The sequence below is a fragment of the Elephas maximus genome, chromosome 13 (genome assembly GCF_024166365.1).
Source record: "Elephas maximus indicus isolate mEleMax1 chromosome 13, mEleMax1 primary haplotype, whole genome shotgun sequence".
NCBI classification, from domain to species: Eukaryota; Metazoa; Chordata; class Mammalia; order Proboscidea; family Elephantidae; genus Elephas; species Elephas maximus.
Window position 1 is genome coordinate 86,021,124 of NC_064831.1, and position 72,089 is coordinate 86,093,212.

The window sequence follows — 72,089 nt, forward strand, 5'->3', positions numbered from 1 at the left end:
TTGTGTACTTCTGTGTACCAGTTTTTTGGAGGAAAATAAACAAACTATAATATATATATTTTTTAAAGTAGAAAGAACATTAGTAACTACTGCCATTTATTATGAATCAAACCTGTGCTAAGGTTTTGTACTGATTATTTCATTAACCCCTCACATCATCCCAATGTGATAGTTACCATTTTTACTATAAGCTTAGAGAGTTAAGTTTAACATTCTCACAATCATATAGTTAGTGTCTTAGCCATCTAGTTCTGCTATAACAGAAATACTACAAGTGGATAGCTTTAACGAAGAGAAATTTATTATCTCACAGTCTAGTATGCTAGAAGTTCAAATTCAGGGAGTCATCTCCAGGGGATGGCTTTCTCTGTCAGCTCTGGGAGAAGGTCCTTGCCTTCAGTCTTCCCCAGCTGAGGAACTTCTCAGTGCAGGAACCCCAGGCCCAAAGGATGTGCTATTCTCCTGGCTTTTGTTTCTTGGTGGTATGAGGTACCCATATCTGGCTGCTCACATCTTTCTTTTATACCTCAAAATAGATTGGCTTGAGGCACAACCTAATATTGTGGATTGAGTCATGCCTCACTAACATAACTACCCTAATCCTGCCTCATTAACACTACAGAGGTAGGATCCACAACACATAGGAAAATCACATCAGATGGCAAAATGGTAGACAATCACACAATACTGGGAACTGTGGACTAGCCAAATCAACACTTTTTTTTTTTTCTTTTTGAGGGGACACAATTCAATCCATAACAGTTAGCAACTGCTAAGAAGAGGTTTTAACAAGAAAGTCTAAACCAGAGATGATATTGACAGTTCCCAGGCATATTTCTTCTTATGCTATAGTATGGTATAATACAGAGACCAATTTATGGCAGATAGTTAAGGAACTAGTGGTCATTTAGCCTGGGATAGAGAAAATTCAGGGGAAAACTTGACAAACACCATCACATATGTGAAGGTGTGTTAAGATCCATGGGAAGAAAGTGCAGTTGGATTTCTACTAACAATAAGGTGGTCAGTCACAAGGCTCACTGTCTTAGTCATCTAGTGCTGCTATATCAGAAATTCACAAGTGGATGGCTTTAACAAAGAGAAATTTATTTTCTCACAGTCTAGTAGGCTACAAGTCCAAATTGAAAGCATCAGCTCCAGGGGAAAGCTTTCTGTCTCTGTTGGCTCTGGAGGAAGGTCCTTGTCCTCAAACTTGTCCTGGTTGAGGAGTTTCCCAGATGAAGGAACCCCAGGTCCAAAGGATGCACTTTGCTCCCAGTGCTGTTTTCCTGGTGGTATGAGATCCCCAACTCTCTGCTTGCTTCCCTTTCCTTTTATCTCTTGTAAGAAAAGGTGGTGCAGGCCATACCCCAGGGAAACTCTCTTTTACATTGATTGGATCAAGGATGTGACCTTAGGAAAGGTGTTACAATCCCACCCTAATTCTCTTTAACATAAAATTACAATCACAAAATGGAGGTCAACCACACAATACTGGGAATCATGGCCTAACCAAGTTGACACATATTTTGGGGGGACACAGTTCAATCCATGACCCTCATACACACACACATACACATAGAAGGGGGAGGAGAGAGTGAGAAAGAGAGAGAGAGAAAGATGCCATGAGGGGATTTAGCACCAGAACTCAACATAACTTAAGAGACTATCAGTTTGTGTTTTCACATCAAAAAAGATGCACAATGCATTCTAACTTTGGGATATTGGTCAAGTGAGTTAAAATCCTTAAACCAAGTTTCTTCCTCTAAAATGGGAATAAACTACCATTTGTCTGAAATCATGCACACAAAATGCCAAGAAAATTGTGAAATGTTCAATAAGTATTGATCCAACAGAAATGCTTGGAGTAGAAAGTCCGTAACAAGTGGGACTTTATTTGGTGCCTCAGAAACAATGATAGAGTATCTTACTTCATTAAAATTAACTTAGCTAAGCTTGAAGAATGTACAATTTTTATTCTCCTCACTGCATGGAGGTCAGAGATGTTGTACCACTGTGACAGACATTCTGAAGATAATGGATGGTTCTGATGCTTCTGGAATACCAAAACCAAACCCGTTGCTGTCGAGTCAATTCCGACTCATAGTGACCCTACAGGAAAGAGTAGAACTGCCTCATAAGGGTTTCCAAGGAGCGGCTGGTAGATTTGAACTGTTGACCTTTTGGTTAACAGCCAAACACTTCACCACTTCGCCACCAGGACCCCTTTTGGAATAATCCTGTGTTTACTGTAGTGTGTTTAGATATAGTAAAACGTTCTGTTGATGACATGATGTGTTGATGACCATGTATTTATTACATACTGACATTACTCTCAGGTTTTGCCAGGAAATCAGGGGTTTTTAAGTCCTCCTTGTCTTTTCTGAAGATAAACTTGATTTCTTGAAGTGGATATTTTTTGCCTAACTTTTGTGTAATTTGTTTCTTGTATCTACTGAAAACAGTTTCTGAGCAAAAGTAGCTATTTAGTCTTAGAAGCAGAAGCAATTTTAAAAAATCATGAGTGTGTAAAACTTTCCATTTGAAACAACTTCATATAATCTTCTTTGTCCATGTCTCTTTTTATTCCTAATATCTTTGATTAAAGACATTTAAACATCTCTCTTTAGTACAAATATTCAGTTCATGCCAACAGGAAAGTCAGTCTCAATTACTCAGGACATAATTATGTTCTCCAGAATGTTTAGATTTAGCCTGAATAAAATTAATAAATGTAGTGATTTTTTTTTTTTAAATATCGTAATATGTATGAAGTCCTGGTGGTGCAGCGATTAAGAACTCAGCTGCTAACCTTATGGTTGGCAGTTTGAATCCACCAGCCTCTTCTTAAAACCTTATGGGGCAGTTCTAGTCTGCCCTATAGGGTTGCTTTGAGTCAGAATTGACTCAACGGCAATGGGTTTGTTTTTTTGTTTTCTTTTAATAATTTCTATATTTTGGGGTTTTTAAAAATAAACTATTTTAACTTTTTCTGTTTTATTCAATTTAATGTTCTGGCTTTTCCACTCAATTGTTTAAGACACATATAGATAGCAACGACAGAAAAAAAAATTGTGGAATAAGGAATTCCAAAATCCTTTCCTAAATAAAAGCAACTTAAAATCCAGGCAAAAACTACCAGAAACAACTTTTTTGGAACTCTGCAAAGTAACCAGAAGCTTGCTACAACCAGGTGAGTACTTAATCAAGAAAACTGCCTTAATCTCTGTAAGAACAGAGAGCTTTGTGACATTTTAATTTACCTTTGTCCTCTCTCCCTCCCCCATTCAGTGGCCACCTTGAAGATAACTACCTATATTCCTAGTACAGCTGTTAGTACCAGAAGGGAAAGAATAATTCTCATTTGCAAATAATTGTGGTTATTTGTTTTGACCTCTCTGGTGACTCCCTGGAAGAGTAGCTCAAATAACTTGTCTTCATCTCACCTAACTTGGAACTCTCTCAGTGCTGAGGTAGTCACTCGGGGTCTTTGGTGAAAACACATACAAGCAAATGTATTAGTCATGTCTGCCTAGGGCAATGGATAAAAGTTGGAGTAAATAATAGATTAACAAAAAAGTTGGAAGTAAAACCTGGGAAATAAGTTGCTTTAGGAGATGAAATTCAGAGAGTTCTCATGTATTTCTGGAGATTCAGAAGGCTATGCATATGCCTACACTGGTTAGCAAGCTCAAGAAAGCCTTGAGAAGGCCCTAAGTTCTCATCTCTAACTAACATTTGGGCTTTGTACAAGTAGAAAGTGAAGGCTAAGGTAGAGTTGTAAACTACCTGCTAAGTGTTGAAGGCCTTCTCCAACACACACAAACAGGTCATTCACAAAGCTGGGGAGCTTTTTTTGGTTCCAGACATTAAAGCAATTTTCTGCCCAATCACTAGTTGGACACTGTTGTTGTGTGACATCAAGTCAATTCCAACTCATAGTAACCCTGTATGAGAAAGTAGAACTTTCCTATAGGGTTTCCTAGGCTGTCATTTTTACCAGATCTCTTCTCACTTGGAGCCACCGAGTGGGTTTGAACTGTCCACCTTCTGGTTAGCAGCCAAGCTCTTAACCATTGCACCACCAGGGATCCTTAGCTAACCACTAAATTAGCAAAACAGACTTCAGTGACCATAAACAACAAAGAATGCAAATTTGACAAAATTAGTTCAAAAAGACTCACCAAAAAATGAATTACAATAACTACAACAAGCAGCAACAACAAACTGCAGGAGAGGATGAGAAAATGAGAGCTGCCACATTTTAATAGTCAAAATGTCTAGCTTTCCACAAAAAATTGTGAGGTATGCAAAGAAATAAAAAAGTATGGTCCAAACACAGGGAAAAAGACAATCCATAGAAATTGTCTCTCAGGAAGCCCAGGTATTGAACTCACCAGACAGACTTTAAATCAGCTATTTTAGATACACTCAATGAGCTTATATATACCATGTCCAAAGAATTCAAGGAAACCATGAGAATGATGTCTCATCAAATAGAGAATATTGATAGAGACAGAAATTATAAAAAGAACCAATTAGAAATTCTGTAGTTGAAAAATACAATAACTCAAATAAAATATTCACTGGAGAGGCACAACAGAAGATCTGAACTGACAGAAGGAAGAATTGGCAAGTTTAAAGAGAAGTCAGTTGAGATGATTCATTCAGTCTGAGGAACAGAAAGAAAAAAATACAGAATAATGGAGCTGAAAATTGAAGGAAGAGTAGAGATTAACTATGTGAGGGGAGATGAGACAAGAGTTCCACGCAGAGCATGTGCAAATGCTCTGTGGCAGTGCAAAGCATGATATTTGAGGAGCTATAAGCAGGCCAGTGTGGCTAGAGATGATGCAGAAAGAGTGAAAATGGCATCATATAGGCCTAAGATTTGGCAGAGATCAGATTACATAGGCTTGAAGACCCTGTTAAGAATTTTTGTTTTTATTACAAGATAAACAGAAAATACTGAGGTGTTTTAAGCTAATGGAGAGGACTTGATAATCTGTTTTGGATTTTTATACAATGACTACATTGTGGGGAAGGAGTGCAAGAAAGATAAGTGAGTCCAAATGAGAGTCTATTACATAAGTTGCAGGAATCGAGGCAAAAAATGATTGTAGCTTGCAATGGTGACAGGAAAGATGAAGAAATGTAGGTAGGATTAACATAATGTAAGACATAAAATCTAAAGAAAGTGGTAAAAAAAGGGATAAGGAAGTGCTAAGTTTTCTGACTTGCACAACTTGAAGAATGTCAGTTACCTTCACTATGATGGGAAGCTCTAAAAGTTAATCAGGTTGGAAATGTTGAATTTAAGGTGCTTCAGAGACATTTGAAGAGAGCTTGTTAAGAAGATGGCACTCAGACGAGAGGGCTAGTCTAGAAAAGAACTTAAGGGTCTCCAGCACATGGATGGAACTGACAATCTGGAGAGAAGCTAAGGTGGTCTGGTGGATATGGTTGTGGTGGTCAAGTTGGATTCATAAAAAGAGGGCCTATAACTGAGCCATTGGGAAAGAAGACTTTTAATGGCTGCTAGAGGGGGGCAAGCCTACAAAGCAGTCAGCCTTGTAAGAGCGAGATGTTGATATTACAGTGTCATCAAAACCAAGGGAAAACACTATTTCAAGCCCAAAGAGGACAAGAACATCAGATGTTGCTTGGAGAGTCAGTAATTTGAAAAGTAAAAATTAACTTTTGTTGTTAGTAAAATGGAGGTCTTTGGTTACTTTTGTGAAAGTCTTTTGGAGGAACAGTAGTGACAGGAGCCTAAATAAACATTAGGCATCTAAATTAATCCGTGGAGAGCAGGTAGTTTTAATACAAAGTATTCCAGCATGAAAACTCTCTTTTCAATGCAGTAAGCCTAAATGAGTTCATCTTCACCCCACAGCAGGTTTAAAGATTTCAAGTACAAGCACAGACAAGCATGGATGTATTTTGAGCCAGCATCACGTGTGAAGTGCACAGGAAGCTTCCAAGAATTGTCTTAATTTCACTCCAGTCGGGAGTGGGATGAGGAGATACGCTAGTATCAAGTGGGGTATGCCTATAAGTGACAAAGCCATATAGGTGGATATGTAGTCAATACAAAGAGCCCTGGTGGCGCATGGGTTAAGCACTTGACTGCTAACTGAAATGTTTACTATTTGAAATCACCAGTTGTTCTATGGGAAAAAGGTGACAGTCTGCTTCCATAAAGATTTGCCCCCTTGGAAATTCTATTCTACTCTGCCCTGTAGACTCAATATGAGTCAAATTCGACTCGATGACAATGGATTTTTTTTTTTTTTTATAGTCAAAGCAGGCAAATAAATACAGAGCTAGGTGTCAGTGCAGGTAAAGAAGAGAGTCAAGAAGAGAGATTTTTAAGTTAAAAAGCGAATGAGCATGGCTTTCTGCACAAAGTTACTACTAACAAGTGTTGATAAACAACTAATATATATGGAAGGCCTCGATCCAGGTATGTTCATAAATTTCAGATACTATAAGGTATTTTTTGAAGGTGTATTTCTGTTATTTTTTTTAATTTTTATTTTGCTTTAAATGAGAGTTTACAAATCAAGTCAGTCTCTCATACAAAAATTTATACACACTTTTTTTTTGCTATATACTCCTAATTGCTCTCCCCCTAATGAGACATCCTGCACCCTCCCTCTACTCTCTCTTTTCATGTCCATTCTACCAGCTCCTGACCACCCATTGTCCTCTCATTTCCCCTCCAGATAGGAGATGCCAACATAGTCTCAAGTGTCTACTTGATCAAAGAAGCTCATTCTTCACCAGCATCTTTTTCTATCCCATTGTCCAGTCTATTCCCTGTTTGAAGAGTTGGCTTTGGGAATGGTTCCTGTCCTGGGCCAACAGAAGGTCTGGGGGGCCATGACCACCAGGGCCCTTCTAGTCTCAGTCAGACCATTAAGTCTGGTCTTTTTTACAAGAATTTGGGGTCTGCATCCCACTGCTCTCTTGCTCCCTCAGGGGTTCTCTGTTATGTTCCCTGTCGGGGTAGTCATTGGTTGTAGCGGGGCACCATCTAGTTCTTCTGGTCTCAGGCTGATGTAGTCTCTGGTTTACTTAGGTTTTGCTGAGAGCACCGTTCTTCTCTGGTTCCAGGGGTGTGAGTAGGCTGTGTGGCTGGCTGCTTCTCCCTGAAGAAAATGGCCAAATGCTAGTATCAGCCCGCCACAGCCGCTCCTGGGAATGGTGCCTGATGGATCCCGGCAATTCAGGTCTGGTAACTCCTCTCTGCTTCTGAACCGTCTCTTCCTCCCCCTGCTGCTCAGTTCATTTTCTGACTTTGCCTTTGATGTTCAGGGTTCCTAGCTTGCCATAAATATACTCATTTCACTTTTTTTTTTTTTTTTGAGTGTTTGTTGTAAGAAATAAACACTCGCTGGAAACATCTGTCTATTCTGCCATCTTGGCCCTGCCTCTATTTCTCTTATTTTTTACCCCTTTCTATCTCCCCTGTCAAAGCCAGCCATTGTGTGTGTTCTCTGGTCTCTGGGAGCTTGGCATATTCCTTATGAGAAGGAGATTTGAAAGTAATTGGAAACCTACTAAAACAATGACACTAAATATTATGCAATTTGGTGTAATTTTTATATTAACTGGAACTTCAAAGGCCAGGAGGGAGGAGGAGTTTAAAGATAATTAATAGAGCATCAGGTCAATGTTCTTCCGCATTTATCCTTTAGAATCACTGGGGAGCTTTTTTTTCTTTCTGTATTTCTTTTTTTTTTTTTTTTTAAGTAATCACTACAGTTTATTATGAGGTTAGTGGTGGTTCAAAGGCAGAATTTTTGTCTTCAGTACGGGAGACTCGGGTTCAATTTCTGGCCAATACACCTCATGTGAAGCCACTACCCGTCTATCTCTTCTAGAAAAATTGGAATCCTCATCCATTGCTGGTGGGATTGTGGAATGAGACAGCTGCTGCAGGGACAGAGGGCAATTTCTCCTAAAGTTAAACATAGAATTACCATATGATCTAGCAATGCCACTCCTAGTTATATCCCCAAAAGACTTGAAAGCAGGAGTATAAACTGATACTTGTACATCAATATTCATTGCAACACTATTCGTAATAACCAGAAGTTGGATACAACCTAAATGCCCATCAACAGATAAATAGAATGTGGTACATACGTACAATGGAATATTACTGAGCCATAAAAAGAAATGAAATTCTGATACATGCTGCAACATAAATGAACCTTGAAAACATTATGCTGAGTAAAAAAAGTCAGACACAAAAGGGCGAATGTTGTATAAGCCCACTTAATATGAAATATCTAGAATAGGCAAGTGTGTAGAGATCAAAGTTTATTAGTCATTACGAGAGACAGGCAAAAGTGAGAGTTGTTAAGGGGACACTGAGCTTCTGTTAATGGTAATAGAAAAATCTGTGGGGTTTTAAAATGTACTAGTGCCTAGCTAGGAGCCCTGGTGGCTCAGTGATTAAAGCACTTGGTGCCAACCAAAAGGTTGGCAGGTCAAATCCACCAGGTACTCAGCAGAGGGAGATGTGGTGGTCTGCTTCCATAAAAACTACAGCCTTGGAAACCCTATGGGGTAGTTCTACTTTGCACTATAGGATCACCGAATCAGAATCTACTCACCAGCAGTGGGGGTTGGAATGCCTGGCTATTAAATAAATGCCCAGGACAATTACATTTGATTTTCTGAAGGCAATATCCATGTATTGACATTGTTGCAAAACTCCCAGGAAAATCAGTTTTGCATTTAAGATAAAGAACCACTGTCCACTGGGGAGATTTGTTCTATATTGGAGGATCCCAAATACAGAAACTCATCAGCATCTAACAAGAGTGGTTCCCAGGCCCTACTTCCCGGGGCTGATGCATGCATATACGTATTTTTGTAAAGCTCCCCATGTAACTCCAATGTGTATGCAGTCGTATATGGAAATCTCACTTAAGATTTAATGTCCTGGAGGTAGAGACTTCCCCAGTCAGTGACAACCTTAGTCACTAATAAAAAGACATCTTGACTAGCCATGTTGCTTATGTACAACAGGTATTGGGCAGCCTTACTCTTTTTCACTGAAAAATCAAGCGTCCCGTAATATCCATGGACATAAAAATCTAACCTCCCTTTACATAACTGTAAAGATAGTTAATTCAACTGAAGAAATATGCTGTGAATTAGGTAGACTAATTAAGGAAACTTAATTTTTAATATTCAATGTTTCAATGAATACAGTTAAAATTTTCCTTAAAGATCAGTGAAAAAATATTTATTGGAAATGTTTAATCAAGAAGATAACTAATTTGTACATAGGTGTTTACATCTTACTTTTTCACAATTCTGTGTCACATAGTTAAGCGTCATTAGTTCAAGATTGGGAAATAGTCATGCTATTTAATTAAAAGTCCACTTTAACGAAATTTGACGTAATTTTGCTAATCTACGCTCTCAGATATACATGTCTTGGAAAATTGTAAATAGTGGGCCTCAGTAATTGCCGGTAATTGCCACTGGCAATTGCTACCAGATTAGAAGGATAGCATCTTTAGAAACTATGTCACTGCTTAAAAATATGCTGATTAATTATAAAAACAATAGTAACGATGATCCCTGGCAGTTTATTGGGTGTATACTGTTTTCCTAGAGCTGAACTAGGTGGTTGGTATTAAATATCTAATTTAATTACATCCTCATAGCAAACCTATTAAGTATCATGTTTTGCACATTTTCACTGGGAGACAGAGTCTCAGAGTTTTAAGAACCCCCTTCAACGCACCATGCAGATAGTGAAAAGCAAAGCCAGGACTGAAACTCAGGTGTATGTCATCCAAAAAATGGACCCTTTATGTACCTGTTTGTCTCAGGAGTTTCTAAGATTTAGTCTCCTGGAGGTAGAGACTTCATGATTCAGTGACAATCTTAGTCGCTAATAACTTCCGCTTTCATTTTAGGTAATTGATGTAAATCAGGACCAACATCTTCAAATAGCAGCTTTAGAAACTGAGATCAGTAGAGACCAGGTCTACTATGTTGTAGGCACTATGAGACCAAGAAGCCCTGGTGGAGCAACAGATAAGAACTTGGCTGCTAACTGAAAAATTGGTGGTTCTACCCACCCAGTGGCTCCTTGGAAGAAAGACCTGCTCTAGTAAAGATTACAGCCTAAAAAACCCTATGGGGATGTTCGACTCTGTCACTTGGGGTCACTATGAGTCAAAATCTACTTGAAAACACCTAAAAACAACAACTATGGGATGAGGCTGGATCCAAGACGAGCAGGATCAAGAAAGGAATTTTCATGAGTTAAAGTCAATGAATACGGCCCATGTGTGGTTTTTGACTGGTGAATTTGTTGAGGTGGGCTTTGTGACCTAATACACATTCCATGCTTCTGTGAATGGTTTATGTGTTCTTAAAAGAATATGTGCCCTCTTATCACCAGATTTAAATTTCTCTGTACACCTATTTTTAAAAGTTGGTAAATTGTTTTATTAAAATTATCCATATCAGGATTGCCCCTCTGCCTTGATTACAGAAATGCTTTAAAAACCATTTTTGAATGAGTGAATGGTTAAATGAACTGTGGTTGATTTGCACAATGGAGTACTAGTCAACAATGAGAGGAGCCGACTATTAATACAAGCAAAAACCAAGATGAATCTCAAGGACATTGAGCTTAATGAAAAATCTATGTCAAAATGTTACATATTATAAGATCCCCTGAACATACATTCTCAAAATGACAATACAATAGAAATGGAGAATGGATTAGTGGTTGCCAGGAAATAGAGATGAGGGAGGGTGAAAACATAAATGGCAAGTTTGAGGAATTTCTTTGTGTTGATTGATCAGTTCTGTATCTTAATAGTGATGGCAGTTACACAAAGCTATACACGAGATAAAATTGCACAGAACTATGTACACATATACTCACCCCTCACGACAGTCCCCTACACACGAATGCAAGTAAAAAATGGTAAAAAACTGAGTACGATCTGTAGTCTAGTTATCAATTTGTACCAAGGTCAGTTTCCTGGTTTTGATATTGCACTACAGTTACACGTCACCATTTCGGGAAGCTGGGCAGAGGATACGTGGGATTCTATGTACAATTTTTGCACATAGACTCTTGTGAGTCTATAAATATTTCAAAATAAAAAAGTAAAAAAAAAAAAAAGTATTTTAATTTGAATGAGTTTAAAGGAAGGATGTTGTTATGTACTGAATGGTATCCCCCCAAAAGATATGTTGAAGTCTTAACACCCGTTTTGGTGAACATGACCTTGTTTGCAAATAGGATGTTTGAAGATGTTATCAAGTTAACATGAGGTCATACAGGAGTAGGGTGCTGGTGCCCTTATTTGCGTGGTATCCTTAAAAAAGAAGAGACAGAGAAACAGAGGAAGGATACCAAGTGACCCTGCAGCTGCGATCCAAAGAACACCTCTGGAGTTATCAGAAGGTAAGAGAGAGACACGGAACAGATTCTCCCTCAGAGTTCTCAGAAGGAATCAACATGGCTGACACCCTGATTTCAGATGCCCCACCTCCAGAATTGTAAGACAGTAACTCTGTTTTATAAGTCACCCAGTTTGTGGTATTTCGTTAGGGTGGCTCTAGGAAACCCAGATAGGTGTTCTTTCCAGTGTGGCACAGGTACCACCATGTCCTATTGTCTTGAGTTTCCACCCAATGAATATTCATATTTTCTGCCAAGTCCCTAAGGTAATTTAGTGTAAATCCCTCACTGTTTTTCCATATTTTTATTTAATTGACACTGATTTCTGTCAGTGAAGTATTAGCTCTGCCACTGTGTTTGTGGATTTCTGATCATCTTCTGTTTTAAATTTTTTTTTTAATGTTTCAAAGTTATAATATCTGTTACAACATTTTAGTGAATTATTGCTTTACTTAGTATGAATAATTTCACTTGGTCCCACTTCATTTTTGTCACCTCAAATGCTAATTCGTCTGATATTAATAATGTTGATCCTGTTTTCAATCTTTTTAGGATTTGCCAACCTCTAATTATTTTATTTTTTAGTTTTCAGAAATTCTGTGTCATTTAGTTCAGGTGTGTCTCTTGTAAACAACGTAGTTTTCAACCAATCTGGAAATATATATGTATGTATTTCCTATTCACATTTATTGTCATCCCGATTTTATTTTGATCTTTTCTACTTAAGGTGTTTCCTCCTTATTCATGTTTTTGTCTTTGTGTTTATACTAATTTCATTTTCCTCTAATTGTTTATAAATTATATGTTACACTTCTATCTTCCTGGATGTTACCTTCCTAGTCTTCTAATAGTATCTACAAATGCATTTTCTCTCCGAACAATATTAAGAGGTTTGTACTCTCCTCTGAGCTCTTATTCCCACTCTCTGATGCCACAACTTCCAAAACAAATATCCTCTGGGATTTTAGTAAACCACAGAAATTTCTCTTTCAATAAAATTTCATTTAGGTTTAATAAGAGGCTTCATTGGTGTCTTTTCTCATCATTGTCTGTATTTTCCCCAGATTAACTTGTTTTCTTCTAAAGTATGTATCACTATCAACAATTATTTCAGAAGGGTAAATGACTGAAATCTTTGCCTGAAAATGTCTTTATTTCACCTATGTATTTAGATGGAAACCCTAGTGGCATAGTGGTTAAGTGCTACGGCTGCTAACCAAAGGGTCGGCAGTTCAAATCCACCAGGCACTCCTTGGAAACTCTATGGGGCAGTTCTACTCTGTCCTATAGGGTCACTAAGAGTCAGAATCAACTCGATGGCATTGGGTTTTGGGTTATATATTTACGTAAGTGTTCAACTGGGTAGAGAATTCTGGGTTCAAAATTATTTTCCTCAGGATTTTGAAGAATTACGCTATTTTCATACAGTATACACAGTGACATTGTGTAGCAAGATGCTATTTTGCTTCTCATTCCCATGGCAGTAAGTACTGTTTTTTTTTTTTTTTTCTTTCTGGGTGTTTGTAAAATTTTGTCTTTAATAATGGTATTATGAACATTTCTCACAATGTATTTAGGTGTATACTTTTCTTTCTTCTAGCTTATTATTTATGGGCCCGTTTAACTCAAGAACCCGTGTCTTTCTTTATTTCTGAGGAATATTTTCTAACATCAATTTCAGTTGTTTTTTGCCCTCATCCTCTTAATTCTTTCTTTAGAAGATGTTCTTACTTTTAGATCTATCCTTCATGTCTCTTTACTTTTCTTTTGAATGTTCAGTAGCTTTGTTTTTCTTTTTTAATTGTGGTTAATATATAGTTAACAATATTTGCCATTTTGACAAGCTTACATGTACATTTTAATGACATGAAATACGTCCAGCATGTTGTTCAACCATCACCATTCCCGAAATAAATTTCCATCACCCTTATTCTTGGAATTTTTTGCTTGCTTTTTTCTTGTATTATGTTCTAGAAAAATTATTTGGCTCAGTTTTACAAATAACTAATTACGTTCTTCAGTTGTACTTAGTTTGCTATTTGCTGATTGGACCACAATTTTATTTTTGTTATTATAATTATGAATAATATTTTTGTTTTAATGTCAGAATTTTTCACTTTTCAAGAGCTTTAATTGATTTTTTTCTTTTTATTGTGCTTTAGACAAAGTTTTACAGAGCAAATGAATTTCTCATTAAACAGTTAATACGCATATTGTTTTGTGGCATTGGTTGCCAACCTGAGGACATATGAACGCTCTCTCCTTGTCAATATTGAATTTCCCATTTCCATTCATACAGCTTTCCTGTCCTGTCCTGCCTTCTTGTCCTTGCTCCTGGGCTGGTATACCCAATTAGTCTCATATACATGTTGAAGCTACAGGCATTATTGTTTGTTTTATGGGCCTGTCTAATCTTTGGCTGAAGGGTAAACCTCAAGAGTGACCTCAGTACTGAGTTAAAATGGTGTCCAGGGGACATACGCTTGGGGTTTCTTCAGTCTGCTTTAATTGATTTTTAGTAGATTTCATTGCTTCTTACGTCTCTCTTAGGATTTTAACTGTGCTTATCTTTATCTATCTGCTCTATTAACTCTCTTTGTTTCCCAAAGTGTACATTGTAGAGTTTGATGTCGTTCTTTTCTTTGTTGTATTTTGCTACTGCTTTCTTCATTGTCTGTACATGTTTATGGATCTTTCAAGAGAGACCTTTCTCTAGTGATGCTGGAGACACATAGGATGGGTTGCCTGGTGGGGAGGAAATACTGGCAACTGGCCTTTTGAATATGGAGCTGTGCCTTTAGTCTCAGTTTTGACTTGCTCTATTTCTTGAGGCCTTCAGAAAGGCCAAGACTTAGAGAAGCTTTGACCACCTGTATCCTTTTGATGTGCCAACCAAACTGTCACCCCATGGGATGCTCTTTCTGCCATCTTGCTTTGGAGCACCCTAGGAGATAATGCAACCATCTACCGTGGTTCTTTCCTAAGAGATTTCTGGCTCTTGTTTTCTCCTTCAGTCCATTCCCACGTACCTTCCATCTTTTAAGAGATTTCCTTTTTGTTTCTGATATAATATTGATTTGTCTTATTTTTAGATTGATTTTTTTAAAAAAAGAATAATTATTTTCTGTAACATGTATGTATTTGGGCAAGACGGAGACATAACCTCACATGTTAAGTCTGCCATCTTGTTCAAATCCTTCATGATTTCTGTGGGGTTCAGAATATTAAGCAAATAAATACTTAATTAAATGGCTCCCTGAAAAGAGATTTCTGGTAAGTGAAAGTCCCAAAATCTGATTTTAAACGTGACCAGGTTTTACTTACAGAACCATACAAAGCATTTACTCTATTGATTCATGAAGCTGAAAATGAACAAACCTAACATTCAAATTATGATTTTGTGCAGTTGAGCTGTCTCTTTCATAGCTCATTGAGTATTTTGTAGAGGAAAACTGCCTGCCCAGAAAATTCTCATCCAGTGATTTTTATATGAACCTTTTCTATCTTGGAAAAATAGTCATCAACTGCTTTTATATTCCAACCTTCTGACAATTAAGTTTTATTTTCCGATAATCTAAATTCTTTTTCTTGTTTTACAGTAGCCCTCATAACTATAATGCTTACAGTTATTTAACAGGGATTTTACATTTGTAAATCATAAAATGTTCTTAAGAGATGACACGCCATTTCAGTTTCACAGCTGAAGTTGAAGTTTGATCAATTCCAGAGCTTAAGAAAAAATACACAGATGCTCTCCTTTCACAGATAATATGTACATGCTTATTCAAGGAACCAGAAGTTTCCATGCATTTCCATAGCCTCCTGAGCCACCACCCCCACAGTATAAAATGAGGAGCAACAGGGTAACTTGCTCCCTGGTTGCCAACCCAGTGGTAGGTAACTTGGCTTCATCCATATTTTCTAATCTTTCTTTCTGACAATTCCATTTTAAATGCATATAAACATTCACACACACATTATAAGAAATGTTGACAGTCATTTTAATGCTTTTCTCCTTTTCTTTTTTGTCTTGGTAGAAAGGATCAGACTCTTGAATACTGATTATTCGTAAGACAGAGATGTTAAATAAGAATGTATGGTTTCTATACGAATAAGGATCTCTGCAGAAGAAAGATATTGCCGGCTTTCAGACACAGATGACCTAGTGAACGCTTTATAAATGACTAGGGGAACTCAGTTTCTGCTTCTGGAAAATGGAATTGATAATATTAAATATTTGGTGAGGGGCTATTTGGATGTGACACTGCATAAATTATATCTGTGATATTGGTATCTGATAATTGCATTTCCAATAGGAATTACAATTAAGATTCTTGCAATATGACATACTTTTGATCATTTTCATTTCCTTTGTGATTGCAGAGAATGATAATTCTTTGGGGGAATTTGACTCCAATTTGCACATTAGAAAAGAAAAGTATGGGTAATAGAATAATGGGGAGATGAAGGAAGTCTTGATCTCCAATCTCTTATTTCTTCCAGTCCCATTTCTGCAGTGGGAATGCCACCTGTGTTCTGCTCATTATAAAACTTTTAGCAAGAGGCTAATGAAATGCAAAGCTTTCTATAAGACCAGCACTAGCCTTCCTATCAAATCATCTGAAATATTTATTTGCCCTCTTGAATAATTGATAGGGGCATCAGCTCTCCCGGTCAATTGATTTATTAAGGGACTGTTTGGAATTAAACAGCTTAAAGATATTAGATTTAGCAGTGATCTTGCTTGTTAGCATATTCATTTACCTACGGGAGCCCCCATTAGATATTGTTAATACATGACGTTTCCAGTCACGGCCCGGATCTCCTCAAATTGCATTAACGCCAGGCTGTTTAGCCACAGAATAACAGGTTTGATTGAGTGCTTGGGTTTGGTGTAATTAGATTTTCCTAGAAAAGGGGGGACTACTTTAATGCCATGTGCATTAAACTAGATATGTCATCAGCATTACTGTAATTGGCGAACAGGAACACTAGAGACCTGGCTGCATCTGAATGTTTGTGTTTATGGTTCACCCGTCCATTCTCATAGATGGCACATAATAGCCGTGGCTTACTTACATATGTATGACCCTGGGAAAAAAAAAAAAGGAACTGACCTCTATAATAAGCATCTCTTTTGAAAAAGGTGGAAAATTCTATCCTGAGTAATGGGATCAATTTTTCGTTTGTTAAAACTGCCAATTATTTCTCTTACTGGAAAGGTCATGTGGCTGGTTAATCAAAGATGAAAATAGTAGGTGAATATATGTGGGTAGACGATGCATTTGGTTTGCATTTTGCTCTAAGACTATCTGCTTTAGACTTTCGGACTTTTTTTTTATTCTGATTAAGGACCACACTATATCCCTGGAATTCTCTTTCACCAATGATTTCTCCTAGGAATTATATCTTCTTCTTCACAAAAGTACACATAGAAAATAAAAGGATTTCTGGTCACTTTTCCCTATTGCCACTGATTTATTTTGTGCGCTGCCGGCATGAACTGTGCCCATCAAGGAACAACATGCCCATATGACAATCTGTGCAATGGGGTAATTTAGGAGGAGGGATGAAGTTGGTGTTAGACAAATTGGGAAGTAAGCCAACTTTCCTTTCTGAGATCTCCCATTTCCATTTTTATTTACCTCTCATGGAGCCCTGGTGGTGCAGTGGTTAAGAGCTCTGCTGCTAATCAAAAAGTCTACTCCTTGGAAACCCTATGGAGCAGTTCTACTCTCTCCTACAGGGCCGCTGTGAGTCAGAATCGACTTGAAGGCAGCAGGTTCTCTTCTCCAAGCTTGAGGTACCCTTGGATTACACCTTAGTTGTCCACAATATAAACTGGAGTCCCCTACTTGGCTCTGCCTTTCTTCTTCCCCTGAGTCACATCCTGTACTTTACAATTATAAAGATATACAGGCCTTCTTTTCCATGACATGAGGTCTTTGATCACAGAAAATATGATTCTAGAAAAAAAAATGCGACGTTATTTTATTTAATGTCACATATGTTACTGGTAATCAACCCACTATCGTCATGTCAACTCTGACTCATGACTACTCCTTGGGTGTCAGAGTAGACCTGTGCTCCGTAGGGTATTCAATGGCTGAGTTTTCAGAAGTAGATCTATAGGCCTTTCTTCCAAGGCACATCTGGGTGAACTTGAACCTCTAACCTTTTTGTTAGCAGCCAAAAGTGTTAACCCTCTGCACCACTTGTAGGATACTTTGTAATTTACGAGACATGAACACATAAGCTATCTCATGCATTGCTGTCACTCTGGTATTTGGTTAAAGAATCTGATGTGCAGAAAGATCAAGTTACTTCTACAAGTTCACACAGCTCGTAGTACTGGAATCAACACGTGAATCACTTCATACCCAGGATTTTCCTCCATAATATTCTGCCCCCATAATGACATTGGCAGTTATCAGGCATTTTTTGAAGATAATGTCTTAATGTAAAGGAGGAACTCAAAGGGGTTAATTTTGGTCAGCACAAAGGGTGATATATAATGGCCATCCTCTTAGCTCGTGTGTAAGGTTGACTTCTAGGGTAAAGGGGGTTTAGAGAATGAGGGGTCACCACAGCTGCTTCTCTTGACTAGCATTTGGTATGGGGGGAGGGTATGGAAGTCAGCAAGCTTAGTAAGTGGCCTGGTGTCCTTCTAATTATGAACTGGCAATTTAGAGCCTCTTTTTAACACCAGAAGTCAATGCTGGGATTAAAGAGCAGTGGCAACTTGCAATGTCTTTCCAGAAGAGAGTTTAAGGTAGCAATCATTGGAAGAAGACTTGCCTTGAAGCTATGTATATATAGCAAGGATTCTGCTTATACTTGGTTTGGGGGTGGATGGAGATTACATGGCAAAGTTAAACACCTACACTCCCACTCCTACCTCTGATCATATCCACCCTTTGAGAGAGGAAGGAGGTTGCCAATTCACTGCCATTGAACAATTGCAGGTTTGACATTATCTTGTCTGGCCGTACACAGAATTAACTTCAAGATATTTGCAAAAAAAGGTTCCTCCAACTTTGCAATGGCATTCTAGATCTCCAAATGCATTTTCAATGGTAAAAAGATTGCCCAAATTTTCAAGAGTTTATAAACAATGAGATACATCAGATGCTATCCATGAGTAAGGTAAAATGGAGATGAAGACAGTATTATATTCCATTATACTACAGCTTTATGATAGTTCCAGCATTATTTACCATTTCCCAAAAACATAACCTTAAGTGAAAGATGTTTTCTCTAATAATGGTTGTGTAATGGGTTTGTCTTTTGGGACAGGGACTAATGAAGGTGCCACTTCCCCCAAAGGCACTTTTGGGATTTAGAAATCAGAATTGGTGTACTGGAAATAATTATGTCTTTCACAGGTACATATTTATTTTTCAGTGAAAGACATAATTATGGATAACATTGGGAAGAATGGGAATTCCAGAACACTTAACTGTGCTCATGAGGAACCTTTACTTAGATTGAGAGGCAGTTGTTCGGACAGAACAAGGGGATACTGATTGGTTTAAAGTCAGGAAGGGTGTGCATCAGGGTTGTTTTCTTTCATCATACCTATTCAATCTGTATGCTGAGCAAATAATACGAGAAGCTGGGCTATATGAAGAAGAACGGGGCATCAGGATTGGAGGAAGACTCATTAACAACCTGTGTTATGGAGGTGGCACAACCTTGCTTGCTGAAAGTGAAGAGGACTTGAAGCACTTACTAATGAAGATCAAAGATCACAACCTTCAGTATGGATTGCACCTCAGCATAAAGAAAACAAAAATCTTTACAACTGGGCCGATGAGCAACATCATGATAAACGGAGAAAAGATTGAAGTTGTCAAGGATTTCATTTTACTTGGATCCACAATCAACAGCCATGGAAGCAACAGTCAAGAAATCAAAAGACGCATTGCTTTGGCAAACCTGCTGCCAAAGACCTCTTTAAAGTGTTGAAGAGCAAAGATGTCACCTTGAGGACTAAGGTGCGCCTGATCCAAGCCATGGTATTTTCAATTGCATCATATGCATGTGAAAGCTGAACGATGAATAAGGAAGATGGAAGAAGAGTTGATGCCTTTGAACTGTGGTGTTGGAGAAGAATATTGAATATACCACGGACTGCCAAAAGAACGAACAAATCTGTCTTGGAAGAAGTACAACCAGAATACTCCTTAAAGGCAAGGATGGCGAGACTGTGTCTTACACACTTTGGACATGTTGTCAGGAGGGATCAGTCCCTGGAGAAGGACATCATGCTTGGCAGAGTACAGGGTCAGCGGAAAAGAGGAAGACCCTCAACAAGGTGGATTGACACAGTGGCTGCACCAATGAGTTCAGGCATAACAAGGATTGTAAGGATGGCTCAGGACTGGGCAGAGTTTCATTCTGCTGTGCATAGGGTCGCTGTCAGTCAGAACTGACCTGACAGTACCTAACAACAACAAATTATATATATATATATATCGTGTGTGTGTGTGTGTGGCTGTAGCTGCTGACGAGTCCTCCCCAACTCTTGGTGACCCCGTTGTTACGGACTGTTGTGGTTTGCATTTGCTGATTTTCAGAACTGGATCATCAGGTCTTTCTTCCTAGTCTGTCTTAGTCCGGAAGCTCCACTGAAACTTGTTCAGCATCATAGTAACACCAAGCCCCCACCGACAGACCGGTGGTTGCTGCGCAGGAGACGCGTTGGCCAGGAATCAAACCCAGGCTCCTTCATGGCAGGCAGGAATTCTACCACCGAACCGCCACTGTGCCACAAATATTCACATACATACGCATATATGTGCATTTAGAGTACTGTCATTCTATCCTTGTATACAAGGAAAAACAATGTGACTATAAACTGGCTCCTAAATATTGATGAAAGAGGAGAGCTTGAACTATTTTGAGTATTTTGGGAAATAGTTTATAGTCTCATAAAGGGGCTAATTTTCAGGATAGCAACCACTTGGGACAACTCAGTCATGTTTACTTTAAATATAAAAATATTTTTAGAATTCCTTAGAAAAGTTTTTGTGGGCTCTCTCTCTCTCTCCCTCCCACCTCCCTCTATCATGCGCACGCGTGTGAGCACACACACACACACACACACACACAGTGTATAGCCAGAGCACAGGGCCCCATGCTCAGAAGGGTTCCTCTCTCCGTGTTTCATGCCCTGTGGTTGCCATCTTGAAATTTTTAACTTTATGTATGAATTTGTATTTTGTAAGCGAACTCTGTGAAGAAAATGAAACATAAGTGAGAAACGAGGAGCCTCATTTTACTAGGATTCCACCTCCCATTACTTCCTGCCTTACGGAAATAAGTTCTAGCCCTCTGGGGTCCAGAGCCCCACTCCTCGATTGCTAAGACTGTTGTCTTCTTCCTGGGGGCAGTGATTGAGTCACACCGGCAAGAGGAGGTCGGTGTCCCACCATTGTCCTCTACCTCCCACAGGGCCTGGGCGAGGGAAGGGTCAGTAGAGGTAGTGTGTGTCCCCTGGTGTCTCAGGGTGGTACAAGGTGGAGGCCATTCCTCCCTGGGCTGGCAGTGCTATGATGCACTCAGCAGACATCTCTGCAGGGGCTCTCACCCAACCTCCACTCCAGATACCCAGGACACCCCAGCACGGAGGTTGCAATCCATTAGGGGGGTGGTCACCTGTCTGCTTTGTGATGGGGTGACTGGTCCTTGGAAAGGGGTCTTTCCCATCCCCAGCAGAGACCTCACATTTTCACTTTCCACTGGGCCCTGAAAATGATATAGCCATCTCTGTGCCTGCACACTCACCCAGAGGCTCAATACTGTCCCTGCCATCACACATTAACTAGAATCACAGCCTCAAAGCACTTCAATAATAATCGATGCTCTAACTGTCCCCCCAACACAATTTAGACTTAGAAATAATAAACTTTACAAGGGTTTAGTGATTTGCCTGCGTTTACAGAATTTCTTTAATACATTTGTTGTTAAAAGGGAAGCGATTAAACGCTACTCAAACTCTCCAGAGAGGGTGGGATAGCAAATTAGTTAAACACCTTTCCAGGGCTTAGTTTCTTCATGACCAAAACGGAGATATTAATGATTGTTCAGAGTACATGGGGGGCGTAAATGGTTAAGCTCCCCATCACTAGCCGAAAGGTTGGCAGTTCGAACCTACCCAGAAGACAAACCTAAAAATCTGCTTTCAAAAAGTTGCAGCCTTGAAAATCCCTTGGAGCAGCTCTACTCAGCAAACAAGGTCACCATGAATCAGAATCAACTCAATGGCAAATACAACAATAATGACTGTTTATGAACAACAAGCTTTTTCATGTTTCTGTGAATATTATTGTTTGTTATTATTATAATGTTACATCACATCGGCAGTTCTGTATCAAGGTCCTTGCCTTAAGATAATCGCCTTCCCCAGTGGTTTCCTGACTGCAGTGTGGCAGTACATCTATCGGGGAATTTAAACCTTCCTTTTCTCATGCTCCTGTGTCTTGGACTTTCTTTCCCACGCTGCTCTGTCTGGTTTCTGGTAGTTGGGGCTTGGCATTGCTGTAAGCGGTAACCTGTCGCCATCTAACCAGCTCTGACTTATGGCAACCAAGCGTGTGTCAGAGCAGAACTGTACTCTGTAGAGTTTTCAATGGCTGGTTTTTCAGAAGTCCATTTTCAGATCTTTCTTCTGAGGCACCTCTTTGTAGACACAAATCTCCTTCTCTTGGGCTAGCAGCCAAGTGTGTTAACCATTTGTACCACTCAGGGACTTCTAGCATTGTCACAGGAACCACAAATGAAGACACTCTGCACCCCTAATTTTGACAGTTCCTCCAACAATAACTTGAGCTGCTTTTCATAAACTGCTGTCATTAGAGACTTTTGGGAAAGAATATATTTAAACATTTAATAATTTCCTTTGAGGAGTATCATCTCATAAGTGAAGACCTTATGTTTTTGAGGTTTTTTTTTTTTCTTTTGATTAAAAATACTACTTCCTTGATGATTCCTTCCTCAGACCTAAATGTGAACCATCTCCCTCTGACCCAGGATCAGGATTAAACCCCAAGCTGGGTGGCCTAAGGCTGCAGCTCCCTCCCTACAAGAGCCCGACAGGGTGCGATGGCTTCTTGGGGGTCCTCTGCCCTAAGCAGGCTTGTGCTCCTGACTCACGGTCAGCTTGTCAGCTGCTATGAGCCCCAGAGTCCCTATTTATGGAGTTCAGTGTTTTTTTTCTCTGACAGAGTGACCTCACACTCAGAAAATCTTATTCTGCTTGTTTCTGACCATTTCTCCAAGTTGTCAGAGTCTTTTTGAATTATACTCCTGTATTCCAGAGTGCCAGTCAGCCTTCTCTGCCTGGTTCAAACCACAGGCCCAATGTGCATGGTCCCGCATACAAATATTTTTATGGTGAAAACCACAATCTATTACTAGTTATTCTGGTTATAGTATTACAAGACAAAAAAATAAAGAGTAAGATATGTACACATATATAATACACATATATGTATGTACATACATACACACACATACATATAAATACATTGCCCTGGTGCTGCAGTGGTTAAGAGCTCAGCTGCTAAACAAAAGGTCAGCAGTTCGAATCCGCCAGCTGCTCCTTGGAAACCCTGTGGGGCAGTTCTACTCCATCCTATAAGGTCACTATGAGTTGGAATAGACTCGAAAGCAAGGGGTTTGGCATATATATATACATGTACGTGTGTGTATCTGTAAATGTAGACAGATAGATATGTCTCCTTGTGCCTGTGGAATTTATTCTCCCGACTTAATGAGGCAATTCCATGAAGTGACATGTTTCTACTGAACAGCGCACATCAAGACTTGCTACCTGTCTCCCGACTTAGCCCACCCTTTGGAGGGGTTTAGATTAGGGGCTGCACCTTACTGAATCAGACAAATAAGCGGTGGTTGCTGAAATGAACCAACTGCTGCTCACATTCATTGCTTACTATTTTATTTAGAAAGGCAATTCTTATGCAAGTCCCCCCCCTCCAAAAAAAAAAAAGAAGTCTGGGCAAAGAATATGCTGAGATATTCATTCTATTTTTCCGGAAAGCAAAGCACCTCGCCTTCAAGGAACACGAGTTTGAGTTCTCCGGACAGCCTCACCCCACTCCTTTCAGTTCTCTACCTTGGCTATACTGAGTTCGTTATTTGGTTTTGTTTTCATTTCTCTCTCTCTCTTTTTCTTTTTTTTTTCCTTTTCCTTCTGTTTTTGTGGAAGGAGGAAAAGCCACGTATGTGAGGTGGTGACAATACAGTCAGCGGAGCCAGAGCCTTAATCACTGTTTACTGATTTAGGCCATTTTACTAGCAGGCAGTGCTTTTCCAGAGAGCTGTTTTCCTGGCAGGGTGCAAAGACTGCTTTCAGGGGCAAAAGTGCGTGTCTCGACGACGCTGTCTCGCTCACCACCACTGGCACGGGCTCACCACCACTGGCAGGACCGCGGCATCGAGGCAACCGGCCGGCGTGTGGCCGCCGCTGACGGTGCTCATCTGGCGGTGGTGTTAATGAGAGCTGGATAAAAGCGGGAGGGAGGGCACAGAGGACCCAACAGGGCATCAAAACAATACCTATTGCAGGCAGAGCCAACACATTTCACACTGCGTCTCCACTCCTGTGGTGAAAAGAATTGAAAATGACAGAGAGAGAATTTTACCTTCCCCTCTGTTAGGCTTTTTTGTTTGGTTTGTTTACACTGCTTTGGGATGGTGTGAGTAGTATTGTAGCTGCTGGCTTTCCTCTCTGCTCTTTCTTAAAATTGTGCTTAAGCTAAGATGAAAATAATGGATCAGACATGAAAAGGAAAGCGGGCCAGTTAGGAATTGCTTGCATTTCTTGAACAGTTTTTTTTTTTCCCCTGACCTGCATATTCCCCTATTAGTCCTGGTCAACTCCCAAAATCCTCCATTTAGGGGCAAATCTATATCACAGTGGAAGCAGGGGTGGGGGGCTGACCTGTGAAATGAGGTCTGCAGGTAAAAAGGGAATTGGGCTGCTAGGGCTTTGGGAACTTCTACTGATATTTACATATGCGTGTGGACAGCGAAAGTGTCCCCTGGGCTCCTCCAGCTAAGTATGCTGAGTACCAATCAAATGGCTGTAATTCTTCTCGTTCAGGTATGTCACCTCAGACTCGGTTCAGGGTGAGAGGACCCATCAAAGCCAGGGTTTTGCCTAGTGTGACACACCATCACAGTAATCCCCCAGAGGACAGTGTCCTGGCCCTCCCAGCCACTTCACTCCTGCACTTTCATTAGGGTCCCTATGTTTTGTAGTGGTTGCCAGTCCTTTATTCCTTGGTTTTAGTTACATGAGGAAACGATGAACTCCTCCCAAACAAAATGTTCAACACGAGGTTAAGATATCATCACTGGGGGTCAGTAGTAGTGATGAGCGTCAGACCCCCAGACTTTGAAACCTCCTTATCTGCCATCTTCATTCTCTCACCACTGTCCAGGCTGCTATCTGGCATGAACACGGAGTGTCTCCATCACTCCCACTCCCCTTCATTGTCCTGCTTCTCCCATCTCGACGGGACAGTCCACAATGCCGTAGCCCATTCCTCCTGTCCAGCAGACAATGTCCTCGGCTACCTCAACTCAAACTCTCCCATAAACTCAACATATAGCAAGCCACAAGGCTCAAAGAAGTTTGCGAATAATGCGAATGTTGGCGGGGCATCTTGAACAGATTCGTTGCCAACCACACTTTCTACATTGTTAAAGCATTAGTTTAGGAACCCTTGCTGGTTTTAGCTCATTGGGATTTATCACAGCCTATTCTTTATCCACCTGGTGACGGCAGTGGGTTTAGTGGGTACGCGCCTGGTGGCATAATGGTGAAGTGCTATGGCTGCTAACCAAGAGGTCAGCAGTTTGAATCCTCCAGGCACTCCTTGGAAACTCTATGGAGCAGTTCTACTCTGTCTTATAGGTTCGCTATAAGTCGAAATCGACTCGACAGCATTGTTTTTTTTTTATGCAAGTGGAAGATGGCTTACCAACTTCAATAAAAGGCCATCTGATTTCTATATTGTCAACACTATTAATATTAATACTATCTAGACAAACTATTTCTAATGTCTTTATAAGTTTCGAACCATCAGAGAAGTGTCTGGTAAAGTGGGCTGTCTAGTCTTGCTTTAACTCTACTAATCACCACCTCCACCTGTTTGCAAAGGGGCTGATAGATCACGTTTTACTACTATGTGCAGCTGAACACTCACCAGACTGAAATGCTTAGAACCTTTAGAGGAACAGAGAGAGACACTAGACCCCCACTTTTGGGTGTCTCTAATTGTCTAGGTAAACCACACTGCTTAAAGAGCCTTCCGCACCAGGGACAATGTTACAGATGTGAACTGCTTTGCTTGGAAATTCAAAGCAGTAGCTGATTTAAAAAGAACTAGAAATATCTATCAAAAGTATTTACCTTCTCTAAAAGAAGCATAACAGCGTTGTGACATTACAACAGATTTTTGCAGAAGGACCAAGTTATCACGAGCATGTCGCAGTCTTCATAAATATCAACAGAACTGTCTCAATGCCCATTTTTTTATTTGATACTTTTCTACACAGAGGAGATAACAATATTTGAGGTGGAAGAGAGAGAAGGAGAGAGAGAGAGAGAGATTAGGAGAGCCAGAAAGGGAGAATAAACGAAAGAAAAAGAAGTGAGAAAAAGAAACAAAAAGAGATCACCTTTAAGGCTTTTCTTTTCTCTTTCTTTCAAATGACACAATAGAATTTTTTTTTTTTCCTAAAGTTGTATTAGGGATTCACTTAAGCAGAAATGAACTGTAATATGCAAATAGTCCTAATTGGACTGCTAATAGAGCGTGTCTCTGTTGTTTTTTTGTAGGGAGTTTTATGCCTATGTAATCAGTGCAGACAGCCGTTAAGTAAATGAAGAGGCAACTAACAATGTCAGAAAAGAGACCGGGCGGTTCCGGCTGACACTACCCTAATCTTCCAGGACCCATTAAATGGCAGTTTCAACGCATTACCTACCATAACATCCTTGAATATCACTGATTTTATTTGCAGTATCAAACATTCCATTTCATGCCCCATTAACAGTGGGAGCCTGAGCTTTTTGACGCAGCTAAACATTTTACTAACTACCTGGACTAAGTAACCAATTAACTTTTGGAGACAATACGGCCAATTAAGCGCGAAAAGGTAAGGCTGTCATCCCCCACGAAAATTGAATTTCCTTTTCCTGATGGCACTTATTGTCGCCACTCAATTGTTAATGGGGATTTGGTCCCTATTAAAGTATGAAGGCAAAGTGGAATGGAAAAGTTCAGAGGACTTGGTTCCTAAAGAGTAGGTCACAAAGTGTCCCAATTGGCCACTAATTCAGTTAACTTTTCTTCATGCCAGATTACTTATCGGATGCGACTGTAGCAGGGCTCTAATATGACATTCTGTGATAGTACATTGCACAATCTGGTAGCTTCCGAGGCACCCACAGGCCCAGGGCTGTAGTTTGGGACCTTATATGGGAGTTTAGGAGGGGGAAAAAAAAAAGAAAGAAAGAACGAAAACCAACCTGTTTGTTTTGACAGCAGAAATATCAATGTCCAACAAGATATTGCCCTGGTTATCACTGCCTTGGACTTTTCAGAGATAAAAACAAACTCCTTTGTGGGGAGGTATGCTCTGAATTAACCCTCTGTGGTTTGGGAAGTCATTTGCTAAATGGCCTACAAGGTCATGGTGGTGATTCGGCTCTGTGGATTTGACTCCAGTTGACTGGAATGGCGTGCGAGTAATGAACTTGGATATCACATTTTGAATGCTTGAGGCAAATTTCATCCCTTTGGTCAGAGTCTTTCATCTTTGGAGGTACAGAAGAAAATGTGTCCTAGAGGGCATATTCCATAGGCCTTGTATAAGTGAAAAACACAAAGCTCATATTGAAGAACACAGCCATAGCCCAACTGCTGGGCTCAGATTCGTCTATTAAAAAAAAAAAAAAAAAGAACCCACTCAGATCAGCTTTGTGAAAGTAAAGCTATTCTGAATGTAAGGAGAAATCAAGATTTTTGAAAAACGGGGAAAGAATAGAACCCCAGTGATTATTAGTTGAACCTGTGTCATGGCAAATTTAAGGCTTGCATGTTCAATATTATCAGATCACTTGTAGAGCAATACAACTTTTTAACCTTTGTTTTAAGCCTGTTCGTATGCATGTAAAATACGATTTGGGCCTGAGAACTCATAAATAAAGGGAGAATTTAAATGGTACCCAGAATTATTAATTTCCCATATTGTTTCAATGGTTAAGATGCTTAGTCCCCATAGAACAGCTGTTGAATTGCCATGGGGGGAGGGGGAACCACACAAATTCCATTGTTATATTAGTATTCTAAGTTTATAATTTTTTATGTTGTTTCTATCAGATTCTTTGGTGATAGGAGGCAGGCCCAAAGGGAATTAACATTATAACCTGTCAAGTTTGAGTGCCTTTTGAAGAATTTGTTAAGAATTGCTGCTCCCAAAGAAGATTAGAATAAGAATGGTTCTCCTATACTAGTATGGAGCAATTAAAAACATCAGTTGGATTTCCTTTTGAAATTTTCTTTGGATTTTGATGTCTTTTCTCAAGAAACACGATTTACTTTACAGAAGTGAGTGCTATGGGTTATTTATTTTAGCCATTTTCCCATGGCAGTGGATGATTTGAAAATGATTGCAATAATCTGAACTTCCTGTTATTTAAGACAGTGGAGTCAAGCCAGATCTCAAATGCTTCCTGTCCCCATCTCTAACATCGTTATATGAGAATAATTAAAACAAAAAATAAATGATAAAATTACATCAGCAACACCCAAACTGTGGCTAGGGCTGGTGGCCAGAAGCTTCCAATAATCCACATCACTCTGTAATGATGGCGGTAGGAAGCTGCAAACCTCCCAAAGCTGCTCAGCACCTAGCAGAGCCCTGAGGTCCTGCTGCAGCATTAGGACCTGCTGGGGCAGGGAGGTGCTGAGAGGCACGGTGGGAATCCCAGGTGCTGGTGCCTCCAGCCCTCCGCATTATTAAGGGAGGTGCCAAAAGTCTTTTCCCTCTTGTGTTTTTGAGGTAATTTGTTTTCTTCTAAATGGTTGGTGTTTGTTCATTTATGTATCCATTTATTCAATTATTTATTTCTTGTTTGCTTGCTTTAAAACAAATCCTTGATGCATCTGTATTTTTTGGGGGGGGGAGGGCAAGTGTAAAGAAAGGTCACAAGGTCAGAGATTATGGTTTTCATTTTTGTTTTTCCATGTATTTAGCCAATCTTCCCAACACACTCCCCCAACACACACACACACACACACACACACACACATACACACACCCCATATACCCTTTCCTATGAGGTAGAGTTTGAGCATTGGGTTTTCTGCAGCCTGAGGATTGAGAATGGGGTCTGTATGCAACCTTGATTGCTAAACCTGGCATCTGTTCTCTTCTCTTGTTAAATACCCAATGTCAAGGCTGGCTTCTTCTCAGGGATGTATCTTATTCCAGTATGAGATACACACTGTGGTGCGGCAGAGGTCTATTTGTATCAGAGATAGCATAGATTGTTCACTTTCTTCTTTTTTTCCCCCCCAGCAATCATTTTAACATCTCAAAAATGATATTTTCTGATTAATAAACTAATACAGTGCCTATTTATCATATTTAGAAAATGCAGACAAGTTAGAAAATGCCTAACTCTGGACAGTGTTAGATCTTGCTTTTGTAGTGAACCTTTTAAAAGGGAATACAGACAAAGAGCTGAGCATTTGGTTGAGTGTTAATATGACCACTACATTAATATTGTCTGTCACAATCAACACCCATGGAAGCAGCAGTCAAGAAATTAAAAGACGTGTTGCATGGAGCAAATTGGCTGCAAGAGATCTCTTTAAAGTGTTAAAAATCAAAGATGTCACCTTGAGGACTAAGGTGTGCCTGACCCAAGCCATGGTGTTTTCAGTCACCTCATACGCATGCAAAAGCTGGACAATGAATAAGAAAGGCCAAAGAGAATTGACGCCTTTGAACTGTGGTCATGGTGAAGAATATTGAATATTCCATGGACTGCCAGAAGAACCAACAAATCTGTCTTGGGAGAAGTACAATCAGAATGCTCCTTGGAAGCAAGGATGGTGAGACTTTGGACATGTTGTCAGGAGGGATCAGTCTCTGACGAAGGACATCATACTTGGTAAAGTAGAGGGTCATTGAAAAAGAGGAAGGCCCTCAGGGAGATGGATTGACACAGTGGCCACAACAATGGGCTTAAGCATAGCAACAATTATGAGGATGGTGCAGGACCAGGCAGTGTTTCATTCTGTTATGCGTAGGGTTACTGTGAGCCAAAACTGACTCGATGGCACCCAACCACAACAACAACAACAACACATAAATATTATTTTGAAAACATTGTACCATGAACATTTCCTCCTGGCAATAAATAATCATCAAAAGCATGATCCAAATGATTCTGTGATGTAACATAACTTATTTAAACAGCTCATGGTTTCTGGACAACACTTTTGAACTTAATTCTCACATATTCATGAGATATATTTTTAGCTGTGGTTTACAACAACCAGGATTTTAGTTTACAGCAGCCTCATATATGTGCCTCCCTAATTTGGGTTTTGGGTTTGGAGTGAGGCTGTGCCATTGCTGAGAAGGGAAATGGCCAGCTGGATGTGGCCCTATGGTAGAATTGGAAGAGACTGTGCTCTGTACTCAGAGACCCCATGTTATGGTCCATACCCTCCCCCTGACTTTTGAAATAAGCCATTCTGAGTCTCTAATTGGGACGTTCTGAGTCTCTTATATGTACATTACAGATGGAAAAACCTGCCTGATAAGAATAATGTGAGAAATTGTTATTAAACCTGAATGCCTTAAAATACCAGTTTTTTTTGAGGACATTTGGACTGGTAACAGTATGCAATTAGGAGAAGGGAGATGAGTCTGAAAGACTATTCCAGAAATTACTGCAGCTATATAGGCATAAAGTAGTGCAGACTTGAAGTAGCCGGAACAAATTTGGCATAAAAGGGGTTGATAGATATGAAAGAACACTGTATGGGGCTCAGTGATTTGTTGAATAGAACATAAAGTGTGGGAATGAAGGAAAGGGTCAGAGAGTACTTCTGGGTTTTGGGTTTAGGTATTTTAAAAAAGCGATCTTGACAGATATGGATACATGGGAAGGGTAAAAGGAGTTAGGAAGGCAAATAATGACAAACAAGAAGTTAGCTGTTCGTTCAAATAAATTGATGAGTTACAATGTAATGTGTATTGGTCTCCTAGGGCTATGGTAACAAAACACCATCAAAGTGGGTGGCTGGAAAGGGGATAAATGTATTGTCTCACATTTCTGGAAGCTAAAAGTCCAAATCAGGGTATTAGCCATGTTGATTCCTTCTGAGGGCTCTGACATGAACAGGTCCATGCCTTTCTCCTGGCTTCTCATAGCTCTAGGGTCTCCTTAGTTTGAACCTTCAGTGTCACATGGCATCCTTCTTCTGTCTCTGTGTATCTTCTCTTTATAAGGACCAGTCATATAGGATTATTAACCACATTGCTCCAGTATGAGCTCATGTTAGTCTATAACCAAACCAAACCCATTGCCATCAAGTTGATTTTGACTCACAGTGACCCTATACGACAGAATAGAACTGCTCCATAGAGTTTCTAAGAAGCAGCTGGTGGATTCGAACTATTGACTTGAGTTAGCAGCCGTAGCTCACTGTAGCTCTTAACCACTGTGCCACTAAGACTTTAAGAATGTTTTCACATGGTTTCGAACCAGGAGCTTTTCATGTGTTAGGTGAACGTGATAATCACTACACTATGGAAGCAGACTATGTTAACCTACCTGATAATATTTCCAAAGGCCCTATTTCCAAACAAGGTCAAGTTTACAGGTACAGAGGTTAAGACCTCAATGTATCTTCTGGGGGAATGCAATTCAAACATAATATGATGCAAAGTTTCTTCAGATATTTCAGCTCTAAAGTAAAAGGAATATGACTATTTTGAATGAAGAAACTGGGGATTCAAGGGTCTGGCATTTTAGACATCTAATAGCAGGATTCTAATCGCCATCAGATTTAAAATGACTAGGCTTAAAGCAGGCTCATAGCTGTGGAAATAGAAATAAGTGGATTTGAAGAAGCCACAGAAGAACAAAGAAATGGACTAGCTGAGGCCTTTAAAGGGAAAAGTGTAATATAAGATAATTCAAAAGTTTTGAATACAGGAGTTGGGTTATAGGACCATAGACAAAGTGGAGAAAATGGAAGAGGAGACTTAGACATTTTTATTATGGGACTGAATTCATTCAAAGTCACTTAGATTGTAATAATGAGGTTCATTTAAGACCCGGGACTTGCTGAAATAATATGGTTAAAGCCATGAGACATTAAGATTGTACTTGCCATAACAGAACCCGTTTGGACTATTATTAATCTAATCTCATAAACGCACGTAATACCCAAGCAAGTAAACCAAAGCTTTGAATTTGGTTTACACTTAGAGTAAGAATATCTCATGGGCTTTTCACCGGGATTCTCTGTACCATTAAGCAATTACTAGTGGGTGAACACTAGCCCACATGTCGCTATTTCTGGTTAGGGGATTTTCTTGCCTGCCTAACTAAATCTTCCAATTAAATGCAATGATACTACGTTCATTTCGGTTCTCCATTTGCAGTGTCTGGTGGAAAGTAGTGTTACTTTAAAGTAAACAGTTTTAGGAACTATTGAACCACACACATACATTCCACCAGTGGCGAGGTACCATTGTGTAACAAACAAACATTAAAACCTGGAGACAGAGAGGTCTTTCATATTGATACACTAGCAACATCTGTATTAACAAAGATAGCTCAAACACTTTCCAAGTAGCCCTTCTCTTTCATCTCTGTTAATTTCACCAATAGTTATATTTAAGTTTGTTCTATTTAAAATTTTGGAGCCCTGGTGGCACAGTAGTTAAGAGCTTGGCTACTAACCAAAAGGTCAGCAGTTTGAATCCACCAGGTGCTTCTTGGAAACCCTATTAGGCAATCGTACTCTGTCCTATAGGGACGCTATGAGTCGGAACTGACTTCACGGCAATGGGTTATTTAAAGTTTTATTTTAACTTGAAGCCAAAGCCAAGACAAAGCAACATAACTATAGTCCTTTCTATTGTATTTACCATACAGTGAAAAATTCTAAACAAAACTGTGATGATGATGATGATGATAACTACCATAGTAATAATAATTATCATCATCATTATTATTATTACGCTTATGTGAAGAGCAGAAAATATAACTGGATTTTTCTTCAATCCACATAGATTAATGCCTAAAAATTATTATACTTAGTGGTAGAACCAATTTTTGAATCATTATTGATCATTTGCAGTAAGAATTTTTATACCATAAAATTACGACAGTAAGTAGGATCAACGAACAACGTTTCCTCAGATTTCAGAAAATCAGTACTGCGAGATGATCTCTGAAACACAGGCTAGTGGTTAAGCACGCAGACTAAACCATACACATCAGAGTTCATGACATTGTTTCAGCACACACCAACACTGTGACCGTGGAAAATTTACTTAGATTGTCATTGTCTCAAATTTCTCTGTAAAAAGTGTACAAAAATAATACCACGCAGAGTAGCTGTGAGAGTTAGTCTATATTTAAGAGGTTACCACATTAGTTTTGTCATTTATAAGTACTTTAAAAAAAAAAACCAAGGACTATACTAATGGAAAGAGATAATGAATATATAAATATTCAAGAGGATTTAGATGAAATCACAGATTTCTTGGTTTGTTTTACTAGAATGGAGGTAAGGATATTTCTAGATTATAATGATAAAATTACGGAAGCTACTGCACTCGCCAAGAAAATGCCTCATGGCGTTACAACCTGAGATGTACGATCCATGTGAAGACCCACTGATCCTATCCAGAAGGACCTGTCTTAAGTAGGAGTTGTTATTTTTAGCTGGCCTGTAGTCTACTCCAACTCATGAAAACCTTAGGTACCACAGAATGAAACATTAGCTGACCCTGTGTCATCCTCACAATCACCAGCGTGCTCAAGTCCGTTGGTGTGGCTATGGTGCCAGTCTATCTCACAGAGTCTCCCACGTCCTTCTTGACCCTCTAGCTTACCCAACGTGATGTCCTCCTCTAACAATTGACCTCTCCTGATAATGCGTCCAAAGCAAGTGTGTCGGACAATGTTCTGGTTTGTTCCATAAGACTTTCGTTGGCTAATTTTTCAAAGTAGATTACCAGGCCTTTCTTCCTTGCCTGTCTTAGTCTGGATGCTCTGCTAAAACCTGTCCACAACGGGTAGCCCCACTTGTGTTTGAAATAACGGTGGCATAGCTTTCAGTATGATAGCAATACGCAAGCCACTACAGTAGACAAACTGACAGATGGTTAGGGGCTAAGGTATATGTAGAAGGATTTATTCATTAAAATTTGAATTGAACGAGTATATAACGTTTTTATATGTGGAAAAAAGTCCTCATCACTCACAGCCCTTAGAATGTTAAGTGTCTCCAAAATTTTCTCTTGTTTTAAATGGACAGAAATACTTTTCTCTTGTGTGACTCCTAACCTAACAATTTAACAATACCAGGAGTGTCAGGGCAAAATTTGATATTCCTTTTTTTTTTTTTTTTAAGGTCTGCTCTGTTTCCACTATACCACACTATCGATTTGTTTTGATTATATCATAAATATTATTTAATCATTTTGTGTGTGTGTGTGTGTGCTTTAGGTGCAAGTTTACAGAGCAAATTAGTTTCTCATTAAACAATTAATACACAAATTGTTTTGGAGCATTGGTTGCCAACCCTGCAATACTTCGACAGGCTCCCCTTCTCCAACCTGGGTTCCCTGCTTCTATTCATCCAGTTTTCCTGTCCTTTCCTGCCTTCTTGTCTTTGCTTTTAATGTGCCCATTAATCTCACATACATGATTGAACTATGAAGCAAGTTCCTCGCATATGTTATTGTTGGCCCTATAGGATATTTGTAATTCTTGATGATCTTGACAATGTCATATCTTGCTTGTTAAAAATCAAATATAATCCTAATTCTTTATTGTTGACTATCTAAATCCTCCAGAATTCCATATTAGTCTACCACTTTCTCTATTAATTTACCTCTAAGAGACACTATTTTTGCCATAAAATGAAGACAGAGAGTGTGTGAGAGAGAAACAGACAGAAAGATGGACAGAAAGAAGGGAAAGCAGAGGATGATGGGCAGAGAAGGGGGGCCATGGGAAGAAAGAAAGAAAAGTTTCAACCAAAAATAAAATTTTTTTTCAAGTCCCCAGATCGTCTTTCTTACAGTGAAATATACTGATTGGACATGCCAAACTAATACAATTAATCCCAATTAACTCATACTTTTGAGCTCCTTCCTTTTCCTAGGGAGAATTTAGTACTGGAAAGTTTAAATTTCCTGAGGTCTTCACTGTGCTCTATAACATTTTTTAATTTAATCTTTTCAAAGCCAAGAGTGATGTGTAGTGACAAAAGTTTTGGGGGTTTAATAAGATAAGAGGAACACTATTTCCCATTATGAAATGTTGTAACTGTTTGTTACCACTTCTTTCCCAAACTAAAAGCCTTATTCTTTCTCGTAGAACCTGGCCAGAAGGGGAAACCCCAAGGCCCAAGTCCTGGCCTGCAGAAGCATTAGGCATTGACCTCATGGCTCCCTAATAGATCTGCAAAGTGCTTTGTTCCTGGAAATCAACTGATGAGTAGTTCAAGGCTATTGGATATCTTGTTAGAGCAGCAGAAGTGCCACAAAATGAACTAATACCTCCCTGCAGAACTGCTGTATCACATGCTGCTGAGAACATTCAGAACTTTCAACAAAGTCCTGCTATGATTCCAGGTAGCCATGGTTAAGTCTGTACATGGGGTTAAATGAGAAATACAAGCCTGTTAAATGTCTTTTGAGAGCAATCAAGCTCTGGGCATAAGCGGGGGAAGGAGGGGCTCTCTCTAACTTCCAACCTTTCCAATTGTACCACAAACAGAGGAAGTAATGTATGGAGGGACTCAGGCACTAACTTCCCTGCAGCCTTAAGCCTTAGACAAGACCACTGACCCTCTCTACCTTAGCTGCCACTGGGACTCCCTTCTATTATGGAGTTTGCTGTGATAGGTCATTAGCTAAGGAAAACAGTACATTTGTTTTAAGTGTATAGTCCCCTAACAACATTATCTGCCTGCCCGCCCGCCCGCCCACCTTCCTGCCTGCCTGCCTGCCTATCTATGTATCTATCAAAAGCAACATAATATCTTCCTGGCTTTTTAAAATGTGTTTGTTGATAGTATCTACACTTATTTTCTTTTTCTTTGTCACTTTTGGAGATCATCAGACTTTGGATTTTTCGCATTCCTTTAAATATTCCTCCACCAATACAATAATTACTCCATGTATCTCTCCTAAACTGTCTTTTTAAAACAGCTTTATTATTTTTAAAAAACAGATATAATTGACCTAAAATAAAATGCAAATAGTTAAAGTGCCCATTTCCATACATTTTTGACATACGTATATACTCATAAACTCATAAAATTAACACAGCAATCAAGGTGGTAAATATATTTCAGTCACTACCCAGAGCTGACTTGTTTCCCTTTGAAATTCTTCCTTTCAGACCCTCCCTACCCACCTCCCATCCTCAAGCAACAACTGATTTGCTTTTTGTTGCTATTGGTTAATTTGCATTTTCTATTAGTTTATGTAAATAAAAGCATTCGATATGCACTCTTTTTTCTCTGGAGTTTTTCATTCAGCACACTTACTTTGAGATTTATCCATGTTGTTGCATGTATCAAGAGTTCATTCCTTTTTTTATGGAATGCTAATCCATTGGAAACCCTGGTGGCATAGTCGTTAAGTGCTATGGCTGTTAACCAAAAGGTCAGCAGTTCGAATCTGCCAGGTGCTCCTTGGAAACTCTATGGGGCAGTTCTACTCTGTCCTATAGAGTCGCTATGAGTCGGAATCGACTCGACGACACTGGGTAATCCATTGTATGGATATACCAAAATGTATTCATTCAATTCCATACTGATGGACACGGGTTGTTTCCAGGTTTGGGCTATTACAAGCAAAGTTGCTATGAACATTTGCAGTCAACTATTTCTACAGACATAGGCTTTTATTTTTCTTATATAAGTATCTAAGAGTGGAATGGCTGTATCATATAACAGGCAAATGTTTAGCTTTTTAAGAAAATTCCAAACTGTTTCCAAGTGGTTGTACTATTTTACACTCACACCAGCAAGGTATGAAAGTTTCAGTTCGTCCACATCCTAGGATCTATTTCTTTGGTCAATTTTTTATTTGTTTGTTTTAAAGTTTAGACATTGAATATTGAATAAGTATATCTTGGTGATATAACATTGTGGTTTTAATTTCATTTCTGTAATGACTAATGATGTTGAACTTTTTTTTTCATGTACTTCTTTGCCATCTGTATGTTTTCTTTGAAGTTTTTTTTTTTTAATTCTTTGGTTCATTTAAAAAAAATTCTTCTTATTATGAAGTTTGAAAGTTCTTTATATGTTCTGTACACAAATCCTTTGCTTTGCAAGTAATTTTCTTCTGCTATGGCTTGTTTATTCAATCTCTTAGCAGTGTGTTTAGAAGAACACAAGTTTTAAATTTTGATGAAGTTCAACTATTACTTTTTTCTTTTATGACTCATGCTTCTGTTGTCACATCTAAGGAAATTTTTGCTTAACCCAAGATCACAAAGTTTTTCTCTTTTGCTTTCCTCTTGAAGGTTTGTAGCTTTAGGCTTTACGTTTAGTTAATACTGAGTTAATTTTTAATGGTGGGAGATACGGTCAAAGTTTTTGTCATTGTTGTTATTGTTATTTGTTTTTGCATAGGGATATACAATTGTTCTACCATTTAGGGCTACAAATTTATCCCCAAGCACTGCTTTTGTGACATCCCACAAGTTCTAATATTTAGTATTTTCAATTTAATTCAGTTCAAAATGCTTTCTAATTTTCTTTTGATTTCTTCTTTGACTCATGGATTATTTACAAGTGCATTGCTTAGTTCCTAAATATCTTTCATTTATTGATTCGTATTTTAATTCCACTGTGCTCAGAGAACATACATTATATGACTTGAACCTGTTTTAATTTATTGGGGGTTCTTTTATGGCCTAGAATAAGGTCTATCTTGGTAAACGTTCCATACACACTTGGAAAAAAATGTGCATTCTGCTACTGTTGGTTGTAGTTTTCTTTTAAAGTCGTGAATACTGTTGTTCACTCTTTTATATCCTTCCTCATTTTCTGTCTTCTTGTTTTTTCAATTCTTGAAAGAGGAGTATCATATCCTCCAACTGCGTTGGTTATTATTCCTTGCAACTCTTAGCAGTTTTTTTTTTTTTTTTTCCAATCCCTGTTATTAGGTGATTAATTGAATCTCTTGTTATGAAATGAACTTCTTTATTCCTAGTAATATTCTTTGCTCTAAAATCTACTTTGTATGATACTAATTTAGCTACTCCAGCCTTCTTTTGAATAGTGTTAGCATGTCTTTCTCTATCCTTTTACTTTTAACATATTTCTGACTTTATAATAAACTGCAGTTCTTAAAGGCAATGTATTGTTCAGTACTGCTTTTTTTTTTTTAATCCAATCTGACAATCTTTGCATTTTAATGGAGTATTTTATACCATTTATATGTAATGTGGAAACCCTGGTGGCATAGTGGTTAAGTGCCACAGCTGCTAACCAAAGGGTCAGCAGTTCAAATCTGCCAGGCGCTCCTTGGAAACTCTATGGGGCAGTTCTACTCTGTCCTGTAGGGACACTATGAGTCGGAAATGACTTGACGGCACTGGGTTAGGTTTTTTTTTGGATATGTGATGTGTTTATTCATCTGGTTTCTACTAGGTTTTTTATTTTTATCTCATCTTTTGCTTTTTCTCTTTTCCTCCTTTTTTGCTTTATTTTGGATTAATTAGATATTTTTATGATTCCATTTTATCTTCTTCGTTGGCTTTCTAGCTATAGCTCTGTTTTCTTATTTTAGTGGTTGATTTAGGGATCATAGCATATACGCTCAACTTGAAGTTGTCTCTCAGCTCACTGAATTTTTTTATTTTTAAAAATTGTTTTTTCCAACAATTGAAAGAATTAAAAAACCAAAAGCTAGTTCTTTGAAAAAATCAACAAAATTGATAAACTATTGGCCAACCTGACAAAAGAAAAACAGGAGAGGAAGCAAGTAACCTGACTAAGAAATGAGATGGGCAATGTCACAACAGACCCAACTGAAATTCAAAGAATCATATCAGATTACTATGAAAAATTGTTCTCTAACAAATTTGAAAACCTAGAAGAAATGGATGAATTTCCAGAAACACACTAAACTACCTAAACTAACACAAACGGAGGAAGAACAACAAAATAGACCCATAACAAAAGAAGACATTGAAAAGGTAATCAAAAAACTCCCAACAAAAAAAAAACCCTGGCCCAGACAGCTTCACTGCAGAGTTCTACCAAACTTTCAGAGAAGAGTTAACACCACTACTAGTAAAGGTATTTCAGAGCATAGAAAAGGATGGGATACTTCCAAACTCATTCTGTGAAGTCACCATATCCCTGATACCAAAGCCAGGTAAAGGCACCACAAAAAAAGAAAATCACAGACCTATATCCCTCATGAACTTAGATGCAAACATCCTCAACAAAATTCTAGACAAAAGAATTCAATAACATATCAAAAAATAATTCACCATGACCAGGTGGGATTCATACCAGGTGTGCAGGGATGGTTCAACATTAGAAGAGCAATTAATGTAAACATTCATGTAAATAAAACAAAAGACAAGAATTACATGATTTTATGAATTGATGCAGAAAAGGCATTTGACAAAGTTCAACACCCATTCATGATAAAAATTCTCAGCAAAATAGGAATAGAAGGAAAATTCCTCAATATAGTAAAAGGCATTTATACAAAGCTTATAGCCAATACCATCCCAAATGGAGAGGGCCTGAAGGCAATCCCCTTGAGATCAGGACCCAGACAAGGATGCCCTTTATCACTGCTCTTATTCAACATTGTGCTGTAGGTCCTAACCAGAGCAATTAGGCTAGATAAAGAAATAAAGGGCATCCAGATTGGCAAGGAAGAAGTAAAAGTATCTCTATTGGTAGATGACATGATCTTATACACAGAAAACCCTAAGGAATCCTCCAGAAAACTACTGAAACTAATAGAAGAGTTCGGCAGAGTTTCAGGTTACAAGATAAACATACAAAAATCACTTGGATTCCTCTACACCAACAAAAAGAACATTGAAGAGGAAATCACCAAATCAATACCATTTACAGTAGCCCCCAAGAAGATAAAATACTTAGGAATAAATCTTATCAGAGATGTAAAAGACTTATACAAAGAAAACTACAAAACACTTCTGCAGGAAACCAAAAGAGACCTGAATAAGTGGAAAAACATATCTTGCTCATGGATAGGAAGACTTAACATTATAAAAATGTTTATTCTACCAAAAGTGATCTACAGATTTAATGCAATTCTGATCCAAATTCCAATGACATTTTTTAATGAGATGGAGAAATAAATCACCCACTTCATATGGAATGGAAAGAGGCCCTGGATAAGTAAAGCATTACTGAAAAAGATGAACAAAGTGGGAGGCCTCACTATACCTGATTTTACAACATATTATGCTGCCACAGTAGTCAAAACAGCCTGGTACTGGTTCAACAATAGATACATAGACCAATGAACAGAACAGAATTCAGAATCCAGACATAAATCCATCCACATATGAGCAGTTGATATTTGACAAAGACCCCAAAGCAGTTAAATGGGGAAAAGACAGTCTTTTTAATAAATGGTGCTGGCATAACTGGATATTCATCTGCAAAAAAATGAAATAAGACCCATACCTCACACCATGCACAAAAACAAACTCAAAATGGATCAAAGACCTAAATATAAAATCTAAAAGGATAAAGATTATGGAAGAAAAATTAGGAGCCCTAATACATGGCATAAACAGTATACAAAACATTACTAACTATGCAAAAGAAAAAGTAGATAACTGGGAGCTGTTAAAAATCAAACACCTATGCTCATCCAAAGACTTCACCAAAAGAGTAAAAAGACTACCTACAGACTGGGAAAAAGTTTTTAGCTATGACATTTCTGATCAGCACCTGATCTCTAAAACCTACATGATACTGCATGAACTCAACTACAAAAAGACAAATAACCTCTTTAAAAAATGGGCAAAAGACATAAACAGACACTTCACTAAAGAAGACAATTATGTAGCTAACAGATACATGAGGAAATGCTCACGATCATTAGCCATTAGAGAAATGCAGATCAAAACTACAACGAGATTTCATCTCACTGCAACAAAGCTGGCATTAATCCAAAAAACACAAAATAATAAATGTTGGAGAGGCTGTGGAGAGATTGGAACACTTATACACTGGTGGGAATGTCAAATGGTATAACCACTTTGGAAATCGATTTGGCGCTTCCTCCAAAAGCTAGAAATAGAACTACAATATGATCCAGCAATCCCACTCCTTGGAATATATCCTAGAAAAATAAGAGCCTTTACACGAACAGATATATGTACACCCACGTTCACTGCAGCACTGTTTACAATAGCAAAAAGATGGAAGCAACCAAGATGCCCATCAATTGATGAACGGATAAATAAATTATGGTATAGTCACACAATGGAATACCATGCATCGATAAAGAACAGTGATGAATCTGTGAAACATTTCATAACATGGAGGAATCTGGAAGACGTTATTCTAATTGAAATTAGTTGCAAAAGGACAAATATTGTCTAAGACCACTATTATAAGAACTGGAGAAATAGTTTAAACAGAGAAGAAAATACTCTTTGATGGTTACGAGAGTAGGGAGGGAGGGTGGGAGAAGGGTATTTACTAATTAGATAGTAGATAAGAACTAGTGTAGGTGATAAGAAAGACAACACACAATACAGGTGAGGTATGCACAACTGGACTAAACCAAAAGCAAAGAAGTTTCCTGAATAAACTGAATGCTTTGAAGGCCAGCGTAGCAGGCGTAGGGGTTTGGGGACCATGGTTTCAGGGGACATCTAAGTCAATTGGCATAATAAAATCTATTAAGAAAACATTTTGCATCCCACTTTGGAGAGTGGTGTGTGGGGTCTTAAATGCCAGCAAGTGGCCATCTAAGATGCATCAGTTGGTCTCAACCCACATGGACCAAATGAGAATGAAGAACACCAAGGACACAAGGTAATTACTAGCCCAAGAGACAGAAAGGGCCACATAAACCAGAGACTGTATCAGCCTGAGACCAGAAGAACTAGGTGGTGTCCAGCTATAACCAATGAGTGCCCTGACAGGGAACACAACAGAGAACCACTGAGGGAGCAGGAGAGCAGTGGGATGTAGACCCCAAATTCTCATAAAAAGACCAGACTTAATGGTCTGACTGAGTCATGGCCTCCAGACCGTCTGTTGGCCCAGAACACGAACCATTCCCAAATCCAACTCTTCAGACAGGGATAGGACTGGACAGTGGGTTGGAGAGGGATGCTGGTGAGGAGTGAGCTTCTTGGATCAGGTGGACACCTGAGACTATGTTCACATCTCCTGCCTGGAGGGGAGATGAGAGGGTGGAGGGGGTTAGAAGCTGGCGGAATGGACATGAAAAGAGAGGATGGAGGGTGGGAGCGGGCTGTCTCATTAGGGGAAGAACAATTGGAAGTATGTAGCAGGGTGTATATAAGTTTTTGTGTGAGAGACTGACTTGATTTGTAAACTTTCACTTAAAGCACAATAAAAAATTAAAAAAAAAAAAACTTTTTCTTTCTGTCCCGTTTTTGGAATGTTCCTGTTATTATATCTTAAAGTTTACAAATCTTTTCCTCTGCAATGTTTAATCTGCTGTTAGTCCCTCCTAGCATGTATTTTATCTCAGACATTGTAGATCTTTTTTTTTTTTTTTTAATTTAAGATTTCAATTTGGGTGTTTTTTATATCTTCTACATCTCTACTTACCATTTAAATACAGTTGGGCAATGACAGAGTGCATATTCATCCAGGGTCAGGTGAGCTCCCTGTGGGGGATGCCCACCGGCCCTTCCTGGTGCAGAGAAGCATCAGTCCCAATGGCAGACACATGAAGCTCATGGCTACTACGTTCCAGAGCTTGTTCCTCTCCATCAACGTGCACAAGGTAAACCTAAACAACATCAAGTGCTACCTTCTCATCATCTGACTCCCAGGAGATGGATTTATGCCATTATAGCATCAAAGTCATTCCTGTGGGGGCAAGTCCTGTAATGAAGAAGCTCCTCCTGGAGAAGTTCCCCAACATAAGAAGTCTACAGGACCTCAGTGAGCTGCTGGCCATGGGTGCAGGGCTGTCAGAGATGAGAAAGAACCCAACAGCAAACACAGCATTAAGGAGCTGCCCTAGGCCATCACGGATGCGGTAACATGTGGGCCCAACAGAGCACTGTGCAGTGCAGCTCACTGAGATAGGTCATTGGAAGATGCTGCAGCTCACCAAGATCCAGGAAGTTGTCTGGAGGGGAACACGCTGTTCTGCAATTTCATGCACAAGATGGAGGAGGAGCTGTAGGCCATCCTCGCAGCCAATGAGAGGCTGTGGCTGAAGTTTCAGAGGTAGGACCAGCAGGCCTGCAATGTGCAGTGCAAGCAGAAGCAGTGGAGAGGCCCACAAGAGGAGTCTGGTAGGCAAGAAGAGGGCATGGGCACAGGCCCATGGGGAGAGTGATGCCGAGGGCGTGGGAACTCCACTGGAGGCCAAGAGGGCTGGCTGGCCTGAGGAGAAAGAGGATGAAGCTAAGCATTTCCACCAGGTGGTGGGCAAAGAGCCTGACGAGGACGTGTTACCAGGGGCTGACCAAGCACAGACAACCTACTGGGCCACCACCAAAGAAGCAGGATCAGAGACCAGGCTAAGATGGTAACCAGAGGCCTTCAAAGCTCAAGGGCAGGTCCCATGGAGTCCAGACCAACCCCAGAGGGGCTACCTGGGGCCATGTGCAGAGCCAGGTGCAGCCACCTACAAGAGTAGCCAGAGCCTGAGCCCCAGCAAGGCTGATGGAGTGCCCCAGGATGGGGCACAGAGACGCTGCCCTGGGACTCCTGCTGGGCTCCAGGTGCAGTCTCTGGTTTCCTTTCGTAAAGGAGCTGTTTCCCCAACTCCACACCCACCTCCACAATAAATGACTGACATTCCCAAAAATAGAAAACAAAAAACCACAAAACTCTCTCATCTTTTCTCTGGAAGATGCCCACATCCTTACTTGGCAGAGAGCCCCCACCCTTGGGAACAGGTACCCCTGCCTTTGGGAGGAGTCATTGCCCAATCCTATTCCTGATCACCCAAGGTTGGCAGACATCATGGGGCCTGGCCCTGGATGAGGGCACCTGTTGCAGAGACCATTTCCCCACTGCTGCAGGTGCTCCTGGAGCCTCCCCCCTTGACCCTCAGGGAGCTGCATGGTCCATGCCAGTGCTCACCTAAGACGTCTGCGGTGGGAGCTGCTCTGCCTCAGCCACACAGCAGCCCCCAGATGATGGGTCAGGGACCGCCACCCTATGGGCCCAGCTGTTCACACAACAGCCAAATCACATAAAGTTATATAGTTAAGGGACACATACCTGTATATGAAATACAGCGTAATTGTTTTAACGTCCTTTTCTGCCAATTCTAAAATCTTCGCCAGTTTTTGTTTGATTTTAATTGGTTGGCTATTCTCATGATAATGGTTCATATTTTCCTGGTTCTTTGCATGCCCGATAATCTTTGCTTGGACGCCAGGCATTGTGATTTTATCTTCTTGGATGTTGGGTAATTTTATATTCCTATTAATATTCTTGACCTCTGCTATTTGGAACCAGTTGAATCCTTTTGGATATTGCTTTTAAGATTAGTCAGACCAGAGCAGTGTTTAGTCTAGTGATAATTTTTCCCACTCAACCAGCTGCTCCTCGGGAGAAAGATGTGGCAGTCTGTTTCCATAAAGATTACAGCCTTGGAAACCCTATGGGGCCGTTCTACTCTGTCCTATAAGGTCACTATGAGTCAGAATTAGCTCAATAGCAAAGGTTTTTTGGACCAAAGCAAGACCATTATAAAGTAATCTATCCAATGATTTATGCTTGTAAGAAGGAGTACTATTCCTAGCCCTATGTGAGTCCTGGGTACTGTTCCCTCTAATTCTTTGATATAGTTCTTTCTGAAGCTTTGAGTGCTTTTCTTACACACATGTTATGAGTGTTCAAGGAAGTCCCTCTGCAGATTTCCAGAGTTCTCTATCTGGTCAGCTCTCTACTTTATGGTTCCCAGTTCTTGGAACTCTTACCAACTAGAGCTTCCCAGGCTATTATCTCTATCTCCTCAGCTCAGGAAGTCTTCCAGGCTCTTCTTGAACCCCCCTTCCTGAAGCCTGGAAAATCTCTAAAGGTGGTAAACTGAGGCAATTATAGGACTCATTTCACCTGTTTTCCTCCTTCTCATTGATTCCTGTTCTTCATTGCCTGACATATAATACCATGGAGACCATGTTTCTATCTATTGTGCCTGAATATTTTGGTTGTTTCAGGCAGAAGGGACATCTGATCCTGTTGCTTCCTCTGGGTTAGAAACAGAAACCCTGTTTGCCTTCCTAACATAATTTGTAACAATACTTATATTTAAATACTATTGCCCTCTTGTCTCTCTTCTTTCTTCTGGCTTTAAATACTTCACAAACCTCTTTTAGGGAATTCCATCAAATAAAATGTTTTTAATTTCCATATGTGTCAATCAGTTCAATTTTTTTTCCTTTATCTTCTTAGCTTCAGAGTACTATTCTTTCTTACATTTTCAATTCCAGTTTTCTACTTCTCTTATTACTTAGCTGGCATGCTAATATATTGATTAAGGTAGTCCTCTGTTCATTTTCTGTGTGCACACACACACATACACAAACACATATAGTAAAAAAAGCATACATGTGCTCAATTTAAAGTTATGTCAGCAATCATAAATATCTTTTGATTCTATTGGGTGCATTGCATTAATTAAGAAGGTGACCAAAGTAGATTCCATTTTCCAGGATCTTAGAGTGATGTGAAGAATGGTAGCCCTTCATATTTCATACACAAAGTTGAACAATTTTCTATTAGTACAATAATCATTTCCTACATACATGGGCTGGACAGATTACTTTTAAAATCATAGATTAGTAGAGTTAAATGAGGTAACTTAGGAAAAGAAACTAGCAGATTATTTACATAAAATTATGGTACACCCATAGAGTGGAATATTTTAGAGATTTAAAATGATATTTCAGAAACAAAAGTATTTAAGGAGATGTAAAAGTGCTCCTGATAGTCCTAAGATAAAAATTAGGTTAAATTTATTATATGTTGTAATTGATATACAACTAGTCCCTGATTTAGGATGAGGCTCTATTGGAAGTCAGTTATGACGTAAGTCTAATGCTTCATTTTTTTTAGTTTCCATGATCATTACCTTGTATTATCAGTATCTTTATGAATCTTATCTATATTTGTCTGTGGGTGTTGGCATGAGAATGATAACCATATTATACACTGCAACATTGTATGTAGTACATATTAGTAACAAAAAGATGTACAAAAAAACCCCAAAACCGGATGGTCATAAATGTGGTTCATCATAACTCAAATACCTCACAAACTGGGGAGTGAGTACATGCTTATTGATAAATCATTAGCATAGAAAACTCTGGAAGAAATGCCAAATACTGATTTTTATTTTTCAGTTGGTTAATGCTTAATTCTAGATACCAAGTTTACAGATTTTAATTTTCTTTGTTCTCATATGTGTTTTTTTTTCCATTTTAGAAACCGAAGATTATTCTTGTTAACTACTTTTTTAAATAATAAAATTAGTTAAAATTGCCTAGCACAGGGTCTGTTACAAAATAAACATTGAATAATTTTAGTTGTCTAATGTCTTTCTGGAAACCCTGGTGGTATAGTGGTTAAGTATTGTGGCTGTTAACCAAAGGGTCTGCAGTTCGAATCCGCCAGGCACTCCTTGGAAACTCTACGGGGCAGTTCTATGTTATTCTATAGGGTCACTGTGAGTTGGAATTGACTCTATTGCAATCAGTTTTTAGGAATGTCTTTCTTGGAGCCCTGGTGGCACAGTGGTTAAAAGCCCCGCTGCTAACCAAAAAGTCATCAGTTCAAATCCACCAGCTGCTCCTTGGATACCCTATGCGGAAGTTCTCTTCTGTCCTGTAGTATCGCTTGAGTCAGAATTGACTCCATGGTAACAGGTTTGGTTTGGTTTTGTAACGTCTTTCTTAGCCATCTTTGTTCCACAGTATAAGTTGTTGCTTTATTATACCTTGCCCTTATTTTTAAGTGTTTCTTGTGTATACTCTTGAATAACTAACAAGAAACTGCCTGAGGGCAAGGTCATAATTGTCTGAGTATTCTTGACTATAATTAGTGTAGTGCTGGCCATTGCATAGGAATTGGATACATATTTATTGATTATTTTGTGGTGTTCTTATTTTGCCCTTAAACTGTTTCATATTAGCTATTAAAAGCTTATCTAGAAATGAATTTTCTTCAATATTTTATGAATTTTTGAGAGACGTGAAAATTTGTAATGATGCCACTATTTTTGGTTACTCCCATTTCAGAAATTTGCAAGAACCTCTCTAATGGGAATGAATTATTTTTGCTCACATGTGATTAAATATTTATTTTCCCTTCCTTTTTCACACAACTCATTGAATTTATGTTTGAAGCCATTCTAGGGATAACACTCATTTTAGTCTCTTGACCAAATTCAATTTCTGCCTGCCATAATCTAGATGAAGGAAGAGAAGACACACAAGGCACTTGTCACTTCATGAAATAATTTCATTCTGCAGCCTAAAATTGTTACTAACCTCTGTAACAATTAACTCAAAGGACTCCAGCCTGGGATTCTGTGGTGAAGAGGTTCTTAATAGTTAGATATGATTCGACTTATAATTCAGCTAAAACTAAAAGATACTTAAACATACATCAGTGAGTACAAAATGAAAACCCTGTTGAATTTAATCAATCACTTGCCTATTTTTTTTCTTCCTCTCTTGCATCTTGTTTTTCCTCGGAGATTTAATGGATTTATTTATTTATTTTTGCTAAATGAACATTCAAAATATATTTCATTAGCAGATGGAAGGAAAATATCAAATGCTGATGAATCTTTTTTATAAGATAATAAATTATTTTTTAGTCAAAAAATATTAAGTTGCATATCTAATTCATTTCATCGAATTGATATTATTTGCATCAACTCCAAACTAGTCTGATAAATATGGCTCTATCACTGACATAAATTTATTGCTCAAACAACTCTTTTCACTAAAGAATAATTTTATTTTCCACATATTTATATTCAGTTCATGAAGACCTTTAGAACTTAGAACAAGTCTAGGGCAACAAAAGTAAACAGAAAGTAGTCTTGAACTTCGAAATCTACCATAACACCCAAGAAACAGTGACTGGTATTTAAAGATGGAAGTAATATGTCAGTGTTATTTTGATATTTCCTTGGTGATATCTCTTGCATCTTCCCTTGAATTTTAATCCCCACACTCACAATTGTGGTTAAGATCCCTATTAATTTATACAAAGTCTCCTGGCTTCTCTCTTCAGGAATTATATTATTTTTCATCTGATTAGTCTTCGTAAAGCACTGCTCACACCACCCTCGATAAGTATTTATTGCTTTGGAATAAAGTCTAGGAATTTAGCCATCTATCTGAGGCCTTCCACTACCTCCTGTAATCTTTAAATTATACCCAGCACATACTTTTTTAAACTTTAATTTATTTTTGTGTGTGTGTATGAAAATATACACAGCAAAAGATATGGCATATCAACAAATTCTACATGTGTACTTCAGTGATCTTGTTTACATTCCTAAAGCATTGTAACCATTCTTGCTCTCCCTATATCATTCCACCACAATCAACGCATAGTCACTGCCACTCTAAGCTTCTTTCTCATCTACCCTTTCAAGATGCTGTTGTCAATTTGATCCCACATAGATAAACCTTTGAAAGGGCACAATACTCTAGGAAGCCATACTTCACTAATTCAGCTAAAACTGGTGTTTGATTCAAAGCAGGCTCCTAGGAAAAGTTTGCATTTGATTATCTCAGGGCAAGTTTTGGGTGTTCATCCAGCCTCAGTGGCTCCAGAAATTCTGAATTCCATTGAGAATTTGAAATTTTGTTCCATCCTCCACATCCCCGCTTTTGATCAGAATTTTTCTGCAGAATATTAGATCAAATATTTCAGTAAGGGTAGCCAGGCACCATCCGTTCTTCTGGTCTTATGGCACAGAAGTCATATATTCAGTGACAGCGTTTTCTCCTCTGATTTCAACACATCTTGTTTCAATCAATTTGATCAACTGTCTCCTCAAATGTTGTAATGCTCCTCAAATGCTTAAAATCACCTGGATATCATGTTGGGTTCTGACATCAGACAATTGAAAAAAAACCACATTGTCCCTTCCTTGAAGTAACATAGAATAAAAAAGTTAGAGATAAAAGCTAAATAAGTAGACTATTTCAGCACAGGGCCATAAGTTTTAAGAGCAAGGTGTAGTTCATTCTTATTATTCATGGATTCTGTAGTATGAAAATTCACCTACACATTAAAATTCTTTTGTAATCCTACTATCTGTACCCATGGTGCTTTTGTGGTAATTCACAGACATGCACAGAGCAGTGAAAATTTTAAGTCACGAAATGTGTATGTTCTCGGCTGAGTTCTCACAAAAAAGACCTTCTGCCTTCTTGTCTCAGGTCTCATACTATAGACAAGTGTCCATTTCACAATCCATTTAGTGCTACATTTTCACACTTTTGTGCTTTTATTGATGCTTTCGCTGTTTTGAATGTTTCCCAAGTGTAGGGCTGTTGTGTTGTCTAGGGTTCTTAAGTGCAAGAAGACTGTGAAGTGCCTTACAAAGAAAACACGTGTGTTAGATAAGCTTCATTCAGGCATGAGTTATAGTCTTGTTGGATATAAGTTCAACATTAGTAAATCAACAATATACATTAAATAAGCTGCTTTTTAACAGAAATACATATAAAACAAGATTATGTATTGATTAGTTGACAAAAGTGTTGTGACCAGAGGCTTGTAGGAACCTAACCCTATATTTCCCCTAGGAGCAATAGTTCAGTATTTGCTAATTCAATGTTTGTGATGACTTTATAGTGCATAACTGCTGGGAATAATGAGAATCAGCTATAAATGTGCAGCCTGTTAATAGTACAGAGAAAGGACCTATACATAAGGCTGGCATTGGTAGCTCAAATGAAAATCTCAGACAAGACTTTGTATTTTGTTTGTTCTAAAAAAAAAAAAAAAAAAATTTTTTTTGTAAAAAGTTTTAACAAGTGTACAAAAATAGGTGTAATTCTTTGACTTGAAAGCAGATATGTTCTTTACGATACTCAAGCATTAGAAGCTCTCATAGTTTGTAAACTGATAAACACAAAGTACAACTTATTTGTGCTCTCTAATTGTTGATGTTTTGTTGAATCTAGAGAGTAAGGTGGGGTAATGTAATTCCTACGAATTCCTCTCCCCACTCAACCCCTGGAATCCTAAGAAGAGTGGTATAGCTGTAACATTAACAAAAGACAAAACTAAAAAACAAAAAAAATGGAGAAAAAACAATGAAAAAAAGAAAGCAGTGATGAAAATTTAAAACAGAAGTTTCACCTTCTTGAGTTCAGTCACAAAGCTGACTCTTTATATCTGTCTCATACTTTAGTTTTGCATTCTCTCTTGTGATCACAAATGATCCTGTAAAATGGGAAAGGCTTCATAACCCCCTTTTTTCTAATATGTGAAGACATTGAGAATTTGTGACTTACTCAAGGCAACTCAGCTTAATATGTGCTTATCCAAACAGGCTTCAAACTCAGATTTTCCTACTAGGAACTCAGTATTTTTGTATCACAGCAACGAGTGCAATTGGAGAGATCTTGACTGAACTGTGTTAGCTATAGAGTTCCAAGATTTAATGGCATACTTTTATTAACAGTAAGATCAACCTGTACTTGAGAAACAAAATAGAAAGTACATGGTATTTAGTATCAAAATTTGCATAACTGACTGAATTTATATAATTAGTGTGATCTTGATTTGAGGCATAGATTTGGTTGCCTCGAAAGATGGCCTGAATATAAAAATTGATTGTCTCATTGGGTTTTATACCTATCTGTTATGGACAGGTTTGTGTCTCCCAAAAAACGTATGTTGAAATCCTAGTCACTGTGCCTATAAATGTGGCCTTGCTTGGAAATAATATTTTTCTTTGTTATCGGTCAAGTTATACGAGATCATACCAGAGAAGGTGGGACCTAATCCTAATCCCTTCTGAATGCTGTTTTACAAAAGGAGGGATCTGATATGGAAACAAAGTCACATATGCAGGGGCAAGACAGACACCATGTGACTACAAAGGCCAATGCATTGATCAGCAACAAAGGCATGACAAGGATTGCATTCCAGAAACTGGGGGAGAGACATGGAACAGTTTCTCCCCCAAAGTCCTCAGAAAAAATTGACACAGGTGACACCCTACTTTGGACTTTTAGCCTCCAGACCAGTGAGAAGATAAATTTCTGTTCTTAAAAAGCATCAATTTTGTGATATTTTGTTATGGCAGTCCTAACGAATTGAAACCCCAGTGGCATAGTAGTTAAGAGTTAAGGTTCGCAGTTTGAACCCCCCAAGCGCTCCTTGGAAACCCTATGGGGCAGTTCTATTCTGTCCTATAGGGTCACTTTGAGTTGGCATTGACTCGACGGCACTGGGTTTGGTTTTTTGGTTTAATGTGTAGTTGTATTAAGCCAACAAACAGAATTTGAAGCCAACAGTAACACTTTATTTCAGCAACAGTCATCCCAGAACAATGGGCTTATAGTAAGGCTCAGATCACAGTGGCTGAGTTACTCAGAAGAAGGAGACTGAGGGAAGAGATTGACAGTGAGATATCTGGAAAGCCAGGAAAATGCTTCTAAAAGAGCTCATAGTGCTCTTTTTAATTCCTTTTAATTCAGATACTATTCATGAATTATACAAAACCAAGTGATGAACAAATATAATACGATGGAGAATATCGATATATTTCAGCCGTTCTGATACAGGAGTCATTTTGAATTGCTTAAATAATTTTATTAAATTGTGAAAGTAACATAACAGCATTACAGAAACTTTGATAAATTAAAGAGAAAAAAATCTTATTATACCATTAACCCACCAAGAAAATTATTATTCCTTTGTGTTTATTATCTGAAATTTCTTTATCATAGGCATATGTATTCTATAATAGTAATCACAGTGTATATACAATTTCATGTTGTGCTTTTTCACATTATGATAAAAGTACTTTTTTAAGATGTTAAATTGTTTCCATAATTACCATACTTAAATGACTGCCTGAAATTCACTTTGCCATCCTGTTTTCTTGGGTTTAGGGTTGTAGGCTTCAGTTTGGTTTTTATTACTTCTTGTTCATTTTGAAAATAATATTGTAGTGTTGTACATGAGGATTTTATCCAAATTCATAGGTATTAGGATAGATTCTTAAAAATATATGCTACATACAAAGTGTGTGACTACTTTACAAACATTTTTAACATATGTTGTCAAAATAATGCCTCAGAAGAGTCGTTGGTTTAAAGTATATTTATGTGTGTTTACATATGTTATTGTTATTCTTAGGTGCCATGGTGTTGGTTCTGACTCATAGAGACCCTACGCACAACAGAATGAAATACTGTCCTGTCCTGTGCCATCCTCACAGTTGTTGCTATACTTGAGCCCATTGTTGCAGCCACTGTGTCAATCCGTCTCCCTGAGGGTCTTCCTCTTTTTCAATGACCCTCTACTTTACCAAGCATGATGTTCTTCTCCAGGGACCAGCCCCTCCTGATAACGTGTTCAAAATATGTGATACACAGCCTCGCCATCCTTGCTTTCAAGGAGCCTTCTAGTTGTACGTCTTCCAAGACAGATTTGTTCGTTCTTTTGGCAGTCTGTGGTACATTCAATATTCTTCCCCAACAGCACAATTCAAAGAAGTCAGTTCTTCTTCCGTCTTCCTTATTCTTTGCCCAGCTTTTGCAAGCAATTGAAAACACCATGGCTTGGGTCAGGCGCACCTTAGTCCTCAAGGTGACATCTTTGCTTTTCAGCACTTTAAAGAGGTCTTTTGCAGCAGATTTGCCCAGTGTAATGCTTTGTCTGATTTCTTGACTGCTACTTCCATGGTGTTGATTGTGGATCCAAGTAAATTGAAATCCTTGACAACCTCAACCTGTCTCTGTTCATCATGTTGTTGCTTATTGGTCCAGTTGTGAGAATTTTTGTTTTTTTTATGCTGAGGTTTCATCCATACTGAAGGCTGTGGTCTTTGATCCTCATCAATAAGTACTTCAAGTCCTCTTCACTTTCAGGAAGCAAGGATGTGTCATCTGCATAACACAGTTTGTTAATGAGTCTTCCTCCAAACCTGATGCCCTGTTCTTCTTCATATAGTCCAGCTTCTCATATTATTTGCTCAGCATACAGATTGAATAGGTACGGCAAAAGCATATAGCCCTGATGCACACTTTTCCTGATTTTAAACCACTCAGTATACCCTTGTTCTATCCGAACAACTGCCTCTTGATCTATGCAAAGGTTCCTCATGAGCACAATTAAGTGTTCTGGAATTCCCATTCTTTGCAATGTTATCCATAATTTGTTATGATCCAAATAGTCGAGTGCCTTAACATAGCCAATAAAACACAGGTAAACATCTTTCTGGTATTCTGCTTTCAGCCAGGATCCATCTGATATCAGCAATGATATTCCTGGTTCCACATCTTCTTCTAAATCCAGCTTGAATTTCTGGCAGTTCCCTGTTGATATACTGCTGCAGCTGCTTTTAAATGATCTTCAGCAAAATTTTGCTTGCGTGTGATATTAATGATATTTTTTGATAATTTCCACAATTGGTAGGGTCACCTTTCTTGAAAATAAGCAGAAGTATGAGTCTCTTCCAGTCAGTTGACCAGGTAGTGATCTTCCAATTTCTTGGCATAGACTAGTGAGCACTTCCAGTGCTGCATCCATTTGTTGAAACATCTCCACTGATATTCTGTCAATTCCTGGAGGCTTGTTTTTTGCCAATATCTTCAGCTTTGATTTTTTCCTTCAGTACCATTGGTCCCTGATCATATATTACCTCCTGAAATGGTTGAATGTAGACCAATTCTTTTTGGTATAGTGACTGTGTATTCCTTCCATCTTCTTTGATGCTTCCTGCGTTGTTTAATGTTTTCCCTTTAGAATCATCCACTATTGCAACTCGAGGCTTGAATTTTTTCTTCAGTTCTTTCAGCATGAGGAATGCAGATCATGTTCGTCCTTTTTTGTTTTCTGTCTCCAGCTTTTTGTACAGATCCTCATAAATACTCTATCTTCTTGAGGCACTCTTTGAAATCTTCTGTTCAATCCTTTTACTTCATCAGTTTTTCCTTTGCTTTAGCTACTCAACATTCAAGAGCAAGTTTCAGAGTCTCTTCTGACATTCATTTAGGTCTTGGTTTAAATTTGGAAAAGGTGTGCATCCGGGTTGTATCCTTTGACCTTATTTATTCAATCTGTAGGTACAGATAATCAGAGGTTGTCTATATATAATCAGAAAAGCTGAAATATATGAAGAAGAACTCAGCATCAGGGTTGGGGAATGACTCACAACAACCTGTGATATGCAGATATACAACCTTGCTTGCTGAAAGTGAGGGGGATTTGAAACACTGATGAAAGTTAAAAACTACCATCCTCAATATGAATTACATCTGAATGAGTCAGAATCAACTCCACAGCAATGCTTTTGTTTTGGTTTGGTTTTTCATTTGTTTGTAAAGAAGAATGAAAATCCTCACAACTGGATAAATAAACAACATCATGATAAATGGCAAACAAATTGAAGCTGTCAATGATTTCATTCTATTTGGCTCAACAAACAATGCCCACGGAAGCAGCTGTGAAGAAATTGGATGACATATTGCACTGGGCAAATCTGCTGCAAAAGACCTCTTTAAAGTTCTAGAAAACAAAGATGCCACTTTGGTGACTAAGGTTAGCCTATCCCAAGCCATGGTCTTTTCAATTGCCTCCTATGCATGTGAAAGCTGAGCAATGAAAAAGAAGACAGAAGGAGAATCCATGTGTTTGAACTATGGTGTTGGTGAAGGATATTGAATGTACCATGAGCTGCCAGAAAAGTGAACAAATCTGTCTTGGGATAAGTACAGCCAGAATGTTCCTTAGAAGCCAGGATGGCAAGACCTCATCTTGCTTACTTTGGACACATCATCAGGAAAGACCAATCGCTAGAAAAGAGCATCATGTTTGGAAAAGTCAGCAAAAATGAAGAAAATCCTCAAAGAGATGGGTTGACACAATAGCCTCAACAATGGACTCAAACATACTAGTGATCGTGAAGATGGTGAAAGACAGACGTTTTGTTCTGCTATACGTAAGGTGGCCATGGGTTAGCACTGACTCAATGGCAACTAGCAGCAACAACATAAAAGTTTTAAAGTAAAATTCCAGAAAAAAAAATGAAATTGATATCATTATTAGAAGCTAAGAGACAGTAAGTAGCAAAGATAGAATGTCTTTGTAACAAAATGAAAATGTTGGCTTAGCAGAATACAAGAAATCTGTCAAGGTCTATTAAGGTTATACCAAAAGGACCAGGGATTGAACCTGAAGAGCCTTCAAAATTATAATAATTCAAGCATCAGTGAAAATTGTGCAATGGATGCCATGGATTTTATTGTCCTTTTTTGAAAACAAAATTCATTCCAGGATCACACATTTCACTTGTCATGTATCTTTTCAAAGAGAACTTACCAGCAACTGCATGACATATTTAAAATAAAAAATAAGCTGAGTACAAATTATTTTGAGAATTTAGAATTTAGTGACTAAAGGTAACTTTAGAAATTTGAAAATAAAGGGCTAAGCATTAGTCATCTTGAGAAAACTACAGTTTTTTATCCTTCTTTGATAAACACCATGGGTTGCTGCATCTCCCAGATAATCTAATCTTCATATGACTTTATTATGTTGTACTCGAAGACTTAAAAACACTTAAAAACATGACATCAAAGTATTACCTCCTAAGGAACCCAAAATACTTTTGCCTTGCCCTAGTGACATTAGAGTCACGTACAGTAGTTCTGGTATAAATATTGTGCCAGGATTTTGCTATGTGCTGTCCTCCTAATTTACACACCAGGAATCCAGAGTGATTCTGAAGACCATAGAACCTGGTAATATGCCATAGCCATATGTGGTTCTTGAACTTTAGTGTGCATCAGAATCAGCTAGAGGACTTCATAAATCAGATTATTGGGCCCCAGCAACTAAGGCTGTGATTCAGTACATCTGTGGTGATCTAGAAAGCCTACTGGGGAAATAGTACATTCCTGAAAACAGAAGCCATTGCTGTCAAGTCAGCTCCAACTCATGGCAAGCCCATGTGTGTCAGAGTAGAGCTGTGCTTCATAGGGTTTTCAGTGGCTGATTTTTTGGAATTAAATTGCCAGGCCTGTCTTCTGAGGTACCTCTGGGTGAACTCAACCCTCCAACCTTTTGGTAGTCAGCTGGGCACTTTAATTGTTTGCACCACCCAAGAAATTCACATCCCTGAAGATGAGGGCATACTGAATCACTCAGTGTCTGAATTTTTGGTATGTAACATGGTTTTTGTTTTATGCCTTATTCCACAAATCATACCCTCAGAATCTAGTGGTACATATGTGTACCCCTTCTAAACACAAATTCTACCCCTACAGTCCAGAGGTATATGTGTGTACCAAATAAAAAATTTCAAAATTCATGTTTTTTCTACCAAAAATTCAGTACCACCTCATACAATACACTGTAAAAATAGTAACTTGCAGCACATGTCTGTTTTTTACGTTTCAAATTATTATACAGGGGCCTGCATGCCATCAGCACATACTGTCAGTGGGACAGTAGCTTCCCAATGAACCCCAGAAGTACAAAAAGTAAGTGGTATCTATATGTACTGCTGGTCCTAAAAGAGTTTTAAGCAAGCAAGCAAATACCAATAGTGGAAAAATACATGTCAGGCCACTTGAAGATCAACAAGGGACCAAGAAACAGAAGCTGAAAAGAGACAAGGAAGTTCCCCCAGAGCTAACAGAGAAAGAATGGCTTCCCCTAGAGCCGGCACCCTGAATTAGGACTTCTAGCCTCTTAACCTGTGAGAAAATTAATTTCTGTTTGTTAAAGCCACCCGCTCATAGCATTTCTATTATAACAGCACTAGATAACTAAGTGGGTGTGACCTGCTGAATTCAATTCACAGTCTGAACATTTAGAGTGATCTCAGGTCACCTATTTAGTTCAATTCTTGTTTCCAAAAACATAATCCAGAAATGGAATCAGTCGCCCATCTACATGACCTCTAGGGTCACTTCCCCTTGGCTTACTCTAGGACCTCACCTCCTAAAACTCAGCCCCAGTTCAGGTTCCCAAGAGTTTTTCTGAGCCCCGGAATACCCCAAGTGTGCAGAGGCACAAGCTCAAGCTGAGGGCATCATGTGGACACTCGCAAAGCCTCTCATTATGTACAGACAAACTGACATTTGACCACTGCATTATAGCCAAGGGGAAGCAGTGCTCATGCCCTTAACATTTGTTTTTTAAACCAACTGGAATGAAAACCATCTTCTCACATACATGCCTTTTTATGTCTTTCAAGTTCATCTTAGAGCTTGAGGTCTGAGAGTGCTTTTGCTTTTCTAAAATGTTGCCGAATTATCCATTAAGCTCAAACAATAACATGTTTGCCATAACATAACATCCTTCTCCACTTTCAAAAACCCTCTCAATACCCACCTGTTCTTCAAAGCACTTCCTCTTGCAGTAATCACCTAACCCTCTGTGTACGACTACTCTGCATCCGTCCCTATTGTTTGGGGCTGTGTGGTTCCATAGCATGTCTTTCATCTGGAAGTTCCCCGTGGAGAGCTTTTGTTCCTTGGGCATGTTATAATACCTCTGACATAGCTCAGGGCACATTGCTGTTGTGAATAATAACAGTGATCTTAATAAGGACCAACAGTAAATAGCAAACATGACAATAGATACAATCACACATGACAACTCAAGAGCACAAAATCAGCCTTGCAACCAGGATCCTTTGGGACTGGTCTGAAGGAAGCACCTTGTACAAGATGGCGGCAATGGGCTTTTTGTACACTTTGAATCAGGCCTGCAACAGAGGTTCCCGACCTAGTCTGCGCTGTAGCAGAAAGGCTTGGCTCTGCCGAAGGCAAATACGAGGCCCCACTCTTGTGTTAGGAAATGCTCTGGGCTTGGTGCTATAAATAATAATAAAGATAAATAATAAAAAAAAGTGAAATGTTTTAAATGAAAGGTGATGCACTGTGAACTTAACACCCTGGCCCTTTAGCCTTTCTGTTAACAAGGTAATCTGATTGCCATTGATTTTTTTCACCTCTGTTACTAAGAAGGTGATGAAATGGTGTCCACACAGATGTATTGAATCAGATACTAAACAAAGAGAAACATAAAGAACAATTATCAGCAACCTTGCTTTCAGCCTGCTGATTATGACATTACTGAAAAGACAAGGTCTGGGTGACTTAAAAAATCAAGTCAGGGGAGGAGTGGGTATAGAAAGGGAATGAATGTAGGTAAGTTTCTTCTGAATAGACACAAGTACATTTCAGAAAAATTTCACAAGGAGCTGTTCCCTTGCTCCATAGCTTTAAAAGGGGCCATTTCTACTTCTGCAGTTTACTGATAGGCATTCTAGCGTGATCTAAGTAACTACTTTTATTACGCTACAGAGAAAATAGCACAGTAGAGATGACTCACTAGCACATGGGTTTTTGTTGTATAGATTGTGACTGGGTATTATGCAGAACAAAAAGCTTTTATCAGCCCACAGGGGTTCTCCAAGTAGCCCCCATGGGTGGAGAAAGGCCCTAAAATATCCTGAAAGAGAAGTCACACCTCTGGCCTGTCATGAACCTCATAGATGGTTCTTGTTGGTTACAAGACCTTGTTTGAAATGCATGACAAGCGTGGAATTAGCCTACGAATGCTGACTCCATGGTCTATGCTGAATCAATTTCCTAATCTCAAATATTTCCGTGTTTTATTATTCATTGTTTCATTTTCATTAGCCCAGAGGCTAAAGTCTATGGTAAAGTTATGTATGCCTAAGCAGTCCTCATACCTCTGAGAATATGTGCTTGCCTACCTAAAAATGCCTCTGTTACCTTATTTCCTTTGATGACGTATGCTTCTATGACAATATCTTATCATGGCATTTTCTCAAGGGCATGGCTCCAATTCTTCTGCTCTGCCCAACGTTGGCAGCCATTACTAATTGACTGTGAAAGTGGAAAATGCAGTGGTGTGAAGAGATCTCTTTTTGAAAACTCCAATACAGTTTGAGAAAGGTAGTCAACTGAAGCGAAACTTAAGTTCAATATTATACGGACACACGGTGGTTCTAAAACAATACAGAAAAACTTGCAAAGGAGACAACTGGTCACCACACTTGAAAACTGTAATTTCAAGACAAGTATTGAATGTGTCAATGAATATATCAGAACTAGAATTGTTGACCCTAACACTGAAACCATTCTCCTTAGCCTCTGCCAGGCAAAACTCTGGTAAAAATCAGACTTGACAATAATAGAAAATATAGAGATATAAGAAAGTAGATGAGAAATTTCAAATAGAATGCATAAAGAACAAAGATGAAAACTGAAGAAGGAAAAAAAGTCAGAGTTTTGTTTGTTAGGTGCTGTCACATCAATTCTGACTCACAGGTACCCTATGTACAACAGAAGGAAACCCCACCCAGTTCTTTGCCATCCTTACAACCCTTGCTATGTTTGAGCCCATTGTTGCAGCCACTTTGTCAGTCCATCTAGTTGAGGGTCTTTCTCTTTTTGCTGACCCTCTACTTTACCAAGGATGATGTCCTTCTCCAGGGACTGATCCCTCCTGATAACATGTCCAAAGTAAGTGAGACAAAGTCTCGCTGTCCTTGCTTCTAATGATCATTCTAGCTGTACTTCATCCAAGACAGATTTGTTTGTTCTTCTGGCAGTAGATAGTATATTCAATACTCTTTGCCAATACCATAATGCAAAGGCATTAATTCTTTTTTGGTCTTCCTTATTCATCGTCCAGCTTTCACGTGCACATGAGGCGATAGAAAACACCATGGCTTGGGTTAGGCACACTTTAGTCCTTAAAGTGACATCTTTGTTTTTCAACACTTTGAAGAGATCTCTTGCAGCAGATTTGCCCAATGCAATGCTTTGTCTGACTTCTTGACTGCTGCTTCCGTTGGCATTGATTGTGGATCCAAGTAAACTGAAATCCTTCACAAATTCAATGTTTTCTTCGTTCATCATGATGCTGCTTATTGGTCCAGTTGTGAAGATTTTTGTTTTCTTTATGTTGAGATGTAATCCATACTGAAGGCTGTGGTCTTTGATCTTCATCAGTAAGTTCTTCAAGCCCTCTTCACTTTTAGCAAGCAAGGCTGTGTCATCTGCCTATCGCAGGTTGTCAATGAATCTTCTTGCAATCCTGATGCCCTGTTCTTCTTCATATAGTTCAGATTCTTGGATTATTTGCTCAGCATACAGATTGAATAAGTGTGGTGAAAGAATACAACTTTGACGCACACCTTTCCTGACTTTAAGCTACCCAGTATCCCCTTGTTCTGTTTGAATGAGTCAGAATAGAAGCAGTAAAACCTTACGTTTGACACAAAAAAATGACAAATGCACCTTTCCCTTACTCTGGCCCCACTCAGGTACGGACACTACTGATGGAGGTGGAAGGGGACCGAGTAGGGAAAGCTTTCACGAAAGCAGTGGTTCTCAAACTTAAGTGGGTATCAGAATCTGTTGGAGGGTTTGTTAAAATGATGACTACTGGATCCCACCACAAGAGATTCTGATTTGCAATTCTTATGCTGCTGATTGGGACCACACTTGGAGAACCAGTGTGTGACAGGACTGTAGAAATATCTTTGAGGTGTCTGTAAATTTTTAGGCTTTTGTGCGAGGAGAGGTCTTTGAGGTTGATTAATCTGGTGAAAGTCCACAGAGTATGGGTTTGATTTCTAATATCAGCTTTGTCACATGCTGGCTTGTGAACTTGGGTAAATAAGTTATACTTTCCAAATCTCAGGGTCCATTTCTGCAAAATGCAAATGATAATGATACTTTCCAGCAGATTTGAATGCTTATGTAAAGGAGTACCTTTAATCTAACAAGTGCATAATAAATATGCTTCCTTGACTCTCCTACCTTCTACTAAATTGTAGATGTCTAGCTCTGAGGATGAAATGAGATCCACTGGTTATTGGAAAAAAACAATACAAGTGGATTCCATCACAATACAGAAGATGTTGACTTATTTTAGAAGTATGGTCCAGCAACGAACAGTGTTCCTTTGCCCATATCTTCCCCTCAAAAGTGAGGGTGGCCAGTGGGATTCAGAAGGTCAAGAAATCTCAGTAAGTATCACTAAGCTAAATAATAATAAATAAATAAATAAATAACAGCTGGCCTTAATTGTTTTCTGCTTAAAAGTTGTTAAACTCTTGACATTCACGATAACATGTATGCTTTTATTTCTCAAGCAGTATTTTTAAACCATCTTGAATGTTTAAGGGCTAAAAAACTTTAAGACCACCAGTTACAAATGTCAAATAAACATAGTGGGGTAGAGGCAGGAAGAGGACACACTCACACCGGGCTGATTAGAGTATTAATTGGCTTAACTGATATGGTAGTGCCTATCGATGGTCTTACAATGTTTACACATTATGACTTAATATTCATTCTCTTTTTCCCAGAGTCATTGCAGTTATTTGCTGTTGGTTGCTATTGAATCTACTCCAACTCATGGTGACCCCATGTGTGCAGAGAGGAACTGCTTCATATGGTTTTTAAGACTGTAACCTTTGAGAAGCACATCGCCAGGCCTTTCTTCCAAGGTTCCTCTGGGTGGGTTCAAATTGCCAACATTTCAGCTAGTAGTAGAGCATTTAACTGTTTGGACCACCAAGGGCCTTCCTCGATTATGACTTAGAAACTTCAGTTTAGGGAACATAGCCTAAGGAAAATCATATATGTTTATATATACATACATAAACCAAAAAACAAACAAACAAACCCAGTGCCGTTGAGTCAAAAGATTCCATAATCACTAAAATATTATTTGTATTAGCCAATGGAAACCCTGGTGGTGTGGGGGAGTAGTGGTTAAGTACTATGGCTGCCAACCAAAAGGCTGGCAGTTTGAATCCACCAGGTATATGCTCCTTGAAAACTCTATGGGGCAGTTCTACTCTGTCCTATAGAGTTGCTATGAGCTGGAATTGACTCGACAGCAATGGGTTAGTTATTAGCCAAAAAAATAAATGGTCAATAAAAGAGAACTGGTTAAACCAATTACAGCATATGTTAAATGAGAAAAGTAAAATGCAAAAAAAAAAAAAAAGTGTATATATGGAATAAGATCATAAGTATGAGAAATAGAATATGTTTTCACTCTTGCCTCTGTAGCTTGCTAGAGTAGGACCTTAAACCTGTGGTTCTCAAGTAGGGGTGACTTTGCCACTCAGGGGACATTTGCTAAGCATCCAGAAATGCACAGGACAAGTCCTTACAATAGGAAATTGTTTAGCTCAAATGGAAATACAGTAGTGCTGAGTTTGAGAAACTGTGCCTTAAACAAATTCCTTCTCCATCTGTCTGTCTGTCTGTCTGTCTGCCTCTCTGTCTGTCTATCTGTCTCTATCTATCTATCATCTATCTATCTGCCTGCCTGCCTGCCTGCCTGCCTGTCTACCTCTGTTTATATCATCTATTTAAAAATTGAAAGCAATTTTTAGAATTAATGAGATCATCAATATAAAAAACCTAGCCTGACATTAAGGAGCCCTAATGGTGCAGTGGTGAAAGCACTTGGCTGGTAACCAAAATTGGCAGTTTGAATCTACCAGCTGCTCCTTGGAAACTCTATAGGGCAGTTCTACCCTGTCCTATAGGGTCACTGTGAGTAGTGAGTAGGAATCAACTCGATGGCAGTGGGTTTGTTTGTTTGATTTAGTCTGACCTTTAATCAATTCCCAATGAAGACTGATACAATTTATGATTGCTTATTACATTTTAGGAAGGGAAAAAAGGATGGTAGTAACTAAATGACATTTTTCCTTCTTTCAACTTTTTTCCAATTTTTCTCCAACGAGCATGATTAATTTTGTAAAGGACAAAACAACTTTAGCGTTATTTTTAAAAGAAGACTTTGTTTTGAAGATAATAAATATAAGCATAACTTTAGTCATCTACTCTCTCGTTCTCACTGAAATCAAAGTTCCATGAAGTCAAGGACTGTGTCTACCTTGTTCACTGTTAAATCCCCAGAAAATATTATTGAGTTTGGTACAAAGCAGGTGCCTTTACTAGCTGAATGTTAAATGAATCAGTCAGGGGCATTGAAGAAGGGCAGAACAAACCAACACCACCTGGCATTAAGAGTTCAAGATAGACACACCTATATGCACCCATACCCCTACAACAAATGGGTCCATGCAAAGGTAACAGAGGTAAATGCTTTAATTGTCTCATTCTTATCCAACAAATATAGCTTTGCAGTTCTAGAAAAACAAAGTAAATTTTGCACCAAAGTTCTATTGTAATATTTCATCCCTTCTCATTATCTCTTTTTTCAGTAACCAACAAGGACCATGAATCATGAAAAAATATCACGCTGATACAGTGCATAAAGGGAAGTAAAAGTTAATTTGAAATACGGTATCAATGTTCAAGGCAGACATACACTTAAAATATATAAGGAAATAGAGAAAGATAAAATATTTCTACATTCATTTCCAAGGTCATCACTGTTAAAGTATTACCTTTACACCAGCATATTATGTTTATGTGTATTTCCACAGTAGCTTTTTCTGTATTAGTTATAGAGGAAGCGGGAAGAAATATTGCAAAAGATTTATTCTCTTGCTGTTTTAAAACAGACAAAGAAGAGCAAATATTACAAAGTTCAAAAGACATTGTACTTGTGAGAGTCCCAGACCACTTTTGCCAAGCTAACCCAGCCTGATATGTTGGTCAAGGTTAGGACAAACACCTGAACTATCCAGCCCAAACCTTCAGCCCTATGGAAGCTTTGTACTAAATATTAGTGTTAGACACTGCCTTGTCTCATGATGGCCCCTGATAGAGAAGCTCTGGAAAAATGCCAGTCTAAACTGGGAAAGGCTTTTTTATTTATTAGTTTTTTAAGTAAATAAAAGCCCAGAATGGATTTTCTTTCCAAGATGTGTTTTTGTTTTATCACAATGACCTTTCTAAGAAAAGACGAAGCCAGCCTCAGGTAAAAAGAAATGGCCACATTTCATCTACAGTTAGCCTCCCTGACCCTGAACTTGGTTTTTCTATCTGAACCTCTTTTCATGCACCATTTCTTCTGGTGTCTGATAAGGGACACTCAAGTGCCTGAGCAAGGCCAGATGGGAACTTTGACTTTCATAAAAAAGCCAGTAAACAAATTCTGGCCCACTTTAATTGGTGATATTACTTCTCTGTATTTTCCCCCCAGTATCACAGGAGCTTGATAAACTGCAGAATTCGGGACAGTAAAACAGCCATTAAATCGAGTCCCATTACTAGCTGGTGACTCCCAGTTATCATCTATATTATATAAGTATTTATACTATATATATTCACACACAACCACACACTTCCGTGTGTTTACACACGCAAGTCATATCATCTCATCTTTTCTTTTTTTTTTTCCTATCTTTAACACAAAAGTCAAGGGGTTTGGGAGCACGCACAAAAAAAGAGATTTCTAAGAAAGCAGGCGATTGGGCTGGGGTCATTCGAAAGGGTAATTATTGTTAAATGTCAGGTTAACTCTGAAGGCCTCAGCTCATCCAACTGAGAGCAGATTAGCCCAGATGGAGACATTTTCAACACGGTGCTGTCTGGCCAATCACAGACAGCTGGGATTAGCCAAATACCTTCTCTCATCTGCTTGCTCACAGAAAGGTCAGTTTCTGCTCATTGCTTCTCTTTTAAGATGTGCTTTTTTTTATTTATGGCAGCCGTGTGCAGGAAATCGGGTCCCTTTTATCAGTGAATTAAATATTCAACATCTAAAACCCACTTTTTGAGAGTCAACTTCATTCACTTTCAAGACCACTTTTATCTTTTTTTAAGTGTTGAAGATATACCGGGCACATGTCCACAGTGCATATTTTACCCCTAGCCCTCCTGCTAAGCTGGAGGTCTGCCTGTCGTGTTTTGCGTATTTTTGAAAGCCTACTTGTTTCATTTCATGTATTTTCTTTTTTTTAAGGGCACCAGTTTATGTTTCCTATCATTTTCTTCACAAAAAGGAGGATGGCGGGTAGGGAAGGGGGGTGGTGGGATGAAGCTAACCGTGGAGTGCTCTAAGAGATAATCTGTTGTTATGTACAGCTTTTTCTCCCCCTGAGGAACCTAAATGAGCACATGCAGAAAAATCAGTGACAAAACGAACAGTAAGGGGGACAAAGATTGTGGACGTGTTATTCTTCAGACTCTGTATGTGCCTATGTGTACGCGCAAACAGACACGTGCACACACAGTGTAAATTATCTATAGGCGACATAAATATTTGTTGAATGTATTATTTAGTGAATTGGTTTATGAATGTGCAGTGTGTGTATTCTTAGAAGTACGTGGTGCCACTTCTTACTTATACACCTCTTAAAATGTAGCTATTTTCACATTTTCAAATACAGTCAATGTGAGACACTAGAACACTCATCTTCTGAGGAATCGTTTTTAAAGGTTGACTTAAGATATTGTGAGGAACCCTTGCCTTACTACTTAGATGGGCCTGTCTTCTTTATGCTACTTCCGTACATTGGTGCATTAACTTTCCCCTGCCCCAACTCATCCCAATGTTCTACGAAAGTAAAGATATTTTTAAAAGAGAAGACACAGATGATAATCAAAACAAAGATTGAGAATTCACTACAATTTTACATAATATAGTGAATTGAAACATATATTAGGATAAAACACAGAAGGAAATCATTAATAACAATTAATTCACTTTAAGAATGTCTAGTATGCTTACATTGCATTAAATATTTCTTTTACAGTACTGTACAAGGTAGCATAAAGAGAATCCAAGGGCCTGGTGCCCAGACCTTGGTTTCTAGTACTATTCTTCAAATAAGAAAACAGAGGTCCTTATAGAAATGGCTGATTCTAAGACTGAGACAGATGCTAGGGGCAGGCACAGGATGGATTTGGGGCATTTGTTGATGACAGAAAGTAATAAAGTGCTCAAAAAAAAAAAAAAAAATGATGAGGGAATGTCAAAGGGACACAGAAGCCAACTGATAAAAGCTCCTAATGGCCAAAGCTGAAACAATTTGAGTAACAGAATATAGTAGTATTAGATCATCCAAAGTATAAAGTGAATATCCATGAGCCCATGTTGATATAAATAAGTGAGTGAATAAATGTTGTTGTTGTTGTTAGGTGCCATTGAGTTGGTTCCAACTCCTAGTGACCTTATGTACCATAGAACAAAATAATGCCCAGTCCTGCGCCATGCTCACAATCATGCTGGAGCCCATCGTTGCAGCCACTGTGTCAATCCATCTAGTTGAGGGTCTTCCTTTTTTCTACTGACCCTATACTTTACCAACCATGATGTCCTTCTCCAGGGACTAATCCCTCCTAATAACATGTCCAAAGTATGTAAGATGCAGTCTCACCATCCTTGCTTCTAAGGAATATTCTGGTTGTACTTCTTCCAAGACAGATTTGTTCATTCTTTTGGCAGTCCAAGGTATAGTCAATATTCTTCGCCATCATCACTATGCAAAGACATCAACTCTTCTTGGGTCTTCCCTTTTCATTGTCCAGCTTCCACATGCATATGATGCGATTGAAAATACCATGGCTTGGGTCAGGCACACCTTAGTCTTCAAGGTGACATCTCTGCTTTTCAGCACTTTAAAGAGGTCCTTTGCTGCAGATCTGGCTAATGCAATGTATCGTTTGATTTCTTGACTGCTGCTTACGTGGTTGTTGATTGTGGAGCCAAGCAAAAAAGAAATCCTTGACAAGTTGAATCTTTTCTGTTTATCATGATGTTGCTTATTGTTCCAGTCGTGAGGATTTTTGTTTTATTTGTGTTGAGGTGTAATCCATACTGAAGGCTGTGGTATTTGACCTTCATCAGTAACTGCCTCAAGTCCTCTTTACTTTCAGCAAGAAAGGACCCAGCAGTTTACTTCTGAAAAGAATTAGCCATTGAAAACCTTATTATATAAATAAATGGAGGAAAATATAAAAATCTCCTGTTCAAAATAATTCCAAGTAATTCATGTAGATATTTCTCCCTCAAGGAGAAGGGCATAACTCCCCATCCTTAAGTGTGGTCTATGCATAGTGACTTTCTTATAACAGTGCAGTGTCAACAGGGTAAAAGATGAGTAACTTTATCGTAAAGAAACATGACAAACACTACCTCAGCCAACCATCAAGGCCAACTTCATCAGTGATAAGTTATGTTGGTGGTATGTATGTATGAGAAGGACATCATGTTTGGCGAAGTGAAGGGACAGTGAAAACAAGGAAAACCCTCAGTGAGATGGACAGACAAAATAGCCACAAGAATGGACTCAAAACGTCAACAGTCATAAAGCTGGAACAGGACCAGGCAGTGTTTCGTTTTGTTATACACACGGTTCCCTAAGTAGACGCCAACAACTAGAGGGCAGCTAACAACAGCAATTCTTAATATAATGTGATCAGAATGGCACTTTACCTCTGTGGACTTCCTCCCCAAAACACATAGCTCCAGCCTGATCATGACCAAAAAAAAAAATAGAACAAATCCCAGTTGAGGGACAGTCTGCAAAATACATGGTCAACACGCCTCAAAACTGTCAAGGTCAACGAAAACAAAGAGTCTAAGAAACTCTCACAGCCAAGAGCTGTGAGACAAGGAGACAAGACTACTAAATGCAATATGGTATTCTGGATGGAATCCTGGAACAGAAAAAGAACATGAGGATAAAATTAAGGAAATCTGAATGAAGTATGGACTTTAGTTAATAACAATGTATCAATATTCGTTCAATAATTGTGACAAATGCCGTAAACAGTGAGGGGTATTCAGGAAGTCTCCATACTACCTTCATAATAATTTGGTAAAACTGTTCTAAAATAAGGTTTATTAAAACAATAGATTAACATACTGAAAAATATACTCAAACTATATCAAATGTCTAACTCTTTCAATGTTTTCTAAATACTTAAATATCAAAATTTCACTGAGATAAAATTTATTAGCATTCTTAAAATAAAAAAGAATTGAAGAGCTATCTTGAGAATTCAAAGATGGAAATAGGACCAAGCTTTTTAAAAATCAACTCAGAATCTTAAATATCTTATTAACCAAACTCATTCAAACACCAAAAAAATCGTTTCTCCAAAAATGATCATTCTAGCTAATACGATTCACTCTCATTCCATTCCCACGATCTTGGCTTCATCTCCTTATCTCCACTCTGGATTTAGATTTGGAATTTGACCCTATGGGGCTTCACTCTAAAAGGCAGATCCTAAGAAATGCAAAAAGAGTTAATATCAACAAGAACATTACCTGTTAAAAGCTGGCTGATTGCCTTTGAATAGGTTGGTATCAATGTCCCTGTTGTTAGGTATCATCGAGTCGCTTCCAACCATAGCAACCCTATGTACAACAGAATGAAACACTTCTCAGTCCTGCACCATCCTCACAATTGTTGCTACATTTCAGACCATCTTTGCAGCCATTCTGTCCATCCAACAAGTCGAGGGTCTTCTTTTTTTCACTGACCCTCTGTTTTACCAAGCATGATCTCCAGGAAATGATACCTCCTGATAACATATCCAAAGTACATGAGATGAAGTCTCACCATCCTTGCTTCTAATGAGCATTCTGGCTGTACTTCTTCCAAGACAATTTTGTTTTTTCTTCTGAAAGTCCATGGTATATTCTATATTCTTCACCAACACTATAATAAAAAGGCATCAATTCTTCTTCAGTCTTCCTTATTCATTGTCTAACTTTCGCAAGCATATGAGATGATTGAAAACACCATGGCTTGGGTCAGGTGCACCTTAGTCCTCTAGGTGATATCTTTGCTTTTTAGCATCTTAAAGAATTCTTTTGCAGCAGATTTGCCCAAAGCAATGCATCATTTGTTTTCCGGACTGTTACTTCCATGGGCTTTGATTATGGATCCAAGTAAAACCAAATCTTCGACAAATTCTCTCTTTTCTCCGTTTATCATGATATTGCTTATTGGCCCAGTTGTGAGGGTTTGTATTTTCTTTATGTTGAAGTGTAATCCATATTGAAGGCTATAGTCTTTGATCTTCATCAGTATGTGCTTCAAGTCCTCTTCACTTTCAGCAGGCAAGGTTGTGTCATCTCCATAACGGAGGTTGTTAGTCTTCCTTCAATCCTGATGCCCCATTTTTTTTTCATATAGTCCAGCTTCTTGTATTATTTGCTCAGCATACAGATTGAATAAGCATGGTGAAAAGATACAACCCTGATGTACACCTTTCCTGATTTTAAACCGCACAATAACCCCTTGTTCTGTTTGAACGACTGTCTCCTTGTCTATGAATAGGTTCCACAAAAGCACAATTAAGTGTTCTGGAATTCCCATTCTTCACAATCTTATCCATAATTTGTTAGGATCCCCACATTCTAATGGCCTGAATTTTGGCAGTTCCCTGTGATGTGCTGCTGCAGCCCAAGAGCTGAAAAGAAAATTTCAAAGGACAGCTTGAGAAGATAATGTACTGTAAAGAAATGTGCGAAGACCCGGAGTTAGAAAACCAAAAGGGAGGCAGATACTTGGCATTCCTCATGCTGAACTGAATAAATAGTTCAAGCCTTGAATTGCAATATTGAAGGATTTTATATGCAATATAGTGAACAATGTAGGAAGCAACAAAAGAAGATGGAAGGAATACACAGAGTCACCGTACCAAAAAGAATTGGTTGATATTCAACCATTTCACACTTCAGGAGGTAGCATATGATCAAGAACCAATGGAACTGATGAAAGAAGTCCAAGCAGCACTGAAGTTATTGGCAAAAAACAAGGATCCAGGAACTGATGGAATACCAACTGAGATGTTTCAACAAAAAGATGCACTGCTGGAAGCGCTCACTTGTCTATGCCAAGAAATTTGGAAGATGCTACCTGGCCAACCCACCGGATCAAGTGCCCATTTCAAAGAAAGGTGATTCAATGAAATGCACAAATCATCAAACAATATCATTAATATCAGACCCAAGTGAAATTTTGTTGAAGATAATTCAAAAACAGCATCAATAGTACAGATTAAATAAAGCCAGGAGACTATTCAAGTAATGCAAATAATGTGCCAATAGAAGATTCAACTGGATTTTACTTTGTTTATCTAAAAAATGCTGATAGAAGCATATTAGATTCAGTTGATGTGAATATCTATCTCAACGTTTTATCCATTCTTAGGTATATATCGTATTTTTACACAAATAACATGCTCCTTCTATGTTTATGCTACCAAAGATACCTCCTCCCACAAGGCATTTTCATAAGCACGGCTATGCCAATTTTTTTTACATGTTGGTGTAAAAAAATTAGCATAGCACCCTTATGAAAATACCTTGTAGGGGGGAGGTCGAGGTTGACCAACGGATATAAAAAGTATGCATTATTTGCATAAAAATATGATTTATAACTTTAGCAAATTTCAACCAGTTATTTCTCATTTCACTGGTAGTTGTGCTCCCAATTGCTACACTTGCTTAATTCCTAAATACATATTTTTGATGGACTGGACATGTAGTTTTCTAAATATCTTCAAATTGCTTATTGATTCTCCAGAATGGTCTAATATGAATGCACGAGACAAATTCTGTTCCGACTCTAAATAATAGCAGACCTATTGGTTCTTTAGCTTACATTGTTTTGGGAGCTAAAATATATTTGGCTTTTTTCTTTTAGATGAGATTTGTTGCCAATTTAACATCTGAAGATTAAACCACACAATAACTATGTTTAGAAATGTGTAGCCTTTAAGACTTTTCTTGCAATGACCATTGAGTCGTGGTTTACTTCTACAGTGTCTATACCAATACTACACTATGAGAGAGCTGACTAGTTTAGGTTCATGCAGGAAGTAGGGCATTTTTGAGTTTGCCCATTGCTCTCGTAGCAAAATAAAACTACAGAGAAATATCTTTTAAGGCAATAAAAGGAAGGCGTTTTCTAATACAGACATATTGCAATTTCTGGGTGGACTAGATGATTCTGGATAATGATGACGATGTTTTTAACAGTCTCTTATTTGTGTGCCCCTGGAGAGTTTGTGTATGAGGGTGGATAAGCTTAGGTGCTTACACAAATAAGAATAACATTTGAGGTTAATATTGTTGAAATGCATTTGTTGACCCCCCAATTGCACTGATTTCCAGATTCTTCTACAACAACTTTAAATTGTTCACCCACCACACAAACATGAAAGCAGGGACCTTATTTATACAGGTAGCTAGATATAAATGCAGAAAGGGATTGTAAAAATCAGATTCTGGAGAAACGGTTGAGCTCAGTTCTGTTTTGTAAAGTTGTTGGGTAAAATTCATATTAATTTACTAAAGAATTCATTTAATAAATACTAGTATTTGAGCTGTTGACCTTTCTGGTACAAATAGATATAATGAGAGTTATACCTAATATATATATATATGAGACCTATGGCTGCTAACCAAAAGGTTGGCAGTTTGAATCCACCAGGCACTCCTTGGAAACCCTACAGGGCAGTACTACTCTGTCCTTTAGTACCACTTTGAGTCAGAATTGACTCGACAGCAATGAGTTTGATTTTTGGTTTTTTATACCTAATATGGAAATAGAATTTCCACAGTACTTAATATAGTACGTTTTGAAATCTGGGGCTTAGAGTGACAATCTGTGAAATTAAAATGCAATGAAAATTGGCTCATTTTGACTTCTGTAGGTACATTATTGTTTTGCTTTCCAACTTCATATGAGAGCTAATTTATGTAAGTGATATCAGCCTGATAGGTCCCAGACCAGTCATTCCATTTGTCCCCAAAGATTTATTAAACACATACTACATAAAAAATCACTGATAGGTACTGATGAAAAAGAAAAATCCATCTTGCCTTCAAGACCATCCTCTGTTTATATAGCATTTATAACAGTTGCAATTTATTCATTAATCACTTAATTAATCATGCAATACCTGCTTATCCCTATA

General features: G+C 38.5%; 1 pseudogene; it reads left to right on the top strand.

Moving 5' to 3' along the window:
• The first annotated feature begins 42,712 nt into the window (after nt 1-42,712).
• Nucleotides 42,713-43,521, top strand: LOC126087853 (suppressor of SWI4 1 homolog; annotated as a pseudogene).
• The last annotated feature ends 28,568 nt before the right edge of the window (nt 43,522-72,089 follow it).